Raw genomic sequence first — 72,089 nt, 5'->3', positions numbered from 1 at the left:
TTTAAAGTGTCGACAATTTTACAAAGTGTATCCCAAAAAATAAAAAATAAAATATTTAAACAGTGTACTCACGATACTGGCAGGCAGGACCAAACCATCCCGTCTCACATTTATCTTTACAAGATCCATCCACGTCACAAGAGGAGATTTTATCACAGTGACATTTGTATTCACAATTAGGGCCAAACCAGCCGACGTCACACGCTGAAATTTAACAGTCATGATTATAAAATAATATTTTTAAAAACCTATTCAGTCTGGTAATTTGTTTTTCTCAGAGAGTTATAACTCATGGAATCTTCTATAAGACAATTTCCTACAAAATAAAGTTGTTATTCAATTAATAGTTACAACAAAAACAATTTTTTTTAGTATATGTTATTTTAAAACAACATTTAGTAATAGCAAATATTAGGCTAATTTTTGATACTAATTGATTGTAGTTTAACAATTATACACCTACCTATTATAATATTGCACGATGTGCATAATGAAAATAAGAGGAACAAACACGTCGAATTCATTCCGTGCTGTTTCAGTGATAATCTCTTGAGTTACTTCTATGATAGCCGCTTGACACTACAGTGATGAATTCTCGGTAGTTTTAGAATATGGTTAAAGACAGCACGGAAGTTAATATTACAGCTTTAATTACGTTTAATTTCTATTACACAATATGTGTTGTGCAAGAAACCAGTGAACTGAGCAAACAAACCAATCCGGATATTATATTGAAAGTGCTAACGTGTTTTAACACGTGTTTAAAACAGTTCTCTTCTGACGTTTTAATTAAAAAACGTAATGGGTAAATAAACGTTAATTAAGTTTTATTTAGCCACTACGCTTTTCAGTTAAAACATTTTTACTTTCTCGTATAGCGAAAGTATTGTAACGGTTCACAAAAATAGATCACATTTTGAGAGTTTTCACAGTTTTACACCTCAGTACTTCATCATCTACGGAGTAAAGGGAACTTGTTTTAATCGGGCAAAATACTAAATACAAATGTATCAAAATCTTGTTGCTTAACGCGTTATCTAGTCGGAAAAACTGCTTTGCAATTTTGTCGGTGTATGTGTGTTTCTATGTGTCTGTCTGTAAACACATGAACTTGTTTACCGTTTCGGTTATGTTGACAAAATCCCTTGTATAGGTATTATATCATATTTGTATGCTCTTATTAACTTTTAACGATTTCCGATAAATGTAAGTGATTTATACGCAACTCCCAGTTTTTGAAAAGCCACTAACTTGATTGCAGTTTAAGTTAGGTAGACGAAATTTTACATTTAAGAATTAAATTGTATGCGCATGCTTCTGTTGAATTTCGGACGATTTCCGGTTACCGGAAAAGCGTATGTTATAATATTTCCGTGTGAAGACTGTAACCTAGCACTGTTCCACGTGGTTAGACAAAATCTCATATATAAGTACAAGATTTTATACTTGAATCACTTTCAATATTTGTGTGGCCTTCAAGAAACGAAGGTTGTACTTAACTCTATTGCTGTGTACTAAAATAGGCCTTCTGATAACTTGAGTACTTTTTCAATTATGTGGACGAAATTTTAAAAGTAGTTATAAGATATTATTCCCTTAAATCTATCAAATTTTAAATGATTTCCTATGTTTTTTACAAGCTTTTGTTTAAAATGATTCCTCTTTCGGTCTGTCCCCAGTTTGTTGTCAGTCTGTCTTGGTGGATCGAAACGAACGGGTACTTTTAACTGACAGATTTGCTTCCAAGTTAGCACGTTGGTCAAGACTTAAATACAATGCAATATGACATTAAATATGACTTAATTGGATGCATGATTAAATTTTTTTATGAATTGATGAACGTTTTCTGAAATTAGTAGGCTGTCCTATAAATTATACCGGACCATTATACGCGCATTATCATGTTCATTTGGTGCGTTATTATTTTTAGTCATGAAACTCTGTAGTATAAAAACTTTCAAAGTTCTTAGTAAATGCATAAAAAACGCTTTAATAACAAGCTTTTATGTAATATAGCACTAAAACGGAGAAAATAAATAATTTTCTATAAATATGTAATAATACACTACTATTTAAATACTTATAAAGAAAGCTTACATAAAATTTTATTATTAAAACGTTTTTATTGCATTTTTTAAGTTTCAGATTTGTGGCGTGTGACGAGAAGTTATGATTTAACCCTGAAGAAAACATAATTTTTTAACATTTTTTAATTTTAAAAATGAAAATCATTATTCTAATTTATCATAGATGCTGCAAACAATAAAAATAATTTTACACATATCCATTCACTAAGGTACTGTGACTTAGTGTTGATGTGTTTCGCTACACGAATGTTTTTTTCACGTTACTTTCCAATGATTTGTTGTATCATGTTTCTTATGGCTAATCTTTAAACTACTTAACATTGCTTTGAAAAACATTGCAGTAAATGAGAAAAGAATAGTAATAATATACCTTATATTATAGGAATCACTGTTATAAAATGTGCAAATGGATATAATTTGAAGATATATGAAATTTTAATAATATTTACACATTATGTTTATGAAAGGAAACAATTTCAATTATAACTGGATGCAATGAACCATTTGATAAGGTTCCTGTAATGTGTAATTTATGAAACGTGGCTCATATTTCAACATAAAACTACATTGTCCATGTAACGGGGTTGTTAATTTTTTTTTGGTATTTTAAAAACAAAGTGCGGAAACTTTAGACTTTCGCAATACGGGATTTCCGCATGACTGGATGTATTACCAACTCGGGGGCTCAGATGTCAGATGCTGTAACTGATAATGAACAACACAATCGTCTCGTAGCTCGTTAAGGCTCTTTATGACTAAGCACCCGTGTCGTTTTTTTTCGTGTAAAATCATGTTGAAATTTTCCATGAAACATTCTTGAGAAACCGAGTGACTGAAATCTGTACGACAAACAGCTTGTGAATTAGTCGGCCAGACTTTCAGACGAGAAATATGGCTAGTAATTAGACAACAAGACATTCACATAGGAAAAAATTATATACACTCTTTTTTTAAATAAGCTTTTAACACCCAAAATATATTCGTTAACTTTAGTTTCTGTTTTATTCAGGAATAAACAACTGATGTTGCGTGTAGTCGTCAAATTCTGAAATGTCGATAGTTTCTTTACTACAGAGATGTCACGATGATATCAAGGACACCACCCTAGCTCAACTTGCACAACCAAACGCCAATTAATATCTCGACATAACTTGGCGCTGGGGAAAATTTAACTACATTTAGAAGAATGTTGTCTTGAAGAAACTGTGTTACAAACCAAAATCTAAACGTTCACTCAATACATAACCTAAAAGATTCAAGTGAGGTAGAAGATACTTCGGCGACCGGCCTGGTGTCAGAAACGTAGCAGGGCGCTCTCGGAAGCCCTCGGTTACACTACCGCATGGGCGCCTCGTACGACTCCTGGCTCGGTTTAATCATCGAATGCAGTGTACTACCGTGTCAATTTTGTAGGATGCTTTTTAAAATGAACAAATGCACAATAGATAGCACGGTGCGCGAAACGCACCCTGTCGGGGGGCCTGCGGACACGCCACATTCAATTTAGTGAAGGACTAGAGCAAACCATTGTAGCAGTAGCATAGTTATCAGAAAGATGAGTAACGGAAAAATGCGCAAACAGAAAAAAAAAGCAACCAGAAATGTCCGCAACCAGAAAAATGCTAAATCAGAAAAACGCACACACAGAAAATGCGCAAAGAGAGAAATGAGCACACAGAAAAATGTGCAAAGAGGTTATTGGGACATAAAGACTGTTGTTTTTTTCCCTTGCTTTAGTTTAGCAAGGTTATAGCCACAATAAATTTTGTTATGACCAATAAATTTTAAAAAAGATAGGCCTACTTTATTTAGATCATAGAAAGTAAAATCAACTAAAATTAATAAATTCAAATATTTTTACAGCAATAATTCGCTATGGAAACCGTAACAACATTAAACGTTTTTTAATCATACATTTTGAATTATCATTTTGAAACACACTGTAGATTTTCCTTTTTTTTTGGCCAAACCATACAAGATAAAATTAACAAAATGAGTATCAGTTGTCTTTAAAAATTTAATATAAAAAACAGTTTTTAATTGAACGATTAAAGACATCAAATCAGTTTTTGGGCTAAAGTTTATTTGTCTTATAATTTATAAGTTTTATGATGGAATATTAAATAAGTAAAGAATATAATAAAAGGGAAATGTGGTTCCTATTTTTTATATTAACATGCTGCTGGATACATTGGGTTGAAGTTAAAACTGTCAACAGTCCGAAAAACTCTTTTCGAACTCTCTCAACCACTTCCGCGTGAAACGGGCTAGTGAGGGTTGGGTAGAAATCGTGAGTGAAGTGTGTGATGTGTTTGGATTGGGTGTTGGGGTGGGGTGTAGTAGGTAAGTATAATTTAATAAATTCAAAAAAAATGTCAATACATGAATAAATTTTTTGGAAAATTAATATTGCTTTAACATTGTATGATTCGAAAATAAAATGTAGTGAAATAGTAGACGGAAAAAATTGTTAAAATTATACTGTTAGTGATTTAATACAATGCGCAAAATGTATGGAAAGAAAGGTAAGTGTCAACAAGTATAATAGTGTTGGGACTGATACAGTGACTGGTTAACATAAAAAAAATGCAGGTGACACACCACTTTCTGGGAAACTGAATACACTGTTAAAGATTTAAAATTTTAACATTTTACAACATTGGTTATTCATGTATGCGTCCATACGGTGGTGAGAAGGAGGTCCGAACAAACTGACATTTGTGGATGCGTATGGAAAGAGTCGAGGAGATCTAAAATATTGATTGTTTTTGATAAGTCGTAAACGAATTACGCTTTTTAAAATGATAAGGGTTTTCCGCAGTTTGTGTGTATGTGAAGACAGGGTGCAAAAATTGTGGGTATGCTCTGTTGGAGATTATTGTGTGTTCTTAGTGAAGACGACAGTTTTCCACAGGAAAACTGTGTCTAGTTATTACCTACAAATTGCTAAAAGGAAAATTATTTACTATATGTTATGTTAATTAATTTAGACTTTAGTTTATATTAATTATGCTATTTCTCCCACAGCTACCTACGCCCATCATTTGACCTATTACGGTTTACATTCTATATCCCATCTTTAAATTTACACTACGATAACATTTACAAAACACGTATTGGAATAATTGTTTTAATATCAATTTCTACATTTTCTACATTAATATTGCATTGTATGTAACAAACATATCTATATAAATAAAATATCAATATTCAATTATATAATTATTGATAATTAAATTATACATATGCGAATGATTTTTATTAATTCTTGAGTTAAATCTGTTATTAGTCTAGATGGTATCGTCGTAGATGACCTCTGGCTCTGTTTCAATTTGAACATCATATGATGCTGTAAAAAAATGAATTTAAGTAGTCTGATGTGTTGTTGTATGAATATAATGGTATTAGCATTACATTATTGAAGGTCTACATTTCTTTATTCCGTTGGATATCCAATTAAGCATAGACCCGAGATAAAATTTTACCAAAGCTGTTTATTAATAGATATATTTTTTTTTTATACTTCAGGCCTTGTAATAAGATTTTCTGTCTTATTCTTTAGACAAAAATCATAATAAATCCATATTCTGGCATTTGCCTCCATACGCCATGCTTTGAATTCTCTTTAAAAAGTTCACTAGTGCAACCTAAAGGCAGCTTTTAAAAAATACCTTAGTGTAAAAGAGGGGTTATAACACTGGCTACAAATTCCTTTCGTAATCCGAGCTAAAAAAGAAACAATGCCTAACCACTGATAATAAAACACAAAGTCTTACACACACCCTTGTATATGTCGAATGCTGGTTCGTCAAAATCAGGTCCTTGACTCCTGTTTGGTTGCCGCTTGAGCTTGGAAAACTGACCAGTTCTGTACAACACGTAGGCAACTAAGACACAGGTCAGACAAATGAAACTCGCAACGCCAAGCCCGATGCCAATACTAACATCACTAGTGGCCTCTGCACTGGACACTGCAATATATATATATATATATATATATATATATATATATATATATATATATATATATATATATAATGTGACTATCTGAAGTACTTCCACATTTAAATGAAAAGATTTTTAAAATACGGAGAACAATATTCAATGACTTTCTAAACTTTATACTTTTAATTGTAATTTAAAAACAAATAAATATCTATTAAGTATTAAGAATTAAACAAACGTAAATAATTGATTGCATTTGTGAAAAATGTATCCGGTGTAACAAGCTGAAATTGTATACAGTTATATACTGTATACAGTAAATTGTATACAGTTATATGGTTTTAATTCGTTGTAAGTGTAGCTGTATTTGTTATGTAGCCTTCACCCTCAAGTAATTTTAACAGCAATATTTGACTTATCCCCGAAGAAGAAGGTTAGTATGTCATAGGTATCGAAAGTCTGTAATTTTCAAGTTGTAAAATATTTGTAGTGATCTTCCAGTACATATTATAGTAAAAGCAGTTAAAACTAATAGGGCCTACTAAGTGTGTGAGCGTGTCTTAAACTTTATTTTGTAAATCGTATAGTATATTTAAATTCTAATTGTTTCTTATACGAATATTGAACAAAACGGTGTTACCCCTACTTGATTGCCGACCATATATTTCGGGTAAATTATGATTGCTGTCACTACGCTTGTCATGATTGTAACCGGCAAGTGTCACATGTTCCATTGCTTGCGCTGGTAACGCTAAAATTTTCCTCATATTATTCTCCATAGTATCCTGGGTTACACGTTATTAAATTTTAAAGCTGAACAATGAGTGCTTGGCAAAAGAAAAATTCGCACCGTAATTACAAACCTCAAAAACATAAATTTAAAAGTATTATAATCCCAGAAGTACCATAGAAAAAATAAAGTATTTTTTTTAATTTATTTTTAAAAAATATTTTTTCCTAACAATACCTTAACAACATATCATCCAACGATTACGGTGCTATTTTGCAATATTTGTTTTATTTTAATATGAACATGACTTGACTTGTTCGTTTGTGACTCCCGAGGAGCAAGAGGTCGTAGCTAAACCTCTCAATCGGACTCGGGTTTGATCGGCTCTCTTTGCGCCCACATAAGCCCTAAAGCCCTTGCCTTATCCTACTGTCCTGCTCCACGATTTCCTTGGCCGCCTACTTTCCTCTTACCTGGGAATTCCAGTTTAATGCTTCCTTCGCGATATGGTCCTCTCTCTTTCTCAGGGTACCCTATTCATCCCCATTTGCGGACTTTTATCTCCTTATCTATTGGTTGCTTGATATGTTGCCACAAATCTTTATTGCATATTTTGTCTGACGATCTTATCTTGAGGATCTGTTGTAAACATCTGGTTTTGAACGACTGTAGCCTTTTTGTATTTTCTATGATAACCCACCAGGTCCCCGAACCAATATTGCCTTAACATTTGTGTTTACGATTCTTATCTTGCTCTGGAGTCACAAGGGCGGTAGTGAGCTGAGTGCACATCTGGCCTTGTTGATACGGCTTTTGATGTCCTCGTCTTCTCCCACATCCTTGTTGGATACATTTCTCAGATACGTGACTTTGCTTGCTTCTCATACGCATTCTCGTTTGTATATGTCCCTTTGAATCCGATACTGAATTTGGCTTCCTTGGTCTTTGTCCACCCAAAAATAGTCTTCGAGGCAGCACTTGTTTGATATTGGATTTTTCTTCTCTCCAAGATGAGTTGCTGTCCTTTGCCAACGAGCCTCATTTGAGATCCAAACTCTGTACTTTTGGAGTAGCAATCATACGCTCTCCCGAGCTATCACGCTTCCCCCTACTGGTTAAATAGTTTTTAACATTTGTAAAAAAAATATTTTGATGTAGCATGTGCTACTAAATAGATGCCATGTTTAACATTTATTTATGTCATAATTATATACTTGCCTTCCTGTCTTGTTTTACATGTTTATTATAAAAGTAAATTAATATTTTGTATAATTACCATCAACACACTTGTCACTATGGTAACCATCCAAGCACCCATTCAAACAAATTCCTTGACGGTTGCACGTTTCGTTGCCAGCACAGTTGCTGCTACAATTTTTCTCACAAAAATCTCCGTAGTACCCTGGACTACATGAGCTGCATACACCAGTCACGTGATGACAATGTTGACCCAGACAATGACTGCCACACTTCAGTGAGCAATTTGCACCGTAAAAACCAACATCGCAAACTGAGATTTTATAAATAGAATAAAACATTTTATGTCATGATTAATAAATTTGCTAACTCGTTTTGGAAAAATTAATATTAACCAACCAAGGCAAGAAGCGTTTTATTTTCTTAACATTGACTTTGTATTATTTATTAAAGCAGCTCTCAAAGTAAGCCGCCTACCCGCCCTCCTGTAGCTACGCCTCTGCCCTCGTCACAGTAATAATATGTTCATTGTATGATCCATAGAGTGTTGTTGTTGATGATTATATTCTCTACCTTAATACAAGATTAAATTTTCAACAATATTTTTTTAGCATTCAGAATAATTGTTAAAATAATAATCATTAAAAAAGTTTTAAAAAACCCACGTTTTCTGATTGAACTAAAAAGTAGAAAATAAATGCTATACATCACAATAATGCAAGCGATCACTCTACTATAAGCGATCAAAAACGTGGGGCGCCGAAGTAAAAGTTATATTACTATTGATTAGATAATACTATTGACTTTTATTAGGGAGCTTGTAGAGAGTCAACAGTATTAGAAACTTTAAGAAAATCACGGCGCCCCACGTTTTTGATCGCTTATAGTAGAGTGATCGCTTGCATTATTGTGATGTATAGCATTTATTTTCTACTTTTTAGTTCAATCAGAAAACGTGGGTTTTTTAAAACTTTTTTAATGATTATTATTTTCTACTTTTTAGTCTTTGTCTGTTTGTTTGCATTAAAATCTTGCTATCGATTTTATCTTTTCACTTTTTTTTGGGTAAACGAAGACAAATAGTAAAAAGACAACTCGTAAAAAGACAACTCGTAAAAAACACGTTGTGTGAATACGTTACTGACTAGAACACATAGATTTGAACCCGTGTCGAGTGGGATAGCAATCGTGTGCCCAACCACTCGACCATATCGTCTCCCCCAAACTGGCCACCAGTGGTAATAGTTACCTCCTGTAAGTTTAAAGTCGGTTAAAACTAAATTATCTGCCCCTAAGCCTGTCGCGAAGTGGGATCGTTCGCTTCACTGCGCGCGGCAAGAGAGAGGCTAGCTACGCGTCGCTGGTTTTTTTTCTAATGGCTCGCAGAGGAGAATTATTTATATAGATTATATAGCGGTCTAAAATGCTCAATAAAATGTTTACATTGATCAATTTAGTAATAATAACAATTGAATATTCTATGGTCATCCAAAAGAAAGCTTCCCTGAAAATTTCAGCGCGCTAGCTAACTGGGAAGTGCCAGAAATTTCGATCGCAAGATTTGATTGGAAAGACAAACAAACGTGGGAATAAGGAGGGAGTGATCTCCCATATACTTTCTCAAAAACACTACGGGGGATGACAACTCCGGATATAGGCATGATTTTTAATAAATTTTTAAACATTTAAACTTTTGAAATAGAATAGAATTTCTAAGAAATAAGAATTCAGCACCATATGAACAGAAACAGTGTGTGTATAATAGTAAAATTCTCCTCAAAAACATTTTTTTTTCATGAGATTTGCTTGATCTTCCAACTCAGAAAGTTTATTTTACGTTGCAAGCACGGCGAACTTAGGGAGGGTCTATGACAAATTCCGGAAAGACACTTACCTTGATGTGTCGGAAGCAAATTCTGATTGATTATTACTTTGTTGTAAATAATTAACGGTAAAATCATCGGTGTTTCTTTTTTTTTTTTTGTCTGATGTTTCCATGTAAATTTGTTTTCTTAAAAACTGAGCTAAATATTAAAAAAAAACATGAAATAAAATACGTTTCGAGCCTGTTTTAAAACAAGCTTTGCAATTACTAGAAATATGATAGTACACTATATATATATATATATATATATATATATATATATATATATATATATATATATATATATATATATATATATATATATATATATATATATATATATATATATATATATATATATATATATATATATATATATATTAATAATATTCTTACAATTAGTGCAGCCTTCACCTTGAAAGCCATCAGGACAACCAAACGGACAACCCCCTGTGCTAACAAAACACGTTTCTCCCTTGACGGCACAGTTACAGGTCTTCTGGCAGCCGAGGCCGTAGGTTCCAGCTGGACAGTCGGATTCTAAAAATGTGTACATCAACATCTCGTAAGTTTAAGACATGAGAAAATGTATTAATTGCTCTGTTTTGAAAGTAAATTACGAATAGAAACTAGAATAAAAGTAATAAAACCGAATCTATTAAAAAAACTTTACTGACCCCCGTACAATTCTATTTCTCGTTGAACTATATAAACTCCGTCTGTTTTATTTCCGACAGTCGCACTCACAACTATAACAGGCCCGTACATATTAACAGTATAAATGTAATTAACGCCTGAAAAATCGACACCGTCGTTGGTGAAAGAACCTTGGAGCTCATTGCTTGAATCGCACTCTTTAAACTCAAGCCACTTCTGGGAATATTTCACTGAAAAAAATACACAAATCATAATTGCTGCTAAATAAAGAAAAAGATGTACAAACTCCTTATCTACGACTGTTCATTGTGATTTATCTCCATATATTAGGTAGCCACTAAAATCAGAAAATCTCTAACTATTGTTAGAGACTACAAAATTATGTTACCTTCTTCCTTTAAATAGACTCCCGTGTAGAACAAATATCTATAAATAAATGCTTGTATAGACAATGTGATATTCAAAGTTGGATTTGTGTCATTAAGGTTTGTGAAAGCACAACCATGCGTATCACAGTCAGCACTAAGGTCACCATCAACAGCGTTACTGCCGTTATATCTCGGGTCGTCGTTGAAATGACTTGACATATTGACATTCTGTTTAAGTGCCAAATTTCGACCTACAAATGCCATTAAATGAAATATTTTTAAAACTGTGATAACATTTGTCTTTATCACAGCTAGCTAAACGTATGTATCCACTTACAAACAGAAATTAGGATATATGTATCAGTGTTTCTTCCAAAAAAGTATATATTTTGTATATAAATTCCATTTCGTTCGGGGGGGGGGGCGGTAGACTTTCTTCGGGTGCCTGGAAGAAACTCTGATAGATATGGATAGCATATAATTTGTACTTCACTTAAATAAGACGATTATTTCCCTTGAATAAAGCTGTATAAAGATAACATTTATAACCATTGTAATATTTGACCCAGTTTCTCGTTGGAAAATGGAGAGTTAGCTAAATAACAACTCAATTTCTAACTATCCCAAACCATCCCTGTAACGCATCTTCACCTCAGATGACTAACTCTTCTGAGACCTGAACTCCCGCATAACCTTCTGGGTTAACGTTTATAACATAGACACGCTCTACCAAATTTACCAAATCTTTGTTTAGTATTTTGATAGAAATCAAACCTTCTACTTACCTCCGTTAAACAGAAGGCTACACACCGTCATTTCTGTAGTAAAGTTTATATAAATGAACAAAGAAAACTCTGTTCTAATACAGTGCAAGTCACGTGTTGTGCTGTCTATTACGTAAATGTTAAGGTCTTGACATTGATCCACTGATCCCGTATCCGTGGATTTGAACAGTAAATACAACGGGCTTTCGGCCATTTCTGTTGTAATAATAGAAGCTGGCACATCACTTTATCCAATACATTTTCTTAAATGGTTTCCCATTTAACATTCACTAAAAATTACAGTCTCACATTCATAAGTATCTATACTCATTTGTCTCATCTGAGCAATGAAAATTAGCTATATATATTTTTTTTTTAATTTGTTTTATATATTTCAAGAATAAATTTGTTTTAACAATTACTTTGATAATTAGTTTGATGGTAATTAATAAAGTAACAAAAATAAAACGTTATTAACGATGATACTAATTATTTGTACATACCTGCATTTAACATTTTTATTCTAAGCCACGTAAAAATACACGGCTCGTTATTTAAGTTCATTGATATTGACGTGATGTGATCAAGGCAGGTATTGTCATCGTAATCGGTTAGGAGGTAAGTTGTTGAAATGGGTGGCGTTGTTATCAAATCAGTAGAATTAGCAAGATCCGCTGAAGCAGAAAACATATTAATACAGAAATCATTGTCATTTTTAACAAAAATAAAAACACAACACTATATTATGTGGAAAATGTTATAAGCGTTCACGTTATACCACTCTCTAAGTCTATTTGTTACTGATTTATTATCTACTTACAATACTGGCAGGCAGGACCGAACCATCCCGTCTCACATTTATCTTTACAAGATCCATCCACGTCACAAGAGGAGATTTTATCACAGTGACATTTGTATTCACAATTAGGGCCAAACCAGCCGGCGTCACACGCTAAAATTTAAGCAGTTATTATCTTCTAAATTATATCTTTAAAAAAAAATTCAATCCTATTTTTCTTTTCTTTTTTTTTTTTGTAGAGTTATAACTCATTGCTGTTCACCGATAGAACTTTAACACGCGATTTTTTCTAACTTAAAGAATAGTATACAGATATTGAATACACTCCTATGATAAACTTACCTTCTGTGGTATAATATAATCTGCATAAAGAAACAAAGAGAAGGAAACACTTAGCATCCATTCTCTGTTGTATCGGTGCTAATCTCCCTTTAGTTACTGCTAGTGTGTGGACATGACACTCAAGAAGCGATAACTCAATAGTTTCAGAGTGAGGTTTTAAAGACGGCAAGGAAGTTAATGATACACTTTACTTTTAATGTGACAGTTTTAAGGAAGTGTAATGCCTATTAAACAATGTGTATTGCGCAAAATGTCAGTTAACCGAGTAGACAAACCGAACAGGTGTTTTTTTTTTTTTTTTTTTTTTTTTTAACTTTGCAAATGTATTTTCAAGCTTTGTTTAAAAGATCTCTTCTGCCACAATAATATTTATTTAGCTATAACGTTATTCAATGCTAACAATTTCTGTCATCTGCTTTTGGCCTGTATAACACATAACAATTCATATAATAAAAAGGTAATCTAAACATTCTTTGACCTCTTATCCATAACATATTTCGCACTACGATAGCTGTGATTATTTATTTCATAATTTCGGCTGTGGGTTGCTGCATTTTAAACCTTAAGTGGGGGCGGTGAAATGTAAAGAGGCATAGGAGAGGGATTTTGAGAGTTTTTTTTGTGTAGAGAGTGGTTAGAAAGCTAAATGTAGATACATAGTCTATGTAGTTTTACCATGCAAGTTCATTTTGTAAGAAACGGAAAAGAATTAATTTAATTTACTATAAATGCTGCATGGTCGAATGATAAAATGTTTGCCTGCTAGCCCGAAAGTCTGGAGCTTATCTCGTTTCGGACTTAACGACTGTAGGACGTCCCTTAGCCCACCATACGCTGGAGAAAGTAAGGCGCTGGACATAGTGCTGACCGTACTATCCCTATATATGCCAAGATCAAGAAACATATGAACTCTAATTCATAGATGGTGAAATACATAGTTAATATTAGAAAATAATTCTATGAATTTACATTAATGTGTTACGCTACATAATGCTCATTTCTTTTCTCGTAACATTTTATTGATCTGGTTTATCGTGTTTCTCATTGCATTGCTAATCGTCATGCAATGAAAATGGTTTCAGAAAAACAAAAAGTAGTTATATGAAAACAATCAATATTACAAAAATCGATTTTATAATGAGATATAGTGTTGTAAAATGTAAAAATGCAAATAATTTGAAGAATTATGTGTCATTTAACACAACAATTATTTCTAGTGGCATATGCAACTCGACTTTTAATCTCCTTCGTAAGTCCAAAATTGACTGGATATAAGTTATCAAAATTCTCTAAACCCGTATACACACATTGTCCGATAAATATTGTTTACTTCATTGAACATCAGTATGAACTTACAATTCACATTTTCTTGGTAACAAAAATTGTTAACATGTCATATTCCAACTATGCAGTCACGTTTTAGAGTCACATGTAATGTAATAACACTGAATAAGACTATACTTTATTGCAAGTCTCACAATGGGCAATTGTTTGCTTTAAAATTGAATGCTCTATGTTGTTCCAATTTTTTCTCCAGGGTTAAAAGTGGGGTTGATACTACTTGTGATGCAATTCCTAAAATTACTCCCTGGAACTATTACCTCCTGTCAATTACCTCCGCCCAGTTAGGGATAAGTTAGTGTGAGGGTTGGGCTAAGGCTAGTAATACAGCCAGGGTTAGGGTTATATGTAGGTTTAGAGTTGATGTAAGAATTTATTTTGGGATTAGGGTTAGCCACAGGTTTGTGGTTGGGGCTTGGGGTTAAGTTCAGGGTTGTTTAGCAAGGGGTGGGGTGTAATTACCCATAAGGGTGGTTATTGACACGGGAGTAATTGATAGGGGGCGTAATGACTCCGGGGGAGGGTAATATGGGGTGGGGGGAATATCAGAGGGGTAACTGGCTAAGGGTTTATGTCCTAGACCCGTCGCGAGATATGCTGTAATTAAAACTATGCTAAAGTACGGGCCGCCCACTACATTTTCCTGTTCTCGCTATTTGTGACGATCCCTGCTTCTGGCTCGGACGCATGAAAGAATTTTGCAGCATGAATCTTTGTTAGTGTCAGCAGAGTTTCTGCCAGGTATATATGGAGCCCCCCCCCCCCCCCCCCCCGAAAATTTTTTACCGCCACCCGAACGCAATGAAATTTATATGATTTATATAGAAAATATATACTTTTAACAGTGCCACCCCCCCCCCCCCCCCAGAAGAAAGTCTACCGCCCCCCCCCCCCCAAAAAAATTTAAAGTGCCCCCTCGGAGAAAAAAGTCTGGAAGAAACACTGAGTGTCAGAGTTATCATTACACTCAGTGTTGGGTCATAATTATGAGGTCCGTGCGGTAGTTTGTCAAGATATATAAATATGTAAAGAAAATCAGTTTTATGTGAAATATTATGCGGCGAACAGTCTTTCAATGTATTTATTTTTCTTAGGGGTGGTCGCTTATTGATTATTAAACTGTTTCTGTTTTAATATAATGTATATATGTTTTCTATTTCGAATGATTAGCGGGTGATTTGCTTCGTGGAAGGGGTGGGTGCAGTGCCTCCCCCATCCCCTGCCCACGAAGTAAATAGTTTGATCAGGCTCCTGTGTTTGTTTCAAAAATGAATAATTCATATTTGATTGGAGTTGCCGACTTCCAGATTTGAAAATACTCATTTTTATGCATAGATTTTGTCAGTCTTTATGTCTGTATGTCCGTTCGTCACGTGTTTTGGCTTGTGGATCAAAGAGCTTCATAAAAATTCCTTGTTCAGTTTGTAGAGTAGGCTATTTATTTGTATGTGTGGGGGAAGAGGGGGGTGTTGGTGTTGCAGAATGCGGAAACCAAATGTTTTCGCAATACACGATATCCACATGACTGGTAATAAAAAAAGATTGGTTGCCAGGTGTTCTGAAAAGAAGAACAAAGAATGTAACGCACTGAAGCGTGGCTCGGTCAAAGTGGTTTTTTTTCTTTACTACTCAACCGTATCCCCTCTATTCCATGTAAAGTCATTGTGAAATTTTTCCATGAAACATTGAAATAACTATTAAATTTTCGGTTCAAAAAGTACAAACAAAATCTAGTTTCTTTATTTTCAAATCACCCATGGTTTCTGGTAAAGCATTTTGGACTCTTTTACTCAATCAAAAGTTTAAAGTTTGATACTTGTGAGACTAAATTTAAAATCTTTAAAACAATGGTTTCTAACCTGAGTTAGATCGAACCCTTGGGGTTCGGTGAGTCAGTCCAATGAGTTTAGTGGAGGTCAAGACTACCCGTCTCCCTTGATTCGCGATCGGATTTTGTTTAGTGTGGACGATAGAATAAACGGCCGCGGGCGATGAAATTTAAAATACAGCAAAACAGCACGACAAAGTAATAAAGCGCGCCAGAGTGACAACAACAGGTATTGGTATGATGAGATAATTGTGACTGTCGTGATGGTACGCCGTGTGGTTTATTTTTTTTATCCCTTTATTCTGTGTCGATCAAAAAAATAGTCGGACGAATGAGTACAGTATTGATTCACATGAAGTGATGGGACACAGCGTCATAACTGGATGATTTGCAATGCCAAGTCGAGCAATTCTAATCTGGATCTAGCGCCGGCAAAACTATGCGAACACTTCGTTAAGCTACATGGAGATAGAAAACACAAGAACTCAATTCTCGCTGAATTCAAGGTGAAGAATTCAGAGTTTCTTCCAGGCATCTCCTCGGTGACGTCTACCGCCCCCCTCCCCGAACGAAATGGAATTTGTATAGAAAACATATACTTTTATATACCAGTGTCCGCCGCCCCCCATTCCCCCCCCCCCCCGAAAATGATGACCGCCCCCCCCCCCTCGAGAATATCAAGTGCCCCCCCCCCCCCCCGAAGAAAAAAAGTCGTGAAGAAACACAGACTTTATTAAAAAGGTTTTCTATTTTTGCTCGGCATTCGTACCCAACAATAAGCCTTTCCAACTGGGGAGGGGGGGGGGTTCACATAGGAATAACTATATATAGAAATGTGAGTGAGTGTCACCCAAAAAATACTGATCAATAGTGACAATCCTTAACAGCCAAGGACAAACATTATCGGCAGGGGCGTAGCGAGGGGGGGGGGTGCAAATCGAAAGTTTGAGGGGGGGGGGGTGCAAATCGAAAATTTGAAAGTTTGTCCCTGGGAAGGGTCTCTATGCCTCTGGGGGGGGGGTGACACCATTAAGTGCCGCACCGGGTGACACCCGACCTCGCTACGCCACTGATTCTCGGCATACACTAGTCATACGTCCGCACTACCAACATCTGATTTTGACACTGTGCATTCAATCCTTGTAAAAAAAACTCGACGAGTGCAGTTTATTTCTAGATTCTATATTAGTTTAGTTCCCTTTCTACGATATTGATTTCTATCACCCAGTCCCAAATATTGATTTTTGTTTCATTCAATCTAATAAAATCAATATATATATAAATCATGTTCCCTCTGTATGTGCCGGGAAGTATGTGTTTTAATCACACATGTATAAATGAGGACATCTAACTCAGCTTGCTGATCAATATAGTTAATCTCAGCAACCAATGAACACGCTTCCAATCTGGGTCACCTAGAAAGATCTTTGGTACAGGACCAGGTACACATTGCGCACGGTAACATGAACGCAGCAGAATTGAATCGAAACTACCGACATACGAATTAAGCCATTGGAATAACAGGTAATGTAAGATTTAAATTCAATAAACACCTGTTAAGCCTACTAATGTTTAAAAAAGCTCTTCAAATTCAAATTCAAAATGAAATGTCAGTTATTCTTTGTACTCATCCTGGGTTAATGTGATTATTTTTGCTATAATGTGAGGATTGGACAAATCATCCAAAGAAACATTCTTTAAAGCCATATAAGTTCAAAATTTCTGCATTGCAGAATAATTTGCGCTACACATATAGGCTTTATATATATGCTATATATATATATATATATATATATATATATATATATATATATATATATATATATATATATATAAACATTTTAAATCATGTTTCTTGGTCTGTTAAAATATATAACTTGATCTTCTCAATAGCTGTAAAACTCTAAGGAGTCTAAAAACATTCATTGAAACAAAATGGCCAAGAGCGGAGATGAAAGTCTTCAGCTATATCTTGAAAATGGGATTCCATGTACGTTTAGTTTTTATAAAGTTGTCTTTCTTTCATAATTCTACTCGGCAAATACAAATAATAAAGCTTGTCTGGTTGATAAAATAAAAAAAATAATTGTGGTTAAGTTTGTAGATATTTACAAAACCAAACACATAACCGTATTTTACATTTACTGTTTTATAAGTTCTGTAAAATAAACCTGATAAAGGTAACACTATAGTTCCCAAATAATCTCAAAAGCAATGTTTTTTATTAAACTAATTGGTTGTTGTATTAAAATAATTGATGTGTTAAAAGTTTTAAAATTTTTATTTTCAAAGCCCAATTTCAAGATGAAGTTGAGCTAATTGTAAAATATATGTCCGGTAAGTTAATTTTTTTTTGCAAAACAATATCTACTTTAAGTAATTTAATTTGATTTTAACTAGAAGTATCACAGTTTTTACACTTACAATAACTCTTTTGAACATTTTAATTTCATAACTAAATTTAGTATTAATGTTCCGATATATATATATATATATATATATATATATATATATATATATATATATATATATATATATATATATATATATATAATTTTTAGATTTCTTATACAGCATCAATTGTAATAGTTATGTGTAATTGTTTTTTTTTTTTGTAAAATACAAGTACGGTATTCATAACTTGGAGACTTGTTTTGTTGATGACTCAAAACGTGAGAAGTATCAATCAGTTTAATGCTTTAAGATTCTCCTAACAATTAAAATTCTAATAGTTTTCTTTTTTGCCTTTAGATGAAGAATACGATAAACCAAGTTATGCAGAAACAAATCAAAGAGTGGTAAGCTACGTTATTTTCACACTACATTTGCAACAATTACACATTTTGTTTTTTAATTTTATATTTTTTTTTTATTATGAAGCATACTTATGAATGAATGCAATGTATCGGCATAATGGGTTTTTTTTATTTACAGAGCTTACATCTTTCTTTTCCTTACCTCTCGCTTTATTTCTTTCTCGTAACCTACTGTTTAATTTCCCGTCAATTGATTTTCAAAAATGATTAGATTTAAAGATGAATATTGGAAAAAATAAATCTCTTTATCTGCATGGAAATAGTGTAGTAATTTATTAACGACAGTGAATTTCAAAAAGCACATTAAGTATTAATACATGGTCTATTTGTAAAGCATCTGCAAACGGAAAAAGTTGGTACCAAAAGTATTACGTAACATTCTTTTGGAGTATACCCTGACTGGTCCAGAGAAAGATCACGACGCAGAGGCGTAGCGACCCTTCCCGGCGCCCGGGGACACACATTCGATTTGCACCCCACCCCTCGAACTTTTGATTTGCTTCCAGCCCCCCCCCCCCCCTCAAACACTTTCGATTTGCATCCCCCCCCCCCCTTCGAACTTTTCATTTGTACCCCCCCCACAAACTTTCAATTTCTTTTCCAACCCATTTTGCCCCTATGGTCGGTGCCCGCGGACATATGTCCCCCTCGCCCCCCACCCCCTCGCTACGCCTCTTTCACGACGCAAGTGTAACGACTGACCCTTTCATCCAATGCCCTTTAGATTCCCCACTCCCCAAAATACATCTCTGTGTGTATGTGTGAGTGTTTTGTATTACTTTTTAAACATTCAGTTTTTCTTTTGCAGCTGAAAGAAATTTTCGAAAACAAATTGCAAGACACAGATTCAGCACACTCTCATCGAAGAAATGTGGTTATGAAATTTTGGAAAGGTAAAGGACAAAAACTACGCGAAGCACCGTGTATTTACAACATAAAATGCAAACGATGTAAAATAATGTATGTCGGGAGTACTACTAATATATTTAAAAGTATTTATGAACATGTATACCACATTTCTACGTTTGATTTAACAAACAGTTTGTATAGACACTATAGAGGTGACAACGGAAAGGAAGAATGCAGAAAGTGGCATTTTAGCTTTTTTGTAATTGAGTATGTTGAAGAAAGAAAACTGCTTACAAGAGAGCAATTCTGCATTAATTCTTTCAAAACATTGCAGCCAAAAGGCCTGAATGAAAACACTCTGTAGCATAAGAAAATGTATTGCTTATTAAATCAATCTCTTATAAAGAAAAATTAAAAATGATGGAAAAAGGTTCTTCACAAATCACCAAAAAAAATAACATATGAAAGAAAAAGTACTAAAATTTTAAAATAAATTTAGTTTAAGTAACATTACTAAAGATATATGCGTGTATGACTAAAAATAAAAGCCTGGGCGCTCAATGATGAAAATTGAGCATAGGTCTTATATTTGGTAATAGAACGTACATCTATTGATGAACTCCCTATGAAAGCGAATATATTTTCCATAAGTTTATTTTTTATTTGTTTATGTGAGATTTATTTTTCCACTTTTTGATCATTCGTTCGAAAACAAGTAGATACTACATAATCAAAGAATAAAAATGTTTGCACTAAAAATCCGTCCACTAGCTTGTGATGTCTAAAATTGACTTACCTTCCTTTAATTAGTGATCGAAGAAATCAGTCCAACGTGAACTGAAGAGACTTCACCCTCGACGGCCCGCAGATTGTTTTTTTTTTTATTTTGTTATCTCCCACTTTTTATTTAGTATATAATTTTTTCCTGATTATCTATTTATTACATTAAATTTCGAAATGATTACATTGTCATTAGATAATTACCATTTTGCTACCCATACATACATACACAAACACACACATACCCACTAAGCAAGCTAAATACAAAGCCTTTATAAAAGTTTTTTACGATGTAACATAACACTATGTTTTATTATAAATTACCCATCCGGAACAAGAATCTAAATACGTTTTAATAGCAACAGAAAGTCTATGTCCCCTTTCCTGTAAAAATAATTTCAATCCCAATCAAAGCTAACATGCTTTTGGATGATTTCTTAACCCAAAATAGAGCATGTGATTAGAAATCATTCAATTTTTTTTTTAATTTACAGGTTTGAATTGAATAATTTAGTAGTTAGGCCTATTAAGAAATTTTGTTTTGAATAAAGTGTTTAGAACTTATTCTTTGGTCAATTGTTTAGTGTCTGTAAGCTTATTTGTATTGTACTATATATATTTAGCTTAATTAGGTTTACAAACAATGCAATGCAACTGATGCAAGTAATTTAATGCCAACTAATATTGTACTTATAACACTGTCACCTATTTCTGTGAAAGAAACACGCTAAAAAATTGGTTGGGGTGTAATTCAACCTTTTGACTTTATAGTGTAACTTCAGGGGTCTCCAAACTACGGCCCGCGGGCCGGAGTTGGCCCGCAAAGTCCTCTTATCCGGCCCGTGGAGATCTTTTTGTCCAAGGAAAATCGTTTGTTGGTGATGGCTGAGGAACTTTGCCCAGAAAAATCAAAGACATGCCTGGAAGAAACTGGCCCCCGAACTGAAATTTGATAGTTAATGCGGTCCTCGGACTGAAAAGTTTAGAGACCCCTGGTGTAACTGAATGTAAACAAGGGACAAACGAAAAGGGCATTAACACATGAAGCAATTGGATCAGTAGCGTAACTAGTTTAAAATATTACATTGATTTTAGAATTTATACAACTTTTTAAGAAGAAAAGACATTACATACTTTGAAAAAATCACGATTAATCCGTATATAATAGGCTTATATAGGTTATCTGTAATTTAAATAACATATTTATAGAAACGTATACTCTACTGAAAAATGTGTAATACCACAGCTACATTGTGTTAATGGAAACAAACTGATATGGGAAGATTTTTGATGTCAAAAGTGCTCTGTTAAGCAAAAAAAGCCACAAAGTATAATACAAAGTTTCTACAAATTAGATCAGGTCTTTATACATATTAATCAACTTCTGCATTGATTGGTCGACTGCCTGGTGTACCTTGGAGATTTACAATGACCAGCCCCTGCAGCACCACTGAATTCTGGCACCACGAATATAAGCTCCATCCACATAAAACATGACCAGGTAGAGGGTGATACCATTCGGTAGGGGGGTGGCACGATGTTGTTTATAGGTCACCAGACCTATTGACGCCACTGTTTACAAAATATTATATTAATTGTATAAGGAATTTTCGCTCGTCGAATCTGTCTTGACGTGTAGATTAAGAACGGTTGGTCTACTAATTCAAGAGAGAAAACCTAATACAAAATAAATGGATTTTTTTTAACACGGTACCTTCCCCTACATTTTAAAATCATGGACAGTCTGACTGTCGTATCCAGGCAAAGGCACACAACTTTTATTAGAAAGAAATTGTGAAGTAAAACGTGATTGTTCTCCCTGATATTGTTAGTTGGCTGACATACACAACACATACACACACACACTAACATTGTTGACAGCAGCTAGAATCGAGTCCGTGAAAAACAAGGGAATAATATTGAGTTGATTAGGAGTTAGCGAAACGGATAAGACGTAAGTGAATTGGATAAGAATTTAGTGTTATACAAAAGTAATTCACAAAAAAAAAAAAAAAAAAAAAGAAAAAGAAAAATAAAAAATTAAAAAATTAAAAAAATTAAATAAAATAAAAAATAAAAAAAAAAATAATTTTAAATAATTAAAAAAAACTATGCCGTAAAGCAAATACACCTAGCGTTTGTCCACACAGATTCTGAAGCTCGAAACAAAAAAAAATGTGTAGGCTAATTAAATACCGTCACGCTGTAAAAATACACGACAAGCTCATTGTATTTCTACATTCGTTTAGTTTTGGTTGTTATCGCCTGATACTTAACTTTTTCAGGAAAAAAAGCATACTTTTCTTGTATAATATATGCATGATTATATTTGTTTTGATTACACGTGTATTGTTGATGTTACATTCTGCATGTGCAAACCGAGCCTACTGGTCAATAGTGCCTAGCCTTAACGGCCAATAAGAAGCAGGCATTATATCCGGGTAACCTCGACAGTACTCAGCTTTGTCCTGGCCCATTGCACAAGATTACTTATTTAGAGGCCGCAGGTAAGAATAGGGACAACCAGTCGCACGTTTAAACAAGACCTAAACGATTGGAATTAAAGGTAATATGTTTTAATTCATAGGCCTAAATGATGAGCTTACCAATTTATAAAAAAGCTTTTGAGATTCAAATGTATGTCAATTTTATCTTCTAACGGCTAGTATGTTGCTTGCTAGATAGAAATTCAAAATGGCGAAGTTGGTACATTTCGAGTGAAATATCATTGCTATACTTGCGGTAAAACTGATTAAAAGTGACTTAATTTTGCGATAATTTATAATATTGTAAGCTTGTCTTGGTTGTAGTTATAGGGCTGGTAAGTAGGTCACCAACCAATTCTACGGCTCAATAAAACCTGCATGAGCCATAGAACTGTTTATTGACCTACTTACCAGCACTATATGTGTTCAATATTATTTGTAGTTTGTATTATTTCCAAATAAACAAATGCCTATTAATGTTATTTCTAAGAATGCCATTCACTATTTTGACTTATTTTGGTTTCGGTTTCGATCGGCTTTACGAACTATCGATCATATTGAAAAATCGATTTCTATCGATCCTTATAGTTTTAGACCGTTGTACATTGCAAAATAGAAAAATAGATTTTGGTGCTTTGTAATTATTTTGTACGAGATAAATGGCCCGTTGAGAAAGGATGCAACGGGCGCTAGGTTGATAGTGTTATCTCTTTTCTCTAAATTAAAACCAAAACCAAAATCATCAACTTAACTTCAAATTGAACCGGAGACAAGAAAATGACACTGAAAACGGATTTTAATCCAGAATCCGCATTTTAATCGACTTTTAGCTTGATCTCCGCATTTTAATCGACTTTTAGCTTGATATACACGTAGTTACTGCACATTGATGCTAAATGTAGTGGTAGCCATACCCCTAAACCTTGCACCTAATATCAAACATGACAAAAGTCCCATTTAGAGTTTTTTTTCAGGCGACTCTACCTTAGGGGGGGGGGACTCCGTCCTCCTCCCCCATCGTACCCTGACATGTGATCACATTGCTGATTAACACATTGGCTGCTACAGTCGAGAGAACAATCCGCCTCGTATAGAGTATAGTCGCAGGCTGTAAAGTAGAAGTTACTCACTATTCAATTTTACTTTTTTGTATACTACAAAGTATAGAGAATGTATTGTAATCGTGCAAATCTCGACGTTTTACAGTTCCCTGAGTTGGAAAAACATAATTTTGCAATCTTGTCCGAATGTCTATGAGTGCGTATGTGTGTGTGTGTATGTGTGTGTCTGTAAACAGGATAACTTGAGTACCGTTAAAGCTAGGTTGATGAAATTTCATCTATTAGTATTATATCATATTCGTAGATTCGTATCAACGTTACAGCGATTTCCAATAACCGAAAGTGGAATTTTTTCTATTTTTAATTTTTCAAAAGCCTGTCTTTTAAGTATTATTACAGATCGATCAATGAAATTTCACTTATAAGTAAAAGAGCTAATTCTCTGCCTCTGTCAAATTGTGAATAATTTCCGTTGACCGGGAGTAGTAATTTACGCTATTTTCGATTTCTCAATAAAAACGTATGTTTCCCCCCTGTCAATTACCCCCCCCCCCCCCCCCCGACATTCCCCCCCCCCCCGACATTACCCCGGAGTAATTACACCCCTGTCAATTACCCCCCTGTCAATTACCCCCGATCAGTAGGACATTACCCACTCCCCGGACAGGGTTAGAGTTAGGGTTAGGGTTAGGGTTAGGGTTAGGGTTAGGGGTAGGGTTAGGGTTAGGGTTAGGGTTAGGGTTAGGGTTAGGGTTAGGGTTAGGGTTAGGGTTAGGGTTAGGGTTAGGGTTAGGGTTAGGGTTAGGGTTAGGGTTAGGGCTAGGGTTAGGGCTAGGTTTAGGGCTAGGTTTAGGGCTAGGTTTAGGGCTAGGTTTAGGGCTAGGTTTAGGGTTAGGGTTAGGATTAAGGTTGGGGTTAGGGTTATAGTTAGGGTTAGGGCTAGGTTTAGGGCTAGGGCTAGGTTTAAGGTTAGGGTTAGGGTTAGGGCTAGGGATATGGTTAGAGCTAGGGTTAGGGTTAGTCTTAATCCAATGTCTAGCGTTGGTTTTGGTTTTGTGTGAAGTTTTAGGCTAAGGTGAATGCTTAGGTTTTGTTCTGTTTTTTTAAGGTTTGGATTAAAGTAGTATATAGGTATAGAATTCTAGTTAGAGTTAGGATTCTAACTTGAGAGGGGGGGGGGAATAGACAGGGGGGTAATTGCTCCGGGGGGTAAATATGGGGGTGAAATGTCCGGGGGTAATTTCCGGGGGGGGGGGGGGGTAATGTTCAGTAGCCGTATTTATAAAGTACTAAAAATATCCCGCACAATATTATGCACATTTTGTTTGGCGTTCACTTGGTGTGCAATTCTTTTTTCTACGAGATTCTATTCTATTTTAAAACGTTTAAGTAATTAAAAATGATTTTAAATAGTGTCTATATCCCGAGTTGCCATCAGTGTTTCTTCCAGACTTTTTTCTCCGGGGGGGGCACTTGAAATCTTCGGGGGGGCGGTAAACTTTCTTCGGGGGGGCGGACACTGTTAAAAGTATATATTTTCTATATAAATTATATAAATTTCATTTCGTTCGGGGGGGCGGTAAAAAATTTTCGGGGGGGGGGGGCCAAGCCCCCCCCCCCCCCCCCCCCGAAGAGATGCCTGGAAGAAACTCTGGTTGCCATCCCCCGAAGTGTTATATAAGAATATTCGATAAAGTTTAGGGGAGATTACTCCCGGTTTATTTGTTGTAGGTTTCATAGTCGACTATGGGCAGATAATTGTCATTAAGAGATCGAAATTATAAGCTAATATAGAAGATACTGGTAAAGTGTTTTCTTTTATTCCTTTCAGCCGTATGTCTAAATCTACCTAAACCTTGAAACGTTTGTACTTCAGATAAAACAAATCTGTAAAAAATATGCTTCGTGCGGTCTAAAAATAAACTATCATTTTCTGTCTGCTAAAAATAACTGATGGAATTTTCTCCAAATCTCTGAACATGTAAGGATCATACAACATCCATTGAAACAAAATGGCCCATAAAGGATTTAGAGTTCTCCAGGCATTTGATCCTGATGAGCCTGATGAATATGGCTATGGAAGAAAATCTCGTACGTTTAACTTTTGTAAATTTATCTCACATTCATAATTTTATATACACAATAAAAACTAATGCTTGACAGAGTTTCTTTCAGGCATCTCTTCGGGGAGGCACCGCCCCCACCCCCCCCCCCCCCCCCCCGAAGAAAGTCTACTGCCCCCCCACCCCCCCCCCCCCTTTCCCGAAAAAAATTTACAGTACCCATCTACCGGAAATTTTAGTCCGCCCACTCCCCGCGAAATATTCAAGAGTTCAACCCCCCCTACCCCCACCCACCCCCCCCCCCCCCCCCCGGAGATAAAAGTCTGGAGAAAAACACTGATGCTTGAAAGTTTAAGAGAAAGCATTGAGAATATGTTTTTTTAAATTATGAAGATTATACGTTAACTTTTGTAAATGTATCTCACATTCATAATTCTAGATACAGAATAAAAATTAATGGTTGACTGTTTAAGAGAAAACATTGAGAATATATTTTATTAAATATGTAGATTTTATAAAACCACGTATATGTTTTTAACACAACGGGTGTTACAGTAGTATGCATATTGTAAAGTAGAATATATCAAATTCGCCATTAAAAACATTTTATTTTAAAAAGTTAGTCTATTATTATATTTTCACTTTTCTTTCCATAGCATTATTTGTTGATGAGGCCGAAACAATGGAGCAGATTAGGTCAGGTAAGGATTTATTAATTATTGAAAAAAATGTTCTAACCTCATTAGTTTTATTTTTCTTCAGATGTAAATAAAATAGCATAGTTCTAGCAAGACTTCGTTTTATCAGTCCAATTTCAATAGATTTATTTATTTTAGGATTATGAAATATGTTATTCACTTAATCATTTTAACATTAATTTTCTTGTCCACAGTTTCAGGGGTAAGGGATGCATTATTATTAATTATAATAATTCTGCTTCACAAAATGTAAAAAGTATAGAATAGGCTATATTTACATACCACATTCAAATTTGGTCCAATTAAACTTGTTAAAAATCGAAGAGCACAAACTGTATGACAATGCTAAACTCAATCACTTTCTTGGTACAGTTTAATTAAAGAAAGTTAAAGCATTATTTGAATTTAAATTTATTACAATCTTAAACATTCTGCAACTTACTTAAATATCAATGTTTACAAAAAGATTGCTGGCCATAATCGTTGTTGTAGATACGAAAATTACGAAAATTACCTTCACGATATTAGTCAATGAGATCCAAATAATTTTAAGCTCAACATCAATTCTCTCCAGCTTATATATATATATATATATATATATATATATATATATATATATATATATATATATATATATATATATATATATATATATATATATATATATATATATATATATATATATATATATATATATATATATATAGTCTAGCCTGTTCATCTATTTTTTTTCATAATATGATAATTATTTTCTTCCCTTTATGTAGCCAGCAAACCCCATAGCTTGCCAGATGAATTATTGGATTTGCAGGTCAATTCCTCGCAACGTGGCTTGTATGATGAAACAATGATCTCACAACTAAGTTTGGGTATGTATCTGTTATTCCCAACTGTGCCGAAGGTTGCCTTTCGAAAATTGTGTTCACTGCACTGGGCATGTCAAAGTATCTCTAGCAGCTATGTTTCACTCATTTAAAAGAATCGAAATACAACATTATGTTGAGAATGGCTTTAACAAAAATTCACACACGAAATTTGAAACTGGTAAATGACATCGTATTATGTTGACCATTTAACATAAATTTGAGTAAAATCAAACTAAAACATTTTCTGATTTTTGTTTACTTCTACGAGTTTCATTTTAATCATATGGGGTCGCTTCTCAATTTGTGGTTTTTTGTTTTCTAAAATGAAAAGGGGATCACGACCGGCAAGATGCTGATAGCCTTTGATCTAGATTTTAGTTGGAATTGTTTTGTTTTACTCATCCTACTTAATTTTAATCGAGAATAATAATAAATAAGCAAGAATAACAAAAATAATTTGTTAGTCTATAATTCACACTTGGACAGAGGTCCTGTTAACGGCCCAATGCATTGTATGGATCAGATTGCTATATTTTTGTTTTAGTACCATTCACCTCTTTTATCATCTTTATCTTCATGTTACCCTTAAAGTTTTTATAGTATGAGATCTGGTTTACACACTTTAGCAAAATATCTTTATTTGTTATGATACATTTACATATAGTGCAGTCGACATTTTTACTACAACACATCATTTTTTTTTTCTTTAGATGACAAAAACTATTTGGAAAAAGCTAAAGATAAAAATCAGACATCGGTAAGTACATTTTTTAAACCCAATTTTCACAATAATTCTTTATTTCATTTTCAGATTATTTTATCCATCATATTGATTGTAGACCAATGAGTTATTTACCAAGCATTGATTTGAATAAATGAGATTTGTCACAAAATAAGTTTTGAACATTAATCTTTTTTTTTTTTACTTTCTCGAACATACGAAGTATAGAGAAAGTCTTGTAATCGTGCAAAAAAAAAACCGAGATTTTTGCAAATCTCGACGTTTTACACCTCACTGATACGGAAAAACATAATTTTGCAATCTTGTCCGTATGTCTGTGTGTCTGTGTATGTCTGTCTGTGTGTGTGTGTGTGTAAACACGATAACTTGAGTACCGTTACAGCTAGGTTGATGAAATTTCATATATAAGTATTTTATTAAAATCGTAGATCCCTATCACCTTTTAATCGATTTCCGATAACCTGAAGTGGTACTTTTTCGACTTTGAATTTTTCAAAAGCCTATAACTTGAGTACTATTTCAGATAGATAAATCAAATTTCACATGTAAGTAAAAGATCTAATTCCCTACCTTCTATCAAATTTTGATTAATTTCCGTTGAACGGAAGTAGTAATTTACGCTACTTCCGATTTCTCAAAAAACGCATGTAAATTTATAAAGTACTAATAATATTGCGCACTATTATGAACATCTTTATTTGGCGTTTGCTTGGTGCGCAATTCTTTTTTCTATGAGATTCTATTCTATTTTAAAAAGTTTAAGTATTTAAAATGGATTAAAATCATGTCTATATCCGAGTTCCCATCCCCTGTTGTTTTATATAAGAATATTCGAGAAAGTTTAGGGGAGTTCACTCACAGTTTATTTTAAATTGTCTTGTTTAAAGGTACGGTGAATCCTTATTATAATTTAGAAATGTTCAATATGAATTAAACGCAAAAATCAATGTCGCCTATGATATTTTGCAAACATCACCTCGCTCTCAGAGTTTCAAGCAGAGCTTTTTATCTTTCTTTTTCTCCTACCTTCTAACTTTCTCAAATCTTTCTTCTTCTCTCCGCCCTATTATTTTATATAATGGAAAAATTATATCCTGGAGTGCTTTTAGTAACAATATAGATTTAAAGATAAACTTTGTGATTATCATCAGATTTTATCATTATTATTTGTTTATTTGTGAAACTGTCATTATTCTTTTTTATTATAACCAGCTCAGTGCAAGCTTAATTTGTTAAATAAATAGCTTTGAAAGTTTTCTTTATATACAATATGTGTCCAAAACAATCTAAAAAATTTTTAAAAATTAAATATGTAACTGCAAAAACATGAGCCTTTTAAATTAAGGAATGCAACTCTTCAACTAATTAATTTGTTACATGTGAATAATAAATATATAAATATATACAGTTATGCTATATTTGTGTGTAAACATGTAAATTAAGGAATGCAACTCTTCAACTAATTAATTTGTTACATGTGAATAATAAATATATAAATATATACAGTTATGCTATATTTGTGTGTAAACATGTATGCGTATATATTATAATTTTGAAATTATGAGAGGTTGTTTTTGTTTTCAGCTGGATAATACCTTAACAAAAGAACTTGAACGAGAGGCACACTCGAAATATCAACAAAATGTTGCTGAGAGCTATTGGGATGGTACCGGCCCAGCACTTAAAGAAGCTCCGTGTGTTTACAAAATAACATGCAAAAGATGTGAGATAGAGTACGTCGGGAGTACTATTGATATCTATCAAAGGATGTCTATGCATGTTTATAATATCTCTGCATCTAAGTTAAACAACATTTTATATAGACATTTCAGGGGAGAGTGCAAAAAACCTCATTTTAGCTTTCATGTACTTGAGTATGTTCAATTGAAAGAGTTACACGATAAAGAGCAACATTACATTGAAGAATACAACACATTGGAGCCACATGGCCTCAATGAAAGAAACGCAAAAGCACTAAAGGAAATGATTGACTTTGAAGTTTTTAGGTCATAAGTACAGATAAATTAAAGATGATTTAATTATACAAATCACTGGAAGCAATTTAAAGATGCTGACAATAAAATATTACTTTATTAAATACTAGATCTTTTTAATGTATACAATTGTGTAAAAAAACTGCTTTACATTTTAAACAATCATACATATTTGTTTTTGTGAATGTACAAAAACAATGATAAATTGTATTATTCATATAAAGACCAATGACAATTAAGGTAGCTGTTTTGAGTAAATGTAATAATAGATGTTTTATTAATACAAACATGACCCTACGTATGTTAATTTTTAATTCAAATTGTGCAGTCAAGGTATCTTGCTTAAGTAGGAGTCATTTTAATATTTTTATGTTAGTGTATTTTAGTATGTGGAGTCATAACTTTTGTATAAATATATAAATAATACATAATACACACTTAAAGTTATTTACCATGATCATTTGTAATCGTTTTAAATTTAGTACATAATTCCAGTACAATGTAGTTAATTATTTTAGTGCATGATTATTAAACTTCTTGGAGTTCCAAAATATTTTGTTACTTTTTACTCTCTCGTATACGAAGTATAGAGGAAGTATTGTAATCGTGAAAAAAATCGAAATCGAGATTTTCATAAATCTCAACGTTTTACACCTCCCTGAGTCGGAAAAACATAGTTTTGCAATTTTGTCCGTATAAGTTTGTGTGTATATGTGTGCATGTATATGTGTATGTCTGTGAACACGATAACTTAAGTACCTTTACAGCTAGGTTGATTAAATATTATTATCACTAACCACAACCAACTATAATCTACGCGCAAACAGTTTAGCTGAGTGCAGCATTTGTTGTGTTGTACCTAGTGTTTCAATCTTCAACTTTTGTAATCTTTGTTTCTATGATGACTGCATATTAATAAATAAATAGAAGTTTTTCAACGTAAAATACATTTGTTTTCCTTACTGTATATGTTCCTAGTTTTTCTCTTGCTAGATCTTTCTATTTTGTGGCTCGCTACATGTACCCAGTTATAGGCTCGCTACATGTTCCCAGTTAAAGGCTCGCTACATGTACCCAGTTAAAGGCTCGCTACATGTTCCCAGTTAAAGGCTCGCTACATGTTCCCAGTTAAAGGCTCGCTACATGTACCCAGTTAAAGGCTCGCTACATGTTCCCAGTTGAAGGCTCGCTACATGTTCCCAGTTGAAGGCTCGCTACATGTTCCCAGTTAAAGGCTCACTACATGTTCCCAGTTGAAGGCTCGCTACATGTTCCCAGTTGAAGGCTCGCTACATGTTCCCAGTTATAGGCTCGCTACATGTACCCAGTTAAAGGCTCGCTACATGTTCCCAGTTATAGGCTCGCTACATGTTTCCAGTTAAAGGCACGCTACATATTCCCAGTTGAAGGCTCGCTACGTGTTCCCAGTTTTAGGCTTGCCGCATGTTTAATTTGTATGCCTAGTGTTGATTTTTTAAATATTATAGTTCCTGTTGTCTTCAAACAGGTTTGCTCGTGACAAAGATAACATTAGAATTGTAAACTGTGTTTTTGAATAAGATTAATATTAAAACCGTAAATTGTTTTTGAATAAGATTAATATTAAAACACAAATTGTTCTTGAATAAGATTAACATTAAAACCATAAATTGTTCATGAATAAGATTAACATTAAAACTGTAAATTGTTTTCGAACAATATCAACATTAAAACTGTGTTTTTGAATTTATGTAAATTTATTCTCATACAAAAATTTCCTCACATTAGCTTTATGACTACAAACAGAACAACCAATAAAATGCCTCACTCCAACGCTCTAGTATTTGCCCTTTTTTATCAGGGGACATAAATCTGACCAAACGTTTGTTACATGCTTAGGACGTTCCCACATTTTACACTATTTCGTCCACGTCTGTTACGAGTATTTTAAAACATGTCTAACTAAAGATATTTAAATAATTTAATCTATTTTTATCCTTGCAGTCTTAGCCACGGTAGTTTCCTTTAGATTAAATGTAGACATATTTTGATGACAACTCTCTTATTTCATCTGTTGACCCGTAAGTCTCGTGTTCGAATCCGGGTTCAAGTCAGTAGACCGTCCCAGAGTCCACCCAACTCTGATGGGTACCTAACTCACGTTAGGAAAAGTAAAGGCGGCTGGGCATAGTGCTGACCACACTATCTCTTCATATGCCGAGGTCACAGAAACAAGTAAACTCTACTTCACTTGCCCTATAGACTTAACTTTATATCTGTAGCTAAAAGGAAGATTAAATGTATCTGATTCGTATAATCATTAAAGTTTATTAACTTTAAGTTTAGATTTGCAGCATTGTGTTTTTCTGTAGCTAAAAAGTCAGGAAATGTTAAGGAATATGGAAGTTACTATCTCGTGTACATATATAGGCCTATTGAGAGATATTTTAATCGTTGCAATAGCAAGATCAATCAGCCTGAATGAACTCTGTGAATGAATTCAATGAAGGTCATTTATATCACAAATTTGTTTTAATTTTTAATACTAGAAAATAGCTAACATAAAAATAGACATACACACCTTTATTAGAAAAACAAGAATATGTATTTATTGAATTTTCCAATTAAATATGCAAAATTATTTACATTATTTAGAAAAAAAAAGTTAAGAATTACAGATAAAGATAACAGCATAATGATGGAAGCATAATTTAAAAAAAATAAAATACTATATGGTAATTTAAAAGCATTATTTTTTTTACACTATTTTACATTCGATAATATTTGCCTTTTGAAAAAAAGTAATACACATGGTATTATATTAGAGCATACAAAAGAAACTAAATATATGTTTAAATAATTAAAATCATGGTATACATATAGCTGGCATATATTAAATCACAAAATATTAAATTGAGTCTCAAACTCAAGCATTGCATCTGGGTTGTAATCAGTACACCGTTCTACTAAATTTACAGACTTGAGATTTTCGTGTGGTCGGATGGTCAGATCGAGCTGATCCACATCACAGAGGTCTTGTTGGACGAGTTTTGGGACGGCCAGTTGCTGTACTTTCTCTCGTCTAGCCGGCATAGGCCCAAGACACTGGACAACGGCCTGCTTGGACAATGAAAATAAACTTTTGGGCCGTGAGATGAGCCGCTTGATGTGGTTTACCTTCTCCATAAACGCGTAGTTTTCTAAAGCAGCTTTCATGGATTCTAGGGGAAAGGTCCACGACATGTAGTCGTCTAATCCTCGGGTGGCATTTTCCAGATCTGATTCAAAGATGGCGTCCAAGAGATCTTGTGGCTTTTGTAAGAAAAATAGCGTCATGAAGATTCTCAAATAACTGACCCTACAAAATAATTTTAGAAATATCTTAGTAACAAGTTTTCAAAAAAACTGAACGTGAAAAATAATTTTAAAATTCTTTAGTAACATTTTTCCAAATAAGTAAACGTGGAAAATAATTATAGAAAAAGTTTAGTACCATGTTTTCAAATATCTGAGCATATTAGAAATATAGGAGTTAAACAAACATATTGTTTTAAAATTGTACAAAACAATAACATTTTAGTTCCAAAGTTAATAGTTAATCACAAATGTGAAGCTATGTTGACCTACCTATTGCAGCCTTTGAGTGCCCCATAGTTGATGACCATTCTTACAACATCAGGACCTAAGGTCAGGGCCAGACAGATCAGTTTCAAAGTATTGGTCACTTGGTCCAGTGGGGTCGACCCCAGCGTCCAACAACTGCTTGACCAATTCAAGCTCCCCCTCTACTAGAGCCATGACCAGAGTGTGGTACATGTTTTCTTCTCGAATGTTCACCGTGTAATCGTTACACGATGATAGTTTTCGTATTTTTCCTCTCTGGGCTTGGCCCTGGACAATTTTGCTGTGAAAAAATAGGCCAACCGTTAATTTTGATTAATATATTTTAGCTTTATAAATTAAATGAAGTAAAAAGTTGTTCATTTCTATAAACATATTTATCAGTCCTTTGGTTTTTTTTTATTGCACAAATTGTTTAAATTAAGGATTTATTTTTATTTAATACATTTTGGTGCTATGTAGATACATTTGGTGTCTTCTATAAATAAAATGTGAATAGTAGACGGTTTAGTAAACAAAATAGTGCTGGTTATCTTTAATTTATCAGAAGTTAATAAATGCGACGTTGTCTTTTATATGCGTAAAATATACTATACGCTCAAGTAACTGATAATCAATATAAATTGTTTGGTGCATTGAACTATCTATTACAACGTACATGCATAATAAAATGTATTTTACAAAATATCTGCATCGTTGATAAACAATTAATACACTAAATAACACAACTTAAAGTCCTATCTATTAAAAACATATCTTACCGTTCTTCATTGAGCTCACTATGACTTTTCTTAGAGTCAGGTAGTGGAATGCCGATTGAGAAATCAGAGACCCTCTCGATATTTTTGTACGTTAACAGAAGGTGGTGGGTAAAGTTTCTGTTCATTTTTGGGACCTGCAGAGCAAAGGTTGAAATCAATTCAAACACAACCAAAATGTTGAATTTTATGTTAGTTGTATTAGTTTTAATAAAATACAATGTTGTATCTATCTTTACAGACTTGTCTGTAAATTGATAACATACTTACACCACAACTAAAAAATATGACAAGCTGTTATAATATAAATCAAGCGCGTAAAATCAATAAAAACTTAATAATTAAGTAGGCCCTACATTACACACAATTTATATCCATCTTTACATACCTGATATCTAATAATAACCGAGGTTTTATAAAAGGTGTAAAGCTTAAGTAAATCACAGAAATCTACATACCTGATGTCTAATAATTTAATGCAAAGTGTTTTCTTTCTTTTACAGATAAGGACGACTTCTGGACACGAGTCTCTGTGGCAGTAGAGATTGTCTGGATGGGATATTTTAATGAGTGGTCTTATATAAGGCTCCTTGATTCATTAGATGTATCAGTCTCTCCTGATTGGTTGGCTCATCTTTGTTTGTCCACTGTTTTGTTTGTGCCCAGGTGGTGAAATAAAAATACGTGTGGCTGACCTTGACGGACCCCAGGTGGTGAAATAAAAATACGTGTGGCTGACCTTGACGGACCCCAGGTGGTGAAATAAAAATACGTGTGGCTGATCTTGACGGACCCCAGGTGGAGAAATAAAAATACGCGTGGCTGACCTTGACGGATCCCAGGTGGTGAAAAAAAAATACGCGTGGCTGACCTTGACGGATCCCAGGTGGTTAAATAAAAATACGTGTGGCTTACCTTGACGGACCCCAGGTGGTGTGGCCTGAATGTCGTCATCAGATACCGTGGTTTGAATGTCGTCATCAGGTGGCAAGAAGCGACCAGCGTGACGTCATATCGTGGCATTGTCTTGCCGGTAGTCCCCAGGTGGTGATGGCGGCACTAATATTGGACCTGTTTGATCTATCCTACTTTCTGTTGATACAAGAGTTCTATCAGCTAAATTAACTTCCTTAATTGGACGGTTCAATAGTATGTCAATAGTTTCACGTGTTTGTCAAACCATGTCAAAATATCCCCCTTTCCTTCGAAGATAGTAGGAAAAAAGTCACAGGAAAAAAAGTCACAAATATATATTTGAATGGAATTTGTTAATAGTTTTTTTGAATTATATTTTCGGCGAGTGCGAATTAGCTTAGAATTAATTAAATGTAATGTAATGTGTGTAGGTTGCATACGTATGGTAAATTTTATAATTCATCTAAAACTATTTAGTATGAAGTATGTAGATTGTAATTATGTTGAACATAATATTAATAGCATTTAATAGAATGTTCCAGCGTCTACGGTTTTCATCGTGTTTTTCAAAAATGGTAACATTAAATTACCGTGAAATGGTAAATTCATCTGACTTACTGCTGTCAACTCATCGCAACAATAATTATGCTTAGTTCAACCACCTTTACTGCCCACATTTATCACGCTTATTGCATAACAAAACATAGGATCAAAACAGAAAGCCGACAAGGTTCAAAGGCTGTCATTGACACAAAACGTCAACAACACACAAAATGTTCGGACAAGGCCTACGGCAAAACATATGCAAAACACAATGATGAACCTAAATTTCTTTAATAATTAACTTTTCTACCGCGTATTTAACAAAATACGTAACAAAAATTGAGATTGTTGAGTAAATTATCTTAGAGTGTTTTTTACTTACAATTGTTATAAACCATAATGCTTTTAACGTCTATAGTTAATACTAGCTGCATCCCGTGCTCCGCCACGGTAAATCTTTTTTAAATGTACCAACTTGGGAACAGAACAAAACTAAACACAACACAAACGAACGCAAAAAAACACAAACGAAAAAACAAACACAACACTCATAACATAAACACAATTTAAATGCAATCATAAAGGCATATTGCTCACAGTCTAGCCCGTAGCGCCAAATCGCGCCCTTTCCGGTGATTTGCACCCCCCTCAAACTTTCGATTTGCACCCGTCCCTCCCCACCCCCCCTCCCTAAAACTTTCGATTTCCACCACCCCCCTCGCATATTTCTTCCAACCAACTTTGACACCCCCTAAGGTCGGCACCCGGGGACATATGCCCCCCCCCCTTGCTACGCCTCTCCTATAAAACCCCTAATTTTTTTTCCAGTACTTTAAATTTTAAAAATTTACAATAAAGTTTCATAACTAAAACCATTGCGCACCTAATGAACGTGATGACGCGCCTATAATAGTGCTGAATAGTTGATTAAAAATTATAAGTAATAAACAGTAGGGCCTACATTCAGTGAATAAAATAAATAAAAGATTGCCTTTTATCAATCCATGCTAATTATAATTTTCTAACAATAATTTCCTCTTACACATCCGAATAATTTGCATTCACATTTTGCTAATTATATTATTGCAACACAAAGTTCCTTCTATGACGAACGTATATTTGCATTCACATTTTTTTATTAGCGTGAGTTTAATGTATTTTTAAATTACCTCCTTTGTCAAAATTAGAAAAGAGTTAAGTTAATTTGATTTTTCTACCCTGCTGTTATTATGTTATTGAAATGTATCCACTTTTTCTTGGAGCCTAAACGAAAATGATATTTGACATTAATCTTTTTAATACGTTTTAGCAGTTTGCGTGTATTTAATATTTTCTTTAAGTTATGCGAAAGAGTAAAAACCGTGGCAATTATAAAATAGCTCTATGCCGCTATATAAACAAACCCTACTCTAATACTTATAATAAGACACTGCGGTGCACTGAAAAGCACAGCATGGTGCGAATGTTTACTTTTATGGTTCCAAAATACAACCCATAACAATAAACATACACAATTTTACAATTTTCAATAAATCAAAATATTTCTGAAAAGATGTTTGTGACTTTTTTTCTGTGACTTTATTTCTGTGACTTTTTTTCCAATAAAAATTTTTCATCTTGACTTTCTTTCTGTGACTTTTTTTCCTAGCATAAAATTGTGACTTTTTTTCTGTGTTTTTTTTTTTCCTGTGACTTTTTTTCCGTTCACCCCTTCGTAGCCCCATGGCAATCTGCCCCATTACAATAATTCCCCCTCTCTCAATTATCTGCCTATGTTTTTATAGGTTCGAGAACAAATTTACGCCTCCAGTACGTTTGAAGCTGTTGTCGCTGGTCAGTGCCGCACGATGATTGTGTTTTTTATTTACGATTTAGGTTCAATTACTAAAAAAAATTAAATACATTACTAATTAATGAATGGTAATATTCAATGGTCAAAAACGGAGCCCACCCCGAAGAAAGTCTACTTCCCCCCCCCCCCCCCCCAGAACAAAATGATTTTTATATTATTAGAAAATATATACTTTTAAAAGTACCCCCCCCCCCAATAAATTTCAAGTGCGCCCCCCCCCCCCCCCCGGAGAAAAATGTCTGGAAGAAACACTGGTTGTGACTTTCATTGTTTTACTTTCCCTGGCCACTCCGGGGGTGGGTGGGGGGTGGGTGGGTTGAAGGTTGTTTTTTAAATATTTCAATTGACAAAATAATTCTAATTGGCTTTTCAACGGCTTATATTCAATACAAAAAAAATCTGTAACCGAGTGTAATCGATGTTTTCCAAACGACTTTGTTTAAGAAAATGTAACTATAATTTTAGCGCTTGCCATATATTTTTAAAGATTAAAAAATATTTAATATGATTATATAAATGTACATGGTGATGTACACCCGCCCCTGAACACGGGCAGTTCAAAGGTCAAGCGACGTCATCGACACCAGGTAAGAAGCGTCAGGTCAAGTAAGTCACGCCTAGCACGCCCACGCCTACCGATGACGCCATACACGTCAGCGCCACCTTGGGTCACCCAGTGGTCAACCAGGTCTGTTTACATTTCTCCACCTAGAGAGCAGCCAACCTGAGCACACGAACTAGACAAGATGAAATAAACACCGAACAACCAATCAGGGACTCAAAACTAAACACGTGGTAAGTGACGTAGTTTCAAGTCTGTAACTTACAAATGCCCAAGACAACAATATGTGACATATTAAATTACTAGTAAGTAAAAATGTTTTGATTGAGATTGGCTAAGAAACCTAAACCGAAAGTCCCCTAGTCGAAGACTAGAAGAGTTGCCCAGCTTTACTCAGGTTGGTTTTATACAGTTGATCAAAGGTGATTTTTTTACAAGTGTTATTATGATAAGTTACATGATTGTGTGATACACCGGTCAGTCAATTATTGTGTGATGCACTGGTCAGTGAGGTCAATGATTGTGTGACACACTGGTCAGTCAATTATTGTGTGATAAACTGGTTAGTCAATGATTGTGTGTTACACTGGTCAATTAGGTCAATGATTGTGTGTTACACTTTGCAGTGAGGTCAATGATTGTTTTGGTACATCATTGCATAGTGAGGTCAATGATTGTGTGATAAAATGGTCAGTGATGTCAATGATTGTGTGATACACTTTACAGTGATGTCTATGATTGTGTGATACACTTTGCACTGAGATCAATGATTGTGTGATACACTGGTTAATGAGTATAATGATTGTTTTAGTACATCAGTGCACAGTGAGGTCAATGATTGTGCGATAAAATGGTCAGTGAGATCAATGATTGTGATACACTGGTCAGTGGATACACGTTCCTGCTCTGCAACCCCCCCCCCCCCCCCTTCCATTGACGATTTAATTTGACTAATTTATTTTAAGTCAATCTGCCTTTAAAAGTGATAACTTGTCAGATTCAATATACCAATGAAATATGTGAATTTAGGATTTGTTATACTTTCAACTATAACTTGTTTGAATTGTGTAATATTCGACTAGAACCTCGCTCTCCAGCCCCCCCCCCCCCCCAGTGTTTCTTCCAGACTTTTTTCTCCGGGGGGGGGGGGCACTTGAAATCTTCGGGGGGGCGGTAAACTTTCTTCGGGGGGGGCGGACACTGTTAAAAGTATATATTTTCTATATAAATTATATAAATTTCATTTCGTTCGGGGGGGCGGTAAAAAATTTTCGGGGGGGGGGGGGGGGGGGGTTCGCCCCCCCGAAGAGATGCCTGGAAGAAACTCTGCCCCCCCCCCTCCACGAATCCTAACGCCAGGCTGAAACATAGTTCTAAAAGTGGCTAGGTCAATGTGTTGTTAATTTAGAAATCTAAATACAGTGTTGGCCCTTCTATAATAATAATAATTGTTATAAATCTAGACAGTTAATTGTAATATATTTACCCTGCAAGTGTGTAAAAACAGAATACATGGGGGGGGGGGGGGTTGTTGCGAGGCATTTTATATAATACGAGCCGACCCGCGGTGTATCATACGCCGCTATTAAGTTGTTTTTTTCTACTTTTCAGTGATTCATAATTTGTGAATTCGACAGTACCAATGCTGCCACTTAAAATATTTGCTTTAAAACACTATCCTCCCTTCCCTCCCCCTTCCCCCCCCCCCCCCTCCCGTGAAAGCAGCCCCCTCGTAGTTACCTCCCCTAAGTTAAAAATCGTTTCAAACTAAATTATCTGCCCCTAATAGCCGTAACTAAACCCGGCTCTATGAAGGTAAACATTTAGCGTGACCACAGCTCACCAGACCATTTGGGGGGAATGGGGGGGGGGTAGCGATATAGAGGAAGAGAGGTGACTGCAAGGCGAGCTTGCAACTTGTTTTCTAGCGTCTCTAAGAAGAGAATTATATATATAGATGTTAAAGAATCAACTTAAAGCGGTTTTAATTTTGTTTGATTCCACTGGAACATAACTCATCCCTCCTTCCTGTCACTTCACCAAACCGCTTGGTTTTTCTAAACGCGGCTTGGACAATGTGTTGAACTTTAATCTAACAAGGCTGGTGGCCCACCTTTGGTCTAAATACACACGTGAGGTGTGGGCGGGGGAAGCTGACCACACTATCCCCCTGTATCCTGTGATCATTTAAACAGTTGAACTCAGATTTATCTGTCCGATGTTTCTTAGGCACGAAAGGGGAAAATATCTAATATTTTATAGTATTTAATGGATTTCTATATAAGGTTTTTAATAAACTTTAATTGACCAAAAGCCAGATCACCCACTTAAATACATTTGAAAATGTTCGTATTTTTTATGTTCCCAATCGCACAAGTTTCATTAAAAATGTTTTAGAGTTTCGTGTCAGGCGAAGTAAGTTGATATTCACTATTGCCTCAGTCATTAAAACGCTTTCAGAAATAAAATAATAAAATAAAATAGGAAGCTAAAAAATGTTGATGATTTATTTATTTTCACTGTTTAAGTTATATAATGCCAGAAATAAGATCTGTTTGTATTATACAGATTACACAGCAACATTAAATACACATTTGTAAACAAAAAATAAAATAAAAAACAATGCAACAATGTTAGTGTCAACATGGGAGTGGTTTGAAAGTAAAGTACATGATCAAATGTGATCTTTCTTAGACCAGATGAAGTAGAGCTCATCTGTTTTAGGTACCAGGGATAATTAAAATATTGAGTGTCCAACACAAAAACAAGCTGATTTTTATTTCTATGGGTGATTTCTATGATTTAAATCAGGTACAAAATACTGCTGGGTTGACTCAAGGATGACTTATGAACCCTCACATGGGTTGTCTATAAAATTGCTGTTTTTTTTTTTTTTTTACTGAAGCAGTAATTAATAGCTAAACAAATATTTAAGAAGCCATTGTGTTCATTTTAATCATATATTACATAATTTTTCCTTTAGTTTTTTTAATAAGGTAGTTTAAACAATATAAATATTAAAATGTTTAGTATTATTTTTTTAAATAGTTTAATTTTTAATTTAAAACTATTAATAAAAACTGTACAGTATTATACAGGTGTGTAAGAGGTGGTTTCTACACTGTAAGTTTTAAGAAATAACAACATATTGCACTAGAACTGGTGCCAATATAATCACACAAAACATTTTTTTTAAAAAGCTTTTATCTATTTGGAAGGTAGTTAAGCTTTTTTATAGTCTGAAGGTTTTGGCTTCTTAGAAAATGCTTTTAGGTTAGTGAAAGAGAAAAAAAAAATTGATTTTTACTAGCAACACAATTCTGTGCACTATATACAGTTAAATGCCAAACAGATCAGCCGTTTCTAACCGTTTCTAAAAAAAAAGCAGTGTGTTTAAAAAGTCAAATAATTATGAATTAAACAACAAATAATTTTATATTTGAAACATTTCAATGTACAGTTTGGTTATGTTTTAAAGACATTTTTCAACAGTTTTATTTTGAAGGAATGTTTTTCTTTCAAACAAACAAATAAATAATTATATCTAAGATATCTCGATGAAGTGGCCTCTAATGAGATATCAGTAGGCATTGGGAAGTGGATATTATGTTTTGGTTAGAATTGTAAGGTAACAAAAACAGGTCTCCTGACAAAATAAATAAAATATTATAATTACAATAACAGCATTGTAAGCCAATTAAGAAAATTAGTTATAACCTATTATATCAGGTAAGCTGTGTTAGATTAGAAGCTATTTTAAATAAGATTAGCAGTTTTTAGAATGGGAACCTTCTAAAATTAGCTCTGTACTAACTTGGCTTGTGAATATTTGACATAAATTTCATAAGTCTCCCAAGCTTTTAGGAACATGATGTGAGAACATTACTGGCCAGTCACAGTGTATATGATGAGCCACGGTTTAACTGAGCACAAAAAATTAACACTTTTATGTGCCAGTTACAGGGTCAAAGTATTGTGTTTGCCTGAATAACTGCTCAACTATCCAGACATTTTCCAAATGGGATTATGAAATTTAAAGAAATAGGAAAATGGTATGGAAAAATAAAAATTACTAACATAAGATGTTCTTTTTCTGTTCTTAAAAAAAATTCAGCTGAAAATAGTATTCAATGACAAAAAAAGGATTTCCTGAATAAAATACAGAGAAAGTGAGTAACCAAGACATGTTTTTTTAAAACAACTAAAGGATCTTTAAATCTCACAGCAATTATTCAATTATTAACAACAACAAAGTGCTTAACAAAGAAAAAAAACAGAACAGTGTCTATTCACCATTAACCCTTTTGCTACTAGCCAGAGTAAGGCCTGATTATATTAGCATGTCATAAGTATTGAGTTGAATATTATCATGAGCTATACAGAAATTAAAATATGCACATTATAGTAGAATTAAGGAAACAGAATGAAAGCAATACTGAAAGATCGATAAGAGTTCATACATATTGTGTCCAACATAATATCATGATTGACAATATATACTTTTTTTTCCTATTTGTTTCATTATAACAAGATGATGTTCTATTTACTTGTGTCATATAATTTTGTTATGAAATTACAGTCAGTAAATTTTCATAAATTTGATAAGTTATGATATAAACACTGGTATAATCACAGTCGTAATCAACATTAAATTGTAATGTGTAGTACAGATAAGCATTTTCAAATCAATATTAATCATAAACAGTAACAAAAAAAAAAACATGCAACAATCAAAAAATTAAATTTTAACTAATTTCTGCCATTTAAAGATAACATAAATTTTCTATTTAAAATATACAAGTAGGTATTCTAAATGAGCCGAAAAATTTAAGCCGGTTTTTTTAATTTTTGGTCGCGTTGCGGCATCGCGCGGCGGTCCGACCCCATAACACATACGCAATTAGAAACCACTGATTTAGAAAGAAGAATGGTAGCTCTGTAAGATGGTATAACTTTACCAGCTGTATAATATAATTAAATGCTAAAAATGTTCAATTTAAAATTTTAAAATGATTTTTTTCCATGAAAAAATAATTTTACAGCCGCCAAAGTTGCATATTCCGAAAGGGCATCCAATTTGCCATAAAACTGTTACGATTTAATGAACACTCCATGTATGGGGTCGGACCGCAGTAAATGAAACCAATGTATACAAATCGCGACGACCCGCATCTAAATTTCGCCGGCTTGAGTCAAGATTTTGTTGAATTCCGGAACACCCGACCTCGGTTCAGAGCAAGATTTTGTGTTTATTCGTTGATTACAGTGGATTTAAAAGCACGTGCAGGTAAGTTGAATGCACATTATATTACTAGCTATATTCTATTTATTTATGATTAACTGCTGCTTTAATACATTTGAATATTAGTGTCCGCTTATCGGTAATTGCTCCACGCTTAAAAAAATTTTTTCCAAAAAATTATCTAGCCTTTTTTAAAAGTCCGTTGTATTTAATTTATGGTCACTGAAATAAAAAAGGAATGCACAATTAAATCAAAAAGATGTTTAAAAGGATGATAGAATTTAATTTGTTTTAGTAAATTATGTTAGTTAATAACATCGGCCCATTAAACTATCAATATTTTGTCGATATTTCAAGCCGACTGTCCGCCATGTTTTTTCTTACTTTCGCGTAGTGTCGGGTTCAACTATTATATTACCGCAGCGGTTAACAGCATACTTTCAATTTATTGTAGCATTGCTTTTCTGTCTTTCCTAGTTTAATAATAGTTAACTATTCTATATATGTGCAGCAGTTACATTAAATTTTAGAATATTACGATCTTTTACATTTTTTATCTCTAGATTTATTGTACAGACGACTTAAAATAAAATGTAACCCCCCTTCCATAATAGTTTAGTCCAAAGTTGTTTCTAGATTTAGTCTAGATCTACTTAGATTAGTTAGATTCACTATTGCTTTCATATTAATAATATTTAGTAGTAGAACTATCTATAGTGCTTACATTTAATATCTAAAAAGCATTGAGCAGCATTACTTTTATTATTATTATTATTCTATTTACAGAGCAAGATATTAGCATAAAAGAAAGGGGAAACTCATTGGCCTACCAAACAATTTGTATTGTTGTGTAAGCAACAACAGGACTCCTGAATACTTTTGAAGGAAACCATATGTCAAATGTTAGTATTGTATGCACTTTGCTTATTATTTATAATGATGTAATGTTACATGATTGATATCTAAGTTGGTATAAAGATATACAGGCCTGCTATATAAGTCAGTATAATTAATTGTTTTAATTCACAGACATTTTCTATACTCTGGACCAATGGAAGGATCCCTTACTACTACGATTCCATAATTTGATCTGTGCTGCCAGTTCACAATCATTTATTACAATGCTACTCCAAACCATGAAGAAGACAAACTCAACCAGGATTTTGACTATTAATTAAAATGCTACCCAACCTCATAGAGAACTTTCCCAATCAGAATATTGACCTGTCTTTTTGAACCTGCTCTAAGATTTCTGATAATTGTATAAGTTAGGACCTAGACATTTCCAGAAGTTGACTTTGATCAATAACTAACTAGAAGAAATAAATATACTAGTAACAAGTAAATTTATGCTAAACAAGTCATGATTAGGAACCAGAGTAACAAAACTAGATGAACATCACAACTCTATTAGGGTCATTTAAAAAGAATTTTAGTTTAGTTATCTTACTTCATCAGTTTTTAAAATGCATGGAATTTCTTCTTTTTATAGTATATAAGTAAAGAAATAGTAGAGTTATTCAGTTTTTCATAACAAAGTAATGCTATCATGTTTCCTACACAATTTATATTACTTTCTTAAAAGTAAGAACACTTTTTGCAAAATGTTAGGTAATGAAAATTCTTGATTTTGGGCGTTAAGGAAGGATGCCTTGTATTGTTTTGCAGAATGATTATTTTATGTTTCTGTGTTTATTATATATTAAGAACATCATGTGCTTTAAGTTGGTGTAAAATTTATTGAGATACCTTACTTAAATATTTTTTAATCATTTTTTTGAAAAAGGATGAAATTTCTAATTTTTATAAACTGACCTTGCTGAATCTGGTCTCGCTAATTACTTTCTTTATTAATTCTTTACCTGCTTATTTCATATTAACATGCTTTGAATTTCCTTTCTTAGAACATTTATATTATTAATGTGGCTTAATTAGTTGATTTTCTATGATTTTTTAAAAATGACTGTAAATTAACTTTTTGTCTCCCTTTTTGTACTTTGGTAAAATTGTGCTTTGGCTCATTTTTATGTGAATAAATTTTCTATTTATATCTGTCTGACTACCTTGAAAAAAATTGGGTTTGCTATTTGTATTACTGGCTGTGTGTGCAAGAAATTTGAGAGTTCTAACTTAGTTATTTTAAAAGTTAGTAGGGGTCTCAAATAGACCCTTTACTGTTAAAAAAGCGAACGCATTTTTTGAGTTTTAAAAAATTCATAACTTTTTTAAAAATGGACATACATCAATAAATTTGGTGTTTCTGTTCTGATGAAAACAGTCTCTATCAGGTGGAAGTGTTAAATTTTATTTAATTTCATTATAAAAATTTCATTTTGAATACCTAATACAAGGTACATTATAATATATTAGAACAGTAATTGCAATTATATGTTAGTAATGTATTATGAGCATGTTATTTATACTCAAATTTGCCAACATAATATTTTGCTCTTAAAATTATAAGTATTTTACATTATTGACATTAAACACATAATTCTGTCAATGTAAACATTTACACAAGATTTTTTATACAATTTACAATTAACAACACTCATCATTGAGTAAGAAATACACTGTATGCATTCACACCCATGATTTTTACTCACAGGTTGTAAATATCTTCATCATTATTAAAAATGAATCTAGCTTTATCAAACTATTGTGATTATAAAAAAAATGATTTTTCCTGTGTATGTCTACAATGAGTCTAGCTCTACCTAAGCATTCTGATTTTTTAAAAATTTATTCCTAATGAATTCAGCTCTATCTACAACAGCTGATGTTATAAAATAATGTTTCCAAAATAATCTGACACTGAATCTATTTCTACGTAAATGTTTACTCTTCTTCAGAATATGCAGGTGGTAGATCTGTGTTGGCAATGGGCAACCTTGACCCCTGACCCCTGGCCTGTGCAGGTGGTGGGGACTCCTCTATTTCAAGGATCCTCTCCTTGTATGGACACCTGGACCAGGCCATCTCTTCCCCCTTGGCAAACACGTCATAGAACACGGCACCGAAGAAGTAGATGGCGGCTGTGATGTAGAAGACAATTTGCCACTGGCCTCTGGTTTGCTGCAACATAGGATGGGAACATGTTCCACTGACCTTATAACTTAACCAACATAGGGTGGGAACATGTTCTTCTACAGTATTATAACCAAAATAGGATGGGAACATGTTCTTTTATACTCACATTATAAATTAACCAACATAGGATGGGAACATGTTCTTCTACAGTGACATAACTTAACCAACATAGGATGGGAACATGTTCTTCTATACTCACATTATAACTTAACCAACATAGGATGGGAACATGTTCTTCTATACTGACATTATAAATTAACCAACATAGGATGGGAACATGTTCTTCTATACTCACATTATAACTTAAGCAACATAGAATGGGGACATGTTCTTCTATACTGACATTATAAATTAACCAACATAGGATAGGAACATGTTCTTCTACTAACCAACATAGGATGGGAACATGTTCTTCTATAGTGACATAACTTAACCAACATAGGATGGGAACATGTTCTTCTATACTAACATTATAACTTAAGCAACATAGGATGGGAACATGTTCTTCTACTAACCAACATAGGATGGGAACATGTTCTTCTATAGTGACATAACTTAACCAACATAGGATGGGAACATGTTCTTCTATACTCACATTATAAATTAACCAACATAGGATGGGAACATGTTCTTCTACTAACCAACATAGGATGGGAACATGTTCTTCTATACTCACATTAGAACTTAACCAACATAGGATGGGAACATGTTCTTCTATACTAACATTATAAATTAACCAACATAGGATGGGAACATGTTCTTCTATACTAACATTATAACTTAACCAACATAAAATGGAAACATGTTCTTCTATACTCACATTAGAACTTAACCAACACAGGAACATGCTTTTCTACACTGACATTATAATTTAACCAACATAGGATGGGAACATGTACTTCTATACTAACATTATAACTTAACCAACATAGGATGGGAACATGTTCTTCTATACTAACATTATAAATTAACCAACATAGGATGGGAACATGTTCTTCTATACTGACATAACCAACATAGGATGGGAACATGTTCCACTGACCTTATAACTTAACAAACATGGGATGGGAACATGTTCTTCTTCACTGAGAGCATAACTTAACCAACATCAAAACTCAACATAATTCAAACTGTTTTCATTTATAAATTAATTCGTTTTGGGCTTTATTTTTTATTAAACCTAGGAAGTTGGTAGCTTTTATCTATAGCCACAAAAAAAGTCCGGTTGCTAAAATAAAGTGTGAGTGGTATTTAGAATGACCACAGTTCTATCAATGACAACTAACTTACATTGTGAGCTACCCAACTACAACAGTTCTAACAATGACGACCCAACTACAACAGTTCTATCAATGACCAACACTAACTTACATTGTTTGTAAGCCACCCAACTACAACATTTCTACCAATGACCACTACTAACTTACATTGTTATTTGTGAGCTACCCAACTACAACAGTTCTACCAATGACCAACATAAACTTACATTGTTGTTTGTCAGGTAGCCAACTACAGCAGGTCCAACAAAACCAGGTATGGTGGCCAGGCCGTTGGTTATCCCCATCAGAACACCTGCGATGGTATAATTAAAAATTAAGCCAAATATGATATTTTAAGTGGTATACAAAATACAACAACAAGCAAGACAATTTACTGTAGCTTTTGTAATACTAAAATAACCAGGCAACATATTTGCAAAACATATTTATTTAACATTTGTTTTCTTATATAATTTAGCTATAAGAGGAGACCTAGAAATTAAATATTTTATAAATTCTATATGAGATTATTAATAAAACTCTTTTTTGACAATCTTGCAATTAAAGGGCAGTGAATTTTCTAAATCATAATATTTAAATGGTTGCTTTTTAATTTTAACAAAGAGTATTTCATTCTCTCCATTACACTACTACATTTAGAATTTAATTAACCGTTCCATATATTACACAACTTTGGTTCTGTCAAATCAATATTTAAAGAAGATTTTTAATGTCCTTATAAAGAGGTTTAAGAAAATGTTATAAAAGAAGCAGCCAAAATGAATAATAAGATGAAATATTGCTAAATGTTGCATGAGAATTCTTCCACTACATTAAATACTTCTATACCAAATATGTTTACAAATTAATTTTAAAAACATAGATTACTATTGTGCTTTTTTTTTTTTATCTTTTTTTTTTAATTTTTTTTTTATTAATTCAATTGTTTTAAACATTTAAATCAGTATTAATAATAATTGCAGTTTATCTAAAAATGGTGTAAATGAAACGGGCAAAATTTAATTAAAATATAAATAACCCGTAGCCTATAACATATACTATATATTGTACGTTTACAAGCATACAGTTTACAGCAAGCAGAATATTAAACATTTACCTGCAAACTTTGGGGCTATATCCAGGTGGTTGATGTTGTAGCCTCCCATGATGCACCCCCCAAGCCCCACACCCAGGGACAGGAAGGTCATGGCCAGGGTATGGTCACAGCCCACATAACCCACCACAATCAGCAAGACACCTGGAGTTATCAGCCCTGGAAAAACATCAAGAGTTATCAGCCCTAGTGCCAAAAATTTAGATTACAGCTAAAATAATCCATAACTGCGAGGAGTTATCATATTAATCCTGAAAATAAAAAGCTAGATAAAAAAAACACCGAAATATATCAGATCAGTTTCTCATACTTAAAAAAAAAAGAGCAGGTCTAATTCAAAAGGTCTATTTATTATACTAACCTCACTAAATATTTGTGGGATGTTTCACTCCTATTATTGTATTAATAATGTAGCATACAAATGATAAGCGTGCAATAATGTAACAGGAAAATTATTAAAATGTATTTGATATTGTTCCTTTGCTAGTTTTGCTAATTATGTTCCTAACCATAGCCCTAAATCTAGAAATAATACATAACAATGATACTTTAACATTATTTTGTTGTTAAAGTTTGATAGCCCTTACTAAAGGACATTTATACGTAATAGATATAAAATAGATATTGTTTTGCAGCGTATCTTATGTGTAATTATAACCTTCTCCTACTACGTAGTATCACTAAAATTACACCACATTTACATTGTGTGGTATTATAATAACATACATGTAGGTGGCATTGCTCTAAACATTTTAGTAATTTTGCATTACATTAGTAAAAAACCTTACCTATTGAGTTCAAACAACACTATACATCTCATAAGCCCCTCCTTGTATAACGTGTTCAAACCACACTATACATCCTATAAGCCCCACCTTAGCCATTGTGTTTACACCACATTATACATCCTATAAGCACCATATTACCTATTGTGTTCAAACACTATACATCCTATAAGCCCCACCTTACCTATTGTGTTCACATTACACTATACATCCTATAAGCAGCACCTTACCTATTGTGTTTACATTACACTATACATCCTATAAGCACCACCTTACCTTTAGTATTCACATTACACTATACATCCTATAAGTCTTACCTATTGTGTTAAATATTTTGCGTGTGTTTCCAGTAGACAGGTAGCCATGCCCTCGCAGGAAATCAGCAGCAAAACCAGAACCCGTCTGCATGACCCAGGCCACCAGGTAAGGAATACCTGACAGTATGCCATTCTGAACAGATGAGTCAAATCAATACTGATCAATACATTCAAAGAGTATGCCTTCAACCTAACAAAAAATGGTAGTTTACTTATTACTTGATATTCAAACAATAATAAAAAGAATAAAGTATTGCTGGGAGGGGATATCAAATCTATTTTATTTCTGGTATTGCCACTCTGACTTAACCTTAATCCTGAACATTGCCTTGGCCCTAACCCCATTACAAAAACTGATAGATACAATAGTCAAAAAAGAGCTATTACACAATATCATAATGCCTTGCCAAAATTATAAAAATATTAATTAATACCATTTCATGTAATCTAATAATTAATTAAGCTAAAAAACTAAGTAATACATTAAAAAGTCTAATTCAAAATTAATGAAAAAAAGAGCAGTAAAAATTGTGAAATAAAAAGTGTTTAAATTTGTTCTTAATTATAACATTGGAAGAGATTTCCTCAAATACAATTATTACGTGTCAACTTGTTAAGCACAATACAGGCAGTTGACTAAAAATTCACACAATCTGCTTTTCTTTAAGTATTTGCTTCCAGAGCCTCTGTCCATACAGCAAATATGATTACATTTTATTAAAAATATTAGTCTACTACTCTACATCAGTTAACATCTTTATATTGTAGATTCATGTTTGGGTCACAATTAGTTACCTCTTTCATGTCAAACTTGAGAATTTGTTTCATGTAGGTGGGCAGACAGGTGAGGAGGGTGTAGAAGCCCCAGTTGTTACAGAAATGTGCTACAGCTATGGCCCAGACAGCTGGGCAGGTGAAGATTTGTTTCCATGGTGTGCTGATATCCTGGGTCAAACAACAGGTGAGGTAAATATGAATGGAACGTTACATAAACAATCATTTTATACTTGTAAAATATTGTTTTATGATTCAGAAAAGGGTTGAGTGATGTAAATATACAAAGGTTGATGTAAGAATATATGGAACAATATGAACAATTAATTTCCATTTGTGATGATATGGTTAAGAAATATAGTGGGGTAATGCAAGCAAATAATTGTGGGTGTAAGAAAGAAAAAACAATATCTTTTTATGTGTGAAATCTGGTATGCTTCTTGGTTTAGAAAAAAGGCAGATAACAAATGCTTTTAGTACTCCACTTCAGGGTTACATTAATACTTATTTAAAATCCACTCACTAAAGTAGAAGGATTTCCATAAAATAAAAACTCTTGGTAAAATAGATAGATATTCATTCTAATTCTAGTGATAATTTTTTTTAAATTTAGATGAGAGTACTTTGAGTTAAATTTAATATTTGCAGAAATTTGTCTGGGAAGAAGAAATAATTTTTGTTTCCTTATGTGAAGCTTTAGCATTTTTCACTTTGTAAGTATGTCTACTAGTGAGGCATTACAAGGTTACTGATACAAGACTCCTATCAGGTACATACAGGAACAAAACATTACTATTGAAAATTTCTTGTATCAAGAATTTAGGTTCCCTTTTGAAATAGAAGTAGAGTTCGCCAGTTACAGTGACCTCGGCATATGAGGGGTCAGCACTATGCCCAGCCACCTTTACTTGGGTACCCATAAGAGCTGGGTGGACTCAGGGGTGGTCTACTGACTTGAATCCGGATTAAAACTTGAGACTTACGGGTTAGCAGTCTAGTACTCTACCGCTAGGCCACTCCATCCCATATCAACAATTAAGTTATCAGTCAAAACTGACTTATCAAAAGAAAGTTTCATTTAACACTTGTCTTACCTCCTTTTTCCCTATAGAGCTCTCAATGTACTCCCTCTCCGAGGATGATATCCGTGGATGATCAGCCGGAGTGTTGTGGACAATCAACATCCAGGCAACGAACCAGATACACCCCAGTGAACCTGGCATGGTACAAATATTATTAATATTCATCTGGATCCCAACATATTTAGTTACTAGCTATACAAAACAGTAAACATGGATCAGAGATAGCATCAAGGAAAAGCATGCAATTTAGCATCAAAGTTCTAAACAGATATGCAGGACATTCCTACTCACTCTTAGAGTAGTAAAATAGGATACTAACCATATAGCTCCAAAATATAATATGGTTACAGAAAGAGAAGAACTGCGCCCCCCACCCCCCTTAATACAAAACTAATTAAACTATTTACCTGATCACCGGATTTGAAATATATTTTTTTATGGTGGGAACAGATATTAAAAAGAAAATGTCTAAGAAAAAGTGTCAGTCTCACCAAATATATAGAAGATGTATGAGAAAAAGTGTAAGTCTCACCAAATATATAGAAGATGTATGAGAAAAAGTGGCAGTCTCACCAAATATATAGAAGATGTATGAGAAAAAGTGTCAGTTTCACCAAATATATAGTCTCACCAAATATATAGAAGACCTATGAGAAAAAGTGTCAGTCTCACCAAATATATAGAAGACCTATGAGAAAAAGTGTCAGTCTCACCAAATATATAGAAGATGTATGAGAAAAAGTGTCAGTCTCACCAAATATATAGAAGATGTATGAGAAAAAGTGTCAGTCTCACCAAATATATAGAAGATGAATGAGAAAAAGTGTCAGTCTCACCAAATATATAGAAGATGTATGAGAAAAAGTGTCAGTCTCACCAAATATATAGAAGATGTATGAGAAAAAGTGTCAGTCTCACCAAATATATAGAAGATGTATGAGAAAAAGTGTCAGTCTCACCAAATATATAGAAGATGCATGAGAAAAAGTGTCAGTCTCACCAAATATATAGAAGATGAATGAGAAAAAGTGTCAGTCTCACCAAATATATAGAAGATGTATGAGAAAAAGTGTCAGTCTCACCAAATATATAGAAGATGTATGAGAAAAAGTGTCAGTCTCACCAAATATATAGAAGACTGAAGGCCAGCCACCAGCAATGTCACTATCACACAGTATCCCAGAGATGGGCAGGGAGATAACTGTACCAAGTTGAGCACCTGTACGTAATGATAAGTTAAGATATATAACAGATGTCAAAGTGAAAACACCAATCAATTTTGGGTAATACATATGTTATTTAAATGTCAATTATTCTGAGACATTTAAATTATAAAATATCCTATTTTGAAATTGTTTAAAATTATTCAAGTAGATCTTGGGGAAAATTATATTTTTAAATGACTTATAAATTAAAATGACTACATTATATTTACCAATATAAGAAATTTTAAAATTTTGAATAAAAAAAAGAAGTATATTTTACCTGCATAGGTGAATGCTGCAAGCTTGCTTCTCTCCCATACCGGAGCCCAGCTTCCCCACATCGCATGCATGGCAGGAAACGTCACACCCTAAAAGTTTTTGTAACAAATAACAAAAATATAACCTAATGTAAACAAGTGTAGACTTTCTTTTAACAATTGTTATCCCATTAATTACATTTAGATAGACAACAAAGTAAATGTTTTAATTAAAATAATACATTTTTCATTTTAAATAAAGATAAAATAATTAAATGTTTTGAATTACAATAGTTATTACAATTAGATTACAGTGTAGTTTAGACATGAGTGATCTTGTTGTGATGTAGTTCTTAGATTTCACTGGTATTTTATATATATAGTTATAACAGTGATTTGAGTTTTGTGCAAGAGAGTGTGAGTATGGGGATAATAATAATGGGGGCAGGCCATTAATATATGAGTTCAGAGAGATACAACAGCTGGCTAAATCAATTTTAAACAAATGCATATTGGGATGTTAGGATTACTGTCAGAGATTCTTTGTTTTTTGTAAAATAAACAGTTTCGGTATGATTCCAATACAGGTCAGCATGTTTGATTTAATGCTGGTATAACCATACACATGATAGTTTCACAAGATCAAACACCAAAACGAAAAAAAAATTCGTTACAAGAAAATATACAAAAATAAATACTAAACAACACACAAGAAGAGTACGTAAAAGACTTCACATATTTAGGCTGCATTTTCATTTATAAAAGTGACTGCACCCTGAAATTAAAACATGCATTTGTAAATTAAATTAAAACGTAGTTGTACTACAATTCTAAACAAGTGTATAAACAATCAAAGCTATCTTAAGGTTCCTACCTCCCCAATACCCTCCAGCACCCTGACAGCTATCAGCATGTAAACACTGAACCTGGCAGCAAATGGCGTGATGATTGTCAGGACACTGGTACACAGAACCCCAAATCCAAAGAGATTCTTCCCTCCAAATTTAGAAGCCAGCCACCCACCAGGCAGTTGGGTCACTATGTAGCCGTAGAAGAAGGCTCCCAGGATGTAGCCTTGTGTTTCCTCATTCCAGTTGAACTCTCCGCTCTAGGAGGGGAAGAAATCTTCAGGAATCTTATAAATGATATTAATTACAGAATTACAGACTCACAACCTCAGTTTTAAAAATAAAGAGTTTATAACTCTATGGATACTTTCAAAATTATATATCTAAGTATCAAATTATGTCCTAGCTACTACCTAGAATGCCTGTTGTTGCTAGGGTTATTAGTTATTGTGAATGAGTAATTTAGATTCAACCAATTCATCTTTCTCTATGATGTCGAATTGTGCTCTCATAATTGTAAAATTTAGTTATAAGACTAAATTTTTTAAAGAATAACAAGCTAATTAAAAGTGTATTGATTAGCAAACTTTATATAGGTTGAAGATACTTTAACACTTAAGATTAAGTTTAGGTGTAAACTAGGTGTAAGGGATTGCTAACTCATATGAAATTTATAAAAATATAGAAAGAGTTAATCAGTATGAAGAAATTTTAAAAATGTGTAAAGTGAAACATTTCATTTTTTTGTATATGGTACAGTGTGGTTGAGTAGCAGAGCTCTTAACTGCTAGCACGAAGGTGTCGAGTTCAGATCTTGATAATTACCCGTGACAGCAGGTCGTTCCTAGTCAATACTAGCTCTGATGGGTATCTGATCACGTAGGGGAAAGTAAAGGGAGCTGGGCATAGTGCAGACTAAACCATTCTTTAATATGGCAAGGTCAAGAAACAGATGAACTCTACTTCATCTGCCCTATTAACTGCTACGTCTGAAAGGAGAACTTTACTTACCTTTTTTGTGGAGGTAGAGTTCCCACCCTGCGGATCAGGACACTCCTGACTGCCAGTGGAGTTTTTGGAGGATGTGGAGTTCACCATGGCAACCAGTGCCACACTGAGGTCCACCCTGAGACAGTAGACATTCACAAACCCAAGGAAGGCCATCAGGGCCAGAACATGCCTGGCCGCCATACATTGAGACCCTGGGGAGGGAGAATTTGACTGAGATGAGAGACTGCCATAAACTGGGACCCTAGGGAGGGAAAAGTTGACTGAGATGATAGACACAGACAACATGCCTGGATGCCATACATTGAGACCCTGGGGAGGGAGAATTTGATAGTAGACACACACAACATGCCTGGGTGCCATACCCTGGGGAGGGAGAATTTGATAGTAGACACACACAACATGCCTGGGTGCCATACACTGGGGAGGGAGAATTTGATAGTAGACACACACAACATGCCTGGGTGCCATACCCTGGGGAGGGAGAATTTGATAGTAGACACACACAACATGCCTGGGTGCCATACACTGGGGAGGGAGAATTTGATAGTAGACACACACAACATGCCTGGGTGCCATACCCTGGGGAGGGAGAATTTGATAGTAGACACACACAACATGCCTGGGTGCCATACACTGGGGAGGGAGAATTTGATAGTAGACACACACAACATGCCTGGGTGCCATACACTGGGGAGGGAGAATTTGATAGTAGACACACACAACATGCCTGGGTGCCATACCCTGGGGAGGGAGAATTTGATAGTAGACACACACAACATGCCTGGGTGCCATACCCTGGGGAGGGAGAATTTGATAGTAGACACACACAACATGCCTGGGTGCCATACACTGGGGAGGGAGAATTTGATAGTAGACACACACAACATGCCTGGGTGCCATACCCTGGGGAGGGAGAATTTGATAGTAGACACACACAACATGCCTGGGTGCCATACACTGGGGAGGGAGAATTTGATAGTAGACACACACAACATGCCTGGGTGCCATACCCTGGGGAGGGAGAATTTGATAGTAGACACACACAACATGCCTGGGTGCCATACACTGGGGAGGGAGAATTTGATAGTAGACACACACAACATGCCTGGGTGCCATACCCTGGGGAGGGAGAATTTGATAGTAGACACACACAACATGCCTGGGTGCCATACACTGGGGAGGGAGAATTTGATAGTAGACACACACAACATGCCTGGGTGCCATACACTGGGGAGGGAGAATTTGATAGTAGACACACACAACATGCCTGGGTGCCATACCCTGGGGAGGGAGAATTTGATAGTAGACACACACAACATGCCTGGGTGCCATACCCTGGGGAGGGAGAATTTGATAGTAGACACACACAACATGCCTGGGTGCCATACACTGGGGAGGGAGAATTTGATAGTAGACACACACAACATGCCTGGGTGCCATACCCTGGGGAGGGAGAATTTGATAGTAGACATACACAACATGCCTGGGTGCCATACACTGGGGAGGGAGAATTTGATAGTAGACACACACAACATGCCTGGGTGCCATACACTGGGGAGGGAGAATTTGATAGTAGACACACACAACATGCCTGGGTGCCATACACTGGGGAGGGAGAATTTGATAGTAGACACACACAACATGCCTGGGTGCCATACACTGGGGAGGGAGAATTTGATAGTAGACACACACAACATGCCTGGGTGGGTTACCAGAAAACAGAGATATAGAAATTGTGCACAATATGTTTGCAAGGTCATTTATGTTTTCTTGAATCAAGCATTTACAGGCACTAACAAAAAATGACCACATGTAAATTGTAGCCTAATAAAACATATTTCCATGAAACATGAAAAATGTAAGTGTTTTAGTATAATTAGTTTGTATTTGCGCATTTTTCTGGGAACTGCCTGGCTGCCATTCATTGGGATCCTGGGGAGGATAAAATTGACTGAGATAGTAGACACAAACAACGCGTATGGGACCATCAAAAAGGAACATGTGTTAAGAAGACACTGGAAAAAACGCTGTAATTATAGGTGAGAGATACAACACATAGAATCAAATATAAACATTCACAAGTCTGAGAGTCATATTAAATAGCTGCACCTCAATGTTTTATTTTTGCAAGAGAAATTTTTAAAAGTCAGGTTTTATTAGTTACATTAAAATAAAATACTCCTTATAAGTTTATACAGGAGTGGAAATAAAAGTTTAATTAACATTTATAAATAATAAAAGAAACAGTATAGCATTGGACCAAACTATAATGATTTTATTATTAAATTGTTATTTTAAAACATCTCAGAAACTCCTTTCATAATAATACTGTATTTTTCTTTTTCAGTGTTTAAGAATAACTTTTACACGCATCATTTTTTTTGAAGGAGCGTGTTGATTTTTTAAAATTGTAATAAACAACCCAGAAGTTTATTTTATACCATACACAAATGTTAGGTTTGAAATTCTTAATGCATATCAGATTGCTGGTCTTAACATAAAGTGTAAAAAGGGGCCAACCAAGAAACACCTGGCACCCTTGAGGCTGACACCACCAAAATGGGCTACACCTGGAGACAAGTAAGGTAAGACAAGTGCAGGTAAGAAATTCTCAAGAGCTTTGGTTAGCTGCCCATACCAGAGCATGTGTGATGGGCAGTGAAAAAAAAAGAAAAGCAGGCTGAAATCGGAGTCAATGGCCTCTGGCAGATTAGGCTTGATCCCTTCCAACACTAAAAATTAAGAACGAAGAAGAAGAAAGAAGAAGAATGAATGATCTTAAAAATACAAAAAGGCCTGCAGTGACTCATCTACTAATGAATAAAGTTTTTGATGTTCATTTTTATCCTAATGTTAGTAACATTTTCAAATACCTGCCATATCTCGAGTCTTCTTCTCCACATCAGCGTAGGATGGTAGAAGTGAGTCCGCCTCATCGTCACCCCCATCATCATCACTGTGGTGAGAGTAGCGACCACTGGCATTGATGGAGTTGTACGAGCTGTGTGACGAGGTTCTCTGAGATCTCGACATTGTTGTCCACAGCTGGTAACTAGAGTTACATTAAAAAGTATTTTCAGAAATACACACATAAAAAAAAATTATCCACTCAATATTTTCTCACAAAACAAAAATGTATAGACTTTCTGTCGTCATTAGAAAAAAACAGTAAAAAATATGATATAGCTTTCACAAGTTATAGTTTAATATTTTAAATTTATTAAAATTTTCTCAATCATTTCAGCAGCAGAAAATCTAATTAATCAAAATATAGATGGGAAAACTAAAACTGAATAAAAACAGGAAAGTAAAAATGAATGGAATAAAATCAAAACATGATTAACAATTAGCTTTAAAATTAACTTAAAACAGAGAACTAAAGACAGTATCAGTAAACAAGGCTATATCTGTTTGTTAACTCACACAATGTTTTCTTACCTGTCTTCACAGTTACAGCCTTAGTTCATTAGTCATCCCCTTAGACTTGAAGAAACAGAAAAACATATTGTAAGCAGTTACTTAAAAGATAGTTTTAAAAATATTTTCCACAAACGTTACTAGATACTTAACAAAGCACTATTCAGTTCAGTTTTCATTAACACATTATCACTACATAGTTCACCACAAGTCACTGTACTGTACCAATAGATCTATAGTTAGTACACATGTAGCTGGAGCTGATAAGAAACCAATAGATTAAACACAATCTGTACCATCCATTTAAAGTTCAGATTTTTGTGATAAAGGGGTGATAACAGTGGCAGACTAATGCAGATGGAAAAGTGTGTTATCATTAGGAGGTCCTTAGTACAGTGCTTTAGCACAGATAAGAGGTTATTGAAGCACATGAAAGTGTTTTAATTTATTTTTAAATCAGTTATCAAAATACCAAAACATGGTGATTTTTTTTTTAAGTATGTACCCTTAGCCTTATCATTCTGTAAAGTAGAATACAATGGCCCATCTATGAAACCTGTAGATGTAATTCATGTGTTACCTCTACAAATGCTATATCATATCAATATCAAGTTTAATTTCAATTTCTACCGTTAATCTAGGGATAATGTAGCATCACAGCGCAAATAACTTTTACATGCTTTGATGAGAATATTTTTAAAATTGAATCCATAACTTTAGAAAGGGTTTTTTTTTTGCCTTTAAATATTAAATGTTAAAAATGTTGCTATCACAATAGGGAATAAAACAAGGTTCCTAAAGGCTAATGTACCATGATCAGAAATATATGCACAAATATGTGGAAATGGGGAATTTTAAGAAGATTGGTAATAATGGATAGTAAAAATCAATATTTTATACATTGTATCAGTTATTCTCATCCTTGCTGAGCTGAGTATTTCTTTTCAGTCAAAATCTGACCATTTACATCAACACTACTATTAAATCAAGCAGATCCTTAATAAATGTTTAGATGTGTGCACTATTATTGAAAATGTACATTAAAATGTAGCTGTATTATTTGCATAACTAGAGTATGATGTCCATCAATATGTTTGTATTTAAAAAAAGGAAACCGGAGAGTTATTATGGAAGGTTCTAATCTAAAATAAAAATAACAAAGTTTTATTTTTGTATGACAAGGGAATCTTCTCTGGATGCAGGAAAACTCTGGATCTAGTATTCATGAAATCATTAATTAAGTAATTATAATTTATGGCATTATATTACTGTTACAAATAGAGAAGTAAAATTTTGTGTAAAACCACTATAGTGTACAACAGGGGTCTCCAAACTTTTCTGTCTGAGGGCCGCATTAACTATCAAATTTCAGTTCAGGGGCCAGATTCTTCCAGGCATGTCTTTAATTTTTCTGGGCAAAATTTCCTCAGCCATCACCAACAAACGATTTTTCCTTAGACAAAAAGATCTCCGTGGGCCGGATCAGAGGACTTCGCGGGCCGCATTCGGCCCGCGGGCCGTAGTTTGGAGACCCCTGGTGTACAAGATTCGAGATTTACTAGGCCTTCAACATACAAAACACAATGGCGTCTGTCGTATTTGCTGAGAGGGAATCAATGGGGGTAGCCGTGAGTCAAAATGAAATGGTGTATAAAATACTTTTTGTTTTAAATCTGGTGTGTTGTTAAAATAAATATGACTTATAAAAAACTGACTGTTGATTTTGGACTGACATAAGATATGTCTGCTCAGTAATCTTCTCTCATCTAGAATAACCTTTTAAAAAATCGTGATTCCAACGTATTTGAAACTAGCCTTCATACAGGGGGAAGACAAAAGCAGAGACAGCAATCAGATCGCTAAGCCATCAAAACAATGAAAAAACCATTCTACTTTTCATTTAACATTAGGAAATGACCTTTTAAACTTAATTAATTACCATAAATTAAAAACTTATTAGTATGCAAAACCAAATCTCGTGCGCCCGGTATCAAAAAGTAATGGGAGATTTCGGGTCATGTTTTTACCGCGATCTCGGCCGATACCGACAACCCTAATATCTAAAATCTAATCTAGATCTAATATCTAGAAATCTAATTTAGGTTGTTAGAGTTTACATTAGTTTACAAGTTTACAGAATTATCCATTGAATCTATCCAGCCCACTACTTGAAGAAAGTTTTATCTACTACCTACATTCACATGACATAGATCTCTAAGGTATATAGCTCTCTGATCTAGTACTGTGACAGTACAATGAGTACATAAATTAAAATTTAAAATATTATTATTGTATAATTATAATTATAGGTACGTAAAATTGTCCGAGGCTAGTAATGTGCGAGAAAGGTGGCTCATTAATATGCCTTAAATACAAGTATATTATTATATTTTTGTGTCACATATAACATATAATAATAAACCAAAAGCAATGTCTAAATATATCAAGAAAAAAGGCAAGAAATTGACTTAAACAACCTTGTCCTTGTTTTCGAGCAAGATTTGCTATATACTATATAAACAGCGGCCATCTATAAATAAGAGTGGTTTCCCCCGAATCTCTAGCTAAAATGTTACCAAAAAACTTAAGATGGCTTCTAAAGTAAATGAACTTAGTTGCATCTGATGAAAACATCGCTAATCTTTATTTATTACTGAAAAGTTTTAATACAATTGTTTAAAAACAGGTACATGAATGAAGGGTTGAAACATTTCAGTAAAACTTTTACAACATAAATCTTTCTAAAAATGTGAAATAATTACAAAAATTTGATGGGTCGCCCTTTTTTCACATTACTAGCCTCGGCTCATTTTACGTACCTAAAACGATAGATTACTTAATTCTACTAATTAGGCTAAATTCTAAATATTACTATTACACTAATAATTACACATATATCTACTACTACTACTAGTAACTAGAGTAGCCTAGTAGTTAGAAGATCTATTATAGACTCTCCAGTAGTCACTTGACTATATAGATTATATTCAATATTCACTACACTCTACATCTACAGTTTACACAGTTTACGTTTACACTTTACAACAGTTCCACAGTTGTGAGTTAGTCTCACCCATCTATTCTAGAAGAGTAGTTTTACTTACCTAACAATCTAAGGCAATACTAGATTCTAGATCTATATCAATCATATAGAGAAGATCTAGGTTCTAGATCTTGCAAAACTTCAGAACTTATACTTATGTCACATGTCGATGAGTCAGGAATAATCAAAGCCATTCATGATCAGCTGAAACGAGAACAAGTCTTTCCTACGTAGAGTTTGTAAACATTACAATCATTTTAAGAGTTACAGCCCTTGAAAATTGACTTTTTAAAAACTTAAATGTTTTTATTGTGAGCAAGCAGAATTTTTAAAAACAATATTTCTAAATGAAATCTATTCTGTTAAAAATAATTAGATCTAGCTACATCTAAATCTATATCTAAGTTGAGGAAACAGCATCAAAATGTCGTAGATCTGTTAACGTTTAGACATTTCAATAATAAAAAATAAAGACAGATTTTAGGTCGAAAAGCTCAGAATAGATCTAGATCTAGATATCTAGATCTAGATCTAGATCTAGAAGAAACCAGAGGCGTAGCTAGGGGAGGGCGGGGAGGGCGGCCGCCCCGGGCGCCGACCCTAAGGGGGCGCCAAAAGGGGTAGAAAAAAAATTAAAAGCTCATTTTAAGCTGCAGTTTTGAATTATAAACGGTCAAAGTAAAGAAATTTAACGGCTGCGAGCCCTTGCATACTGTTTTAACTGTTTTCTACCTTGATTGTGTAACTGTAAAATGTATATCTTTAAGAAACAGTGACCGGAAAAACTGCTTTCCAGCTCTCCTAGATGGGGAGGGGGCGCGCTTTTTCGAAGACTAAAATCGGAAAAATTCACACCGGATATAGGAATAAATAACCGATATCACTCAGAAAATAAACCCATTGAACTAAAGCGTATTTTACGATAGTGTAACATAAATAAACCGGGAGTGATCTCCCCTAAACTTTCTCGAATATTCTTATATAAAATAAGAGGGGATGGAAACTCGGGCTATAGACATGATTTTTAATCCATTTTAAATACTTAAAGTTTTAAAAATAGAATAAAATCTTGTAGACAAATTAATTGCACACCAAGTGAACGCAAATAAAAAAAGCGCATAATAGTGCGCAATATTATTAGTACTTTTAAAATTTACATTAGTTTTTTGAGAAATCGGAAGTAGCGTAAATTACTACTTCCAGTCAACGGAAATTACTCAAAATTTAACAGAAGGTAGAGAATTAGATCTTTTACTTACATGTGAAATTTCATTTATCTATCTGAAATAGTACTCAAGTTATAGGCTTTTAAAAAATTCAAAGTAGGAAAAGTACCACTTCCGGTTATCGGAAATCGCTCAAAAGTTGATACGGATCTACGATTTTGATAAAATACTTATATATGAAATTTCATCAACCTAGCTGTAACGGTACTCAAGTTATCGTGTTTACACACGGACAGACACACACACAGACACACACACACACAGACATACGGACAAGATTGCAAAATTTTGTTTTTCCGTATCAGTGAGGTGTAAAACGTCGAGATTTGTAAAAATCTCGATTTTTTTTTTTTTTGCACGATTACAATACTTTCTCTATACTACGTATATACGAGAAAGTAAAAAGAGTTAGTGACGTTTAAAATCCGCTCTACAATTTTTGTCCAAGATGGTGGGGCGCTTTTTCACTAACAAAAACCGCAGGATTTGTGCTAGATCGGTGACTAGAAAACTCTTTTAACACTTAGAAAAGAAACCAATTTTATTAACACTTAATGTACGATTTCGCTACCGAGTTTTGCTAAGTAATAATGCGACTAGTTCTTTGTACGATTCTTACGATTCTCTCAACTTGATCGTGATAGATCAGATACTTTTACTTGAATGCACTACATCTTGCCTGGATCACTGCATTAAAGAGAAATAAATATAACGGATTCTTGTATCGATATCCGATCAGTAAAAAACAGACTGTCGGAGCGGGTGGATGGGAAGCGACACTCTTTGCCAAAATTTTAAGAAGGAAGAAAATCAGTATATTGTACTGATTATTACTTTGTTCAACCTAACTGATAATTCAAAATTGCAATATTGGCCTACTATTATCGAAATTGTTCTAAAGACACGACCAAAAGTAGACCAAATAAGGCTTGCACCTTCTACAAACTACATTCTAAAGCAGTGGTTCTTATCTTTTTGGAGTACCGAACTCCACCAGTTTCATATACGCAATCACCGAACCCGTCTTAATAGTTGTATCGTCCACAATGTCAAAATCCGATTGTGTCTTGACCTCCGCGGAAGTACTGAGACTGAATTACCGAACCTCTCGGGTTCGATGGAGCCCACTGTTCTAAGCTCTTTTGATTTTCTACTTTTTATTCGTTTCGGCATTTTAAGGGGGATTTAATTGGCGTCCAGTGAAGTTTTAGGGAACAACATATATATATATATATATATATATATATATATATATATATATATATATATATATATATATATATATATATGAGGGGGGGGGGGCGCCAAACTGACAGTTCGCCCCGGGCGCCGGGAGTTGTCGCTACGCCTCTGGAAGAAACATTCTTTTTTGTTTTGCTATTTCAATTTTAATGATTAATTAGAGTTAATCAACCTATGTTAATAACTGGCTATAGATAAATATATTTACTAGTAACTTACACACCAACTACAAAATTTAATTTAAAGAGGAAGAAATGTTTTGTTGAGTATTTTGAATAACTTATGTCAATCAAAGACCGAATTGTGATGGGGGGGGGGGGGGGGGTGACACAAAAAATCTAATAATTTACGTTGAAAACTATGATTTTTACACGAATAAATCGGTCGATTAATATAATGTGCGCATAAATTGAAGCGGTTGGCATCACCCCACCCCCACCCGCGTGATAGTTTTAAAGTGTACACAGTTAATATGCATTTTTCTTTTAGATATTTTGCAATTTTTCGCAATGGTGTCACCCCCTAAATGGTGTCACCCGGTGTGGTCAACACAGTGGCGTAGCGAGGTCGGGTTCACCCGGTGCGGCACTTAATGATGTCACCCCCAGAGGCGTAGCGACTCTTCCCGGGGACAAACTTTCAAGTTTTCGATTTGCACCCCCCCCCCCTCAAACTTTCGATTTGCACCCCCACCTCAAACTTTCGATTTGCACCCCCTCCCTCAAGTTTTTCTCTATATATTTTGCTATTTTTTGCCTTGGTGTCACCCCCCTAAATGGTGTCACCCGGTGCGGTCCGCACCCCCGCCCCCCCCCTCGCTACGCCCCTGGGTCAACACCTCCTCGTGATGGCTCTGTCTACAGCCACGCCAAAAACTTCGGCTAGGACTATTTCTTTGCAAAGTGGTTTGTGGCCTCAAATGAAAACCGAATAAAAAACACACAAGCAACGAAACAAAACGCCGACGGACGACATGTAAATATAAGACATCATATTTTATCTTGAGGGAAACAAAAACGAGGGTGAGAGGGGTCATCCATAAACGACGTCACGCTTTTTTGATGATTTTTACCTCCCCCCCCCCCCCTCCCCTCCGTCACACGTCGTCACAAAAAGCCAGACCCCCCTAAAATGACGTCACACCTCAGCATACAACCCCCCCCCCCCCCCTCAAAATTGCAGTTGAATTTTTTTTTAAACATCGATATTTTTCCAAAATCGTGTCTGAAATCTGTCAAAATAGAGTATTTTAATCAATTCCTATTACAATTTATTAAGTTTTCTAAAACGCGAAATAACGTCTAAAATTCGTTTTCTAACATTTCTTTTTTATAATGCAAAAGTGTGACGTCACACCATCTTAACCCCCCTCCCCCTCATCACACATCGTCACAAAATTACCGACCTCCCTCCCCTCTACGAGTGTGATGTCATTTATGGACGACCCCAGAGCCTATAAGGTCTTTTTCTTTAAAGTACTGGTTATCTAGCGTGGAAACTATTGCTCAAAACATAAGCTACATGGAGTAGTGTCAAAAGAAAAACGAAGTGGTGTTGTCATATCAGAAATATAAAAAATGCCCCCCCCCCTCCCACCTTCCCTACCCACGCCTGTCTTCACCAACCATGTTGGTGCTTTAAATCCACCCCATCTTCCTGAAGATACTGTCTGAAAGAAACTTTAAAAACTTACACGTATAAATCGCATTGGATACATGAAGCTTGTTGGCGACTTGAATTTATAATGGCGTTCGAGAAATTCTGGGTCTTCGTCTAACTTGGCCTATTAGGTCATTCATGTGGTCGAAACAGCACCTTGCTCTCCCTACCCCGTAAATTCCTTACTAAACTACTATCGTCTTTTTTCTAGACAGGTGAAAATATTTCTTAAATGTTCATTTCTGCTACTAAAAGAAATTTAAGTTTTTAAAAATATGTTTTTTTTCTTAACGATCAGCGTGAAAAACTAAAATATTTGTGTGTGTGTGGGGGGGGGGGAAGGGGGGGGGGGGGTTAACGAATCGAAATAATTTAAATAACTTAACAGCCATGCATACATATTGTTATTTATAAAAAAAAATTGCTAGCACAAACTATAAAGAAGCATTCTCCTACACATAGCAGAGGGATCAATAACTTTTATAGACGAGAGAATGACAATACACACGTTTGAAGTGTTGAGAGACAGTAAAAAAAACACTTAAAAGATAATCAAGCTGCCATAACTTACTGCTACGTTTCAACATCAATATTGTTTTACGCAAGGAAAGTTTTTAAAATTTATAACATAATACAAAGAATTAAAAAAAATATAACTTGAATCTACGCTAAAGGAAATTATTAGAAACACGATTGAATAAACTGGTTTTATAGTTTCCAGATAATAATTAGTCCAATTAAGTTACCAGTCCCTCTTACCAGAGAAGTGAATTCAGACAAAATAGCATGAATAACGATAAAAACACAACTTCAACAAAAGGTGATTGTTTTGCCTGCTTTCAAGTTATATCACAAACACATTTTTATAATCTAACAATAGTGATATAAATGTATATAGACAAGTGAGTCATGTGTTATCTTAAATAGCTAAATGATAATTGCTATGTCTACTACTAAAACAAAAAAACAACCTTTTTTATATTTTTGACCAGCACAACAAATATAAAGAATATTGATTTGTTTCGAATGACTAAGCATAAAATCAATATAAAACGCACTGTTGTTTTCATGATAAATCTTATTTTTGTATACACAAATTTAAAAATGGACCATTGGTGATGAATCAGTTGAATCAGTACCTTGAAAAGAAACTTCCTGAACAATATTTAAATAACTTTATAAAAGCAGTTGTTGCTCAACAAACGAAACCAAAGTTTTAAAATTTAATATTCTATTTGAAATTATATATACTAAATAAATGTAAGTGAAAGTGGTTATATATATATATGTATATATATATATATATATATATATATATATATATATATATATATATATATATATATATATATATATATATATATATATGGTGACAGGACAAATGATCTCAGACAAAATATCTCAGACAAAATATCTCACGGACAAATGATCTCAGGACAATTGATCTCAGGACAAATGATCTCAAGGACAAAAGATCTCACGGACAAAAAATACCAGGACAAAATATATCAGGACAAAAGATATCATGGACAAATGATTTCAGACAAAATATCTCAGGCAAAATATCTCACAGCAAAATTTTAATAGTGTATTTGATAGTTGATGTGACATTTTTTATAGACTTTCATACGGTTTTGTTTACTATGTTAAATATTGTTTATAGGCCTATATACATTTGTCATATTGCACTAAATATTTTAAAATTGAGATTACTAATACAGATCTAGTATTCGAGGTTAAAGAAATGTTTCAATAGACAGCGTAGGTGGGCTTGCCAAAAATGAGACAATCCTACCATGAAATAACAATAAAGACACTCATTCGTATCAAGGTGGCCGCCTGCTTTGATGGCAGAGACATATCTTAAGGGAAAGACATCCGCCCTCCATGGACAATACAACTAGCATCAACAGTCAATAGTTATGTGTCGGTCACACCTTAGTGATCAGATGACCAATGCTTATTTAAACGACAGCAATCATCGCGGAGCTAAGTGTGTGTAGTGTGCATGCAAACAAAGCAGTATTAGTGGTGATTACTCAGCTATGGCCTATTTTGTTATCTGGTGAATTTATAAAAACCATAAGTGGAGCAGCAGGCAAAGAGATTTGGAAATATGCAGTTAGAAAATGTCGCGCAAGAGTTCACATAGTATTGGAGAGGTGTGATCATACCTGCCAGCAAAGAAACGTAAACGTTATGTTTGTGTTGGTGATCCAATAAAAACAATAGTTTTACGTTATAAAAATGAAGACCCATTCACATTTTTAAAAAATATTCGCGTGTTTTTTGAACATTAATGTTGTATAGCTACCGTTACTTTATTTGTTTATTATACCTTTCAGGCTAAAGGAGTAATTTTGTTTTAATTTTTACTTTTTCAAATCAAATGCTATTACAAAGGTTGAGTTTAATAAATCTTTTGATGCTTTGTTTAGCTTAACAAATTCACTGTATTCACAATTTTCTTCATAAAAAAGTAAACAAAACCATATTGACAGTCAATTTAAAAAAAAAGTTCAATTCAACTAAAATCATCGTACATACTATTAAAATTTTGCTGTGAGATATTTTGTCTGAGATATTTTGTCTGAGATCATTTGTCCATGATATCATTTGTCCTGATATATTTTGTCCTGGTATCTTTTGTCCGTGAGATCATTTGTCCTTGAGATCATTTGTCTTAAGATCATTTGTCCTGAGATCATTTGTCCGTGAGATATTTTGTCTGAGATATTTTGTCTGAGATCATTTGTCCTGAGATCATTTGTCATGGAACCATATATATATATATATATATATATATATATATATATATATATATATATATATATATATATATATATATATGAAGATTTCAATTTTATTGTACAGCTAAATACAGTACAAAAATGGTCTTCTTGACTGTAAATGGAGTGAATAACACGGACAGTTTTAACCCTTTAGCAAGAGACAACTCTGTGTATCTCGAATGTTACTTGACGAATGAGCTCACAGAAGAAGTGTTTTATTACATATTTTTATCTTCTATGATTCTATTCTGCGTGCTCGGAACACTGGGCAATATTCTGACTATTGTTAGCGTGTGTTGTCAGGGATTGCAAGAAAACACTGACATTACAATCGTGTTTTTGTCATCGGCAGATCTTTTCATGTCAGTTACGCATATTATGACTACAGCTTCTATGATCATGGCGAGAAATTGTCAACATATAACTGTTTCTTTCGGTTTACAGTTTTTATCTACGATCATCTTCTTCAATCGTTTGTCCATCTCATCAAGTTTTCATCTTGTCTCACTCCTAGCCGTAGAAAGATTTGTGTCCCTTTGTTTGCCTGTTCATATTTCCCGTCTTCTAACACCAAGACGTTTTACGATTCTAGCTATACTAACACTTATTTACGTTATAATTATGAGTTTGTTTGATTACAAGTTAACCGAAACTTTCTTAAATTTCGATCAGTTTATGATCTCAGGTGTTGACCATCGTGCAAACAATGCTTACGGATTTTATGATTTAATTGTATTCATAGAATTGCTTTTAATTCCATTTACTGTGACTTGTATCTTCATGTTAATGACATTGGTTAAAATTAAAATTTCATCTAAAATAAAAATAAAAAACAAGTTGAATCAAGAGAAATCATCAAACACAGTTAAGCACTTAAAAGTGATGAAGTTATTTGTCACAATATGTTTGATGTTTGTTATTTTGACTTTGCCGTATTTATATTTGCGCTTTTATTATGTTCATTTTAGAAAATCTTTAAACTTTATTGACCCGATTTTATCGATGTTCATGTCCATTTTAAATCAGCTAGGCTCTTCGGTCAATTTTTTCATATACATAACCATGTGTAGAAATAATAAAAAACGCATAAATAAATGCTTTTGAAATACTTGTTACATGTTGATAAATACGAAGTGACAAAAACGATAATTTTTTAATAATTATAAATCCAAAAATTGTGCTTTTTTATTTAGTCTCCCCCATTGCACTCACAGCCTAGTTACAATTGCTAAAAACTTCTACTACAGTCAAAATGCTTGTATTACAGTCACTAAATATGTTGTCAAATCTTGTAAATTGATTTTTTCTAAAAGCGATTTCAATAAGCTCTTGGTATTGAAATTTACATAAATACTGAGTATAGGCTAACATTAGTTAAAAGATTACTAAATACAATAAACAAGGCGAAAATCTGATCATTTGAGCCACCTGTCAATCAGGTTAAGTGAACAGGTGTTTATGAATAATGACTACAAATCTTAGCACATGAACTGACGCTAACAAGTGGCAGATAATACTAATAAAAAAAAGCTAAATTAAATGTATTGTGCTTTAAAGCGTCTGATTCTAGTTGGAGGCGGTCACTAGAATTTTTTTTTTCAAAAGGGTGCTAATTTGTTTCCAAAACTTAAATACCATTTTTTAATTGTTCCTTGCAAGTGCAATATTTTAAAATTAAGAATAAACTGATTAAAAATAGTAAGTATAAAATTCGCGAAAAAGCAGACATTATCGGTTTCTTTAGATGTAGGACCAATAGTAAAATGTTTGAAGTATAAGAATAGTTTGTAAACATCAGTTTAGAAAACAACATATTATTTTATCTATTATTAGAGCTAAAATACATAGTGTAAATTCAATTTTTTCATCGAATTTGAATATGCATATTAAGTGGCTGTTCACATAAAACATCCTATTTACTTATAGGATGCGCGGAAAATATTTTTATTTTTAGCCATGTACTCATTTTGAAGTTTTGAAGTGAATCTTACTACTTTTTCATCTACATCTTATTGTAAATTTTTATTTTGAATAGATAGCTATACTAAATTAAACTGTAAAAGAATGATTGGAATGGATGAAGGTGTAGGCTATATGAAATCTTTGTTTTTTTTTTGTTTGTATCCAAATCAGAAGAATTCATTCCATGAAAATGCGTTTAGACCTGCTGTAAAATTCTACTTTATTAGTGCAATTAACTTTCCAGATTTAAAAAAAAAAGTATGTTTTATCCTGCATTATGTTTTTCAGATTTATGAACAACGTCGAAATGGACGCTTTACCCAATAATTCCAGAACTTTAACTTCAACAGAAATCAGCACATCAACCGAACCACAATCTATTCACAATGCATTTGATATTTGGGAATACACCCCAAACGTTACAATCCATTCTCATGCCTTGCGGCTTTTCGTTACTTACGTACTGTCTATTCAAGGCGTGGTTGGCAATATTTTTACAATGGTAGCCATCTTCCGCAAAGATTTGAGAACCACTACAAATATTTTGTTGTTTAATCTCTGCTTTTACGACTGTATTTTCTCATTGACTCATCTAATGTCTCTTGTAATAGATCAATTTAAAGATAAAATTGATATATCGATTTTTCTCGTAATAATGTTTATGTTCAGACCCGCTGTAAATTATTTAAATCAATTTTCAGTTTCGGTAAGTTATCAAATTGTAGCCCTGGTGTCGTTCGAGAGATTCATCGCAGTCTGCTTACCGTTCTCTGTGTCCAAAATAATGACACTTTTTCGAATCAAGTGCATTTTGATTTTGATTGTTTTCTACGTGCTGGTAATTAATTCACTAGAAGGAATTAACTCAAATGATTATTTGGTCGCTCTAATTTTTATTAAAAACAAAAATTATAGATTATCTCTCGAGAGTTTTATCATATTTAAGCTTATATTTTACATATACAAGTTAACTTTAGTGTCTCTAGTACCGCTTGCCATAGTGACTGTGTGTACAACAATGACTATCTTGAAGCTTGTCTTTAAAACTAGTGTGTTGGACGCTGCTAGTAAAAAATCATGGAAAGAAATGAGAGCAGTTAGGTTAATGCTGAACGTGTGTGTGGTGTACATCGTGCTCGTTGTCCCCGTGACAGTTTTGCAAGTGTATCGAGTAATTCAATTTAAACGTGGATCTGTTTACCAGTCAATCGTCGTCTTGTGTTATCAGTTAAATGCATCGTTTAATTTTATTATTTA

The 72,089-nt window shown here is 33.9% G+C and overlaps 3 protein-coding genes and 1 long non-coding RNA gene across 4 annotated transcripts; 3 read left to right on the top strand and 1 right to left on the bottom strand.

Annotated features, from left to right (window-relative positions):
• Positions 1–17,363: 17,363 nt before the first annotated feature.
• LOC131952597 (uncharacterized) lies at positions 17,364–20,843 on the top strand. Its single transcript, XM_059315344.1, has 5 exons — positions 17,364–17,446; positions 17,816–17,912; positions 18,215–18,259; positions 18,674–18,720; positions 19,547–20,843. Exons 2-5 carry the CDS (start codon positions 17,858–17,860, stop codon positions 19,949–19,951), a joined length of 552 nt encoding a protein of 183 aa, XP_059171327.1. The 5' UTR covers positions 17,364–17,446; positions 17,816–17,857; the 3' UTR covers positions 19,952–20,843.
• Positions 20,844–22,846: 2,003 nt separating this feature from the next.
• Positions 22,847–30,650, top strand: LOC131952594 (uncharacterized). The gene is made up of 6 exons (XM_059315342.1): positions 22,847–22,933; positions 25,791–26,005; positions 26,634–26,678; positions 27,443–27,544; positions 28,252–28,298; positions 29,868–30,650. The coding sequence occupies exons 2-6, from the start codon at positions 25,927–25,929 to the stop codon at positions 30,294–30,296; spliced, it is 702 nt and encodes a 233-aa protein (XP_059171325.1). The 5' UTR covers positions 22,847–22,933; positions 25,791–25,926; the 3' UTR covers positions 30,297–30,650.
• A 12,920-nt stretch (positions 30,651–43,570) lies between these two features.
• On the top strand, positions 43,571–45,756 carry LOC131952598 (uncharacterized). The gene is made up of 3 exons (XR_009388549.1): positions 43,571–43,794; positions 44,536–44,651; positions 44,779–45,756. It is a non-coding gene; the product is annotated as an uncharacterized LOC131952598 (long non-coding RNA).
• A 387-nt stretch (positions 45,757–46,143) lies between these two features.
• Positions 46,144–62,165, bottom strand: LOC131952592 (sialin-like). The gene is made up of 13 exons (XM_059315340.1): positions 62,013–62,165; positions 58,930–58,974; positions 58,365–58,543; positions 55,492–55,682; positions 54,507–54,740; positions 53,656–53,743; positions 53,294–53,389; positions 52,183–52,304; positions 51,110–51,259; positions 50,315–50,447; positions 49,216–49,371; positions 48,326–48,411; positions 46,144–46,824 (listed from the first exon to the last, which is right to left on the bottom strand). The coding sequence occupies exons 3-13, from the start codon at positions 58,522–58,524 to the stop codon at positions 46,588–46,590; spliced, it is 1,653 nt and encodes a 550-aa protein (XP_059171323.1). The 5' UTR covers positions 58,525–58,543; positions 58,930–58,974; positions 62,013–62,165; the 3' UTR covers positions 46,144–46,587.
• Between the last annotated feature and the right edge of the window lie 9,924 nt (positions 62,166–72,089).

Source organism: Physella acuta, unplaced genomic scaffold, assembly GCF_028476545.2.
Source record: "Physella acuta isolate Inbredline_101_S28 unplaced genomic scaffold, ASM2847654v3 ptg000878l, whole genome shotgun sequence".
NCBI classification, from domain to species: domain Eukaryota; kingdom Metazoa; phylum Mollusca; class Gastropoda; family Physidae; genus Physella; species Physella acuta.
The sequence above is the reverse complement of the archived record's forward strand: the minus strand, read 5'-3'. Positions and strand labels throughout refer to the sequence as shown.

Bases quoted from the DNA above. Each gene is read 5' to 3' on its own strand.
- LOC131952597 (XM_059315344.1), top strand. From the start codon at position 17,858: ATGGCCAAGAGCGGAGATGAAAGTCTTCAGCTATATCTTGAAAATGGG. The intron at 18,260-18,673 runs GTAAGTTAATTT...TTTTGCCTTTAG, and splicing joins AATTGTAAAATATATGTCCG to ATGAAGAATACGATAAACCA. The intron at 18,721-19,546 runs GTAAGCTACGTT...TTTCTTTTGCAG, and splicing joins CAGAAACAAATCAAAGAGTG to CTGAAAGAAATTTTCGAAAA.
- LOC131952594 (XM_059315342.1), top strand. From the start codon at position 25,927: ATGGCCCATAAAGGATTTAGAGTTCTCCAGGCATTTGATCCTGATGAG. The intron at 26,006-26,633 runs GTACGTTTAACT...TTCTTTCCATAG, and splicing joins TGGCTATGGAAGAAAATCTC to CATTATTTGTTGATGAGGCC. The intron at 28,299-29,867 runs GTAAGTACATTT...TTTTGTTTTCAG, and splicing joins AAGATAAAAATCAGACATCG to CTGGATAATACCTTAACAAA.
- LOC131952592 (XM_059315340.1), bottom strand. From the start codon at position 58,524: ATGTCGAGATCTCAGAGAACCTCGTCACACAGCTCGTACAACTCCATC. The intron at 53,744-54,506 runs GTAGGAACCTTA...AAAAACTTTTAG, and splicing joins TGCTGGAGGGTATTGGGGAG to GGTGTGACGTTTCCTGCCAT. The intron at 49,372-50,314 runs GTAAGACTTATA...ATGTTTTTCCAG, and splicing joins CAAAATATTTAACACAATAG to GGCTGATAACTCCAGGTGTC.